The sequence below is a fragment of the Eubalaena glacialis genome, chromosome 2 (assembly GCF_028564815.1).
Source record: "Eubalaena glacialis isolate mEubGla1 chromosome 2, mEubGla1.1.hap2.+ XY, whole genome shotgun sequence".
Taxonomy (NCBI): Eukaryota; Metazoa; Chordata; class Mammalia; order Artiodactyla; family Balaenidae; genus Eubalaena; species Eubalaena glacialis.
In genome coordinates this window covers 77397802-77469890 of record NC_083717.1, presented here as the reverse complement: position 1 = coordinate 77469890, position 72089 = coordinate 77397802, and the positions used below count along the sequence as shown (strand labels likewise).

General features: G+C 40.0%; 1 protein-coding gene across 2 annotated transcripts; it reads left to right on the top strand.

Moving 5' to 3' along the window:
• Window positions 1–12250: 12250 nt before the first annotated feature.
• AQP9 (aquaporin 9) lies at window positions 12251–49447 on the top strand. Of its 2 annotated transcripts, XM_061182076.1 has the most exons (6): window positions 12251–12361; window positions 35349–35475; window positions 40674–40811; window positions 42197–42315; window positions 44098–44315; window positions 49273–49447. In XM_061182076.1, exons 1-6 carry the CDS (start codon window positions 12251–12253, stop codon window positions 49445–49447), a joined length of 888 nt encoding a protein of 295 aa, XP_061038059.1. The 2 variants fall into 2 exon arrangements, with proteins under 2 accessions (XP_061038059.1, XP_061038060.1); XM_061182077.1 differs by lacking the exon at window positions 44098–44315 and having other exon boundaries at window positions 49273–49284.
• Window positions 49448–72089: the final 22642 nt, after the last annotated feature.

Here is a 72089-nt window from a genome sequence, read left to right as displayed (position 1 = left end):
CAACCTAATATCAAACGGCGAAAATCGCCCAGAGATCTCCATCTCAACGCCAAGACCCAGCTTCACTCAACGACCAGCAAGCTACAGTGCTGGACACCCTATGCCAAACAACTAGCAAAACAGGAACACAACCCCATCGATTAGCAGAGAGGCTGCCTAAAATCATAATAAGGTCACAGACACCTCAAAATACACCACCAGACATGGACCTGCCCACAAGAAAGACAAGATCCAGCCTCATCCACCAGAACACAGGCACTAGTCCACTCCATCAGGAAGCTTATACAACCCACTGAACCAACCTTAGCCACTGGGGACAGACACCAAAACCAACGGGAACTACGAACCTGCAGCCTGCAAAAAGGAGACCCCAAACACAGTAAGTTAAGCAAAACGAGAAGACAGAAAAACACACAGCAGATGAATGAGCAAGGCAAAACCTCACCAGACCTAACAAATGAAGAGGAAATAGGCAGTCTACCTGAAAAAGAATTCAGAGTAATGATAGTAAAGATGATCCAAAATCTTGGAAATAGAATACAGAAAATACAAGAAACATTTAACAAGGACGTAGAAGAACTAAAGAGCAAACAAACAGTGATGAACAAAACAATAAATGAAATTGAAAATTCTCTAGAAGGGATCAATAGCAGAAAAACTGAGGCAGAAGAACAGATAAGTGACCTGGAAGATAAAATAGTGGAAATTACTACTGCAGAGCAGAATAAAGAAAAAAGAATGAAAAGAATTGAGGACAGTCTCAGAGACCTCTGGGACAACATTAAACACACCAACATTCAAATTATAGGGGTCCCAGAAGAAGAAGAGAAAAAGAAAGGGACTCAGAAAATATTAGAAGACATTATAGTTGAAAACTTCCCTGATATGGGAAAGGAAATACTTAATCAAGTTCAGGAAGCACAGAGAGTCCCATACAGGATAAATCCAAGGAGAAACACACCAAGACACATATTAATCAAACTATCAAAAATTAAATACAAAGAAAAATATTAAAAGCAGCAAGGGAAAAACAACAAATAACACACAAGGGAATCCCCATAAGGTTAACAGCTGATCTTTCAGCAGAAACTCTGCAAGCCAGAAGGGAGTGGCAGGACATACTTAAAGTGATGAAGGAGAAAAACCTACAACCAAGATTACTCTATCCAGCAAGGATCTCATTCAGATTTGATGGAGAAATTAAAACCTTTACAGACAAGCAAAAGCTAAGGGAATTCAGCACCATCAAACCAGCTTTACAACAAATGCTAAAGGAACTTCTCTAGGCAGGAAACACAAGAGAAGGAAAAGACCTACAATAACAAGCCCCAAACAATTAAGAAAATGGTAATAGGAACATACATATCAATAATTACCTTAAATGTAAATGGATTAAATGCTCCAACCAAAAGACATAGACTGGCTGAATGGATACAAAAACAAGACCCGTATATATGCTGTCTACAAGAGACCCACTTCAGACCTAGGGACACATACAGGCTGAAAGTGAGGGTATGGAAAAAGATATTCCATGCAAATGGAAATCAAAAGAAAGCTGGAGTAGCAATTCTCATATTAGACAAAATAGACTTTAAAATAAAGATGATTACAAGAGACAAAGAAGGACACTACATAATGATCAAGGGATTGATCCAAGAAGAAGATAGAACAATTGTAAATATTTATGCACCCAAAATAGGAGCACCTCAATACATAAGGCAAATACTAACAGCCATAAAAGGGGAAATCGACAGTAACACAATCATAGTAGGGGATTTTAACACCCCCCTTTCACCAATGGACAGATCATCCAAAGTGAAAATAAATAAGGAAACACAAGCTTTAAATGATACATTAAACAAGAGGGGCTTCATTGATATTTATAGGACATTCCATCCAAAAACAATGAAATACACATTCCTCTCAAGTGCTCATGGAACATTCTCCAGGACAGATTATATCTTGGGTCACAAATCAAGCCTTGGTAAATTTAAGAAAATTGAAATCGTATCAAGTATCTTTTCTAACCACAACGCTATGAGACTAGATATCAATTACAGGAAAAAATCTGTAAAAAATACAAACACATGGAGGCTAAGCAATACATTACTTAATAACCAAGAGATCACTGAAGAAATCAAAGAGGAAATCAAAAAATACCTAGAAACAAATGACAATGAAAACGCGATGACCCAAAACCTATGGGATGCAGCAAAAGCAGTTCTAAGAGGGAAGTTTATAGCAATACAATGCTACCTTAAGAAACAAGAAACATCTCAAATAAATAACCTAACCTTACACCTAAAGCAATTAGAGAAAGAAAAACAAAAAAATCCCAAAGTTAGCAGAAGGAAAGAAATCATAAATATCAGAACAGAAATAAATGAAAATGAAATGAAGGAAATGATAGCAAACATCAATAAAACTAAAAGCTGGTTCTTTGAGAAGATAAACAAAATAGATAAACCATTAGCCAGACTCATCAAGAAAAAAAGGGAGAAGACTCAAATCAATAGAATTAGAATTGAAAAAGGAGAAGTAACAACTGACACTGCAGAAATACAAAGGATCATGAGAGATTACTACAAGCAACTCTATGCCAATAAAATGGACAACCTGGAAGAAATGGACAAATTCTTAGAAATGCACAGCCTTTCAAGATTGAAGCAGGAAGAAATAGAAAATATGAACAGACCAATCACAAGCACTGAAATTGAGACTGTGATTAAAAATCTTCCAACAAACAAAAGCCCAGGACCAGATGGCTTCACAGGTGAATTCTATCAAACATTTAGAGAAGAGGTAACACCTATCCTTCTCAAACTCTTCCAAAATATAGCAGAGGGAGGAACACTCCCAAACTCATTCTACGAGGCCACCATCACCCTGATACCAAAACCAGACAAAGATGTCACAAAGAAAGAAAACTAAAGACCAGTATCACTGATGAACATAGATGCAAAAATCCTCAACAAAATACTGGCAAACAGAATCCAACAGCACATTAAAAGGATCATACACCATGATCAAGTGGGGTTTATCCCAGGAATGCAAGGGTTCTTCAATACATGCAAATCAATCAATATGATACACCATATTTAAAAATTGAAGGAGAAAAACCATATGATCATCTCAAAAGATGCAGAGAAAGCTTTCGACAAAATTCAACTCTATTTATGATTAAAAAACCTCCAGAAAGTAGGCATAGAGGGAACTTTCCTCAACATAATAAAGGCCATATATGACAAACCCACAGCCAACATCGTCCTCAATGGTGAAAAACTGAAACCATTTCCACTAAGATCAGGAACAAGACAAGGGTGCCCAGTCTCACCACTATTATTCAACATACTATTGGAAGTTTTAGCCACAGCAATCAAAGAAGAAAAAGAAATAAAAGGAATCCAAATCAGAAAAGAAGTAAAGCTGTCACTGTTTGCAGATGACATGATGCTATACATAGAGAATCCTAAAGATGCTACCAGAAAACTACTAGAGCTAATCAATGAATTTGGTAAAGTAGCAGGATACAAAATTAATGCACAGAAATCTCTAGCATTCTTATACACTAATGATGAAAAATGTGAAAGTGAAATTAAGAAAACCCTCCCATTTACCATTGCAACAAAAAGAATAAAATATCTAGGAATAAACCTACCTAAGGAGACAAAATGCCTGTATGCAGAAAATTATAAGACACTGATGAAAGAAACTAAAGATGATACAAATAGATGGAGAGATATACCATGTTCTTGGATTGGAAGAATCAACATTGTGAAAATGACTCTAATACCCAAAGCAATCTACAGATTCAGTGCAATCACTATCAAACTACCACTGGCATTTTTCACAGAACTAGAACAAAAAATTTCACAATTTGTATGGAAACACAAAAGATCCTGAATAGCCAAAGCAATCTTGAGAAAGAAATACGGAGCTGGAGGAATCAGGCTCCCTGACTTCAGACTATACTACAAAGCTACAGTAATCAAGACAGTATGGTACTGGCACAAAAAAAGAAACATAGATCAATGGAACAGGATAGAAAGCCCAGAGATAAACCCACGCACCTATGGTCACCTTATCTTTGATAAAGGAGGCAGGAATATACAGTGGAGAAAAGACAGCCTCTTCAATAAGTGGTGCTGGGAAAACTGGACAGGTACATGTAAAAGTATGAAATTAGAACACTCCCTAACACCATACACAAAAATAAACTCAAAATGGATTAAAGACCTAAATGTAAGGCCAGACACTATAAAACTCTCAGAGGAAAACATAGGCAGAACACTCTATGACATCAATCACAGCAAGATCCTTTTTGACCCACGTCCTAGAGAAATGGAAATAAAAACAAAAATAAACAAATGGGACCTAATGAAACTTAAAAGCTTTTGCACAGCAAAGGAAACCATAAACAAGATGAAAAGACAACCCTCAGAATGGGAGAAAATATTTGCAAATGAAGCAACTGACAAAGGATTAATCTCCAAAATTTACAAGCAGCTCATGCAGTTAAACATCAAAAAAACAAGCAACCCAATCCAAAAATGGGCAGAAGACCTAAATAGACATTTCTCCAAAGAAGATATACAGATTGCCAACAAACACATGAAAGAATGCTCAACATCATTAATCATTAGAGAAATGCAAATCAAAACTACAATGAGATATCATCTCACACCGGCCAGAATGGCCATCATCAAAAAATCTACAAACAATAAATGCTGGAGAGGGTGTGGAGAAAAGGGGACCCTCCTGCACTGTTGGTGGGAATGTAAATTGATACAGCCACTATGGAGAACAGTATGGAGGTTCCTTAAAAAACTAAAAGTAGAACTACCATACAACCCAGCAATCCCACTAAGGGGCAATACCCTGAGAAAACCATAATTTAAAAAGAGTCATGTACCAAAACGTTCATTGCAGCTCTATTTACAATAGCCAGGACATGGAAGCAACCTAAGTGTCCACCAACAGATGAATGGAAAAAGAAGATGTGGCATATATATACAATGGACTATTACTCAGCCATAAAAAGAAACGAAATTGAGTTATTTGTAGTGAGGTGGATGGACCTAGAGTCTGTCATACAGAGTGAAGTAAGTCAGAAAGAGAAAAACAAATACTGTATGCTAACAGATATATATGGAATCTAAAAGAAAGGAAAGAAAAAAGGTCATGAAGAACCCAGGGGCAAGACGGGAATAAAGACACAGACCTACTAGAGAATGGACTTGAGGATATGGTGAGGGGGAAGGGTAAGCTGTGACAAAGTGAGAGAGTGGCATGGACATATATACACTACCACACGTAAAATAGATAGCTAGTGGGAAGCAGCCGCAAAGCACAGGGAGATCAGCTCTGTGCTTTGTGACCAGATAGAGGGGTGGGATAGGGAGGGTGGGAGGGAGACGCAAGAGGGAGGAGATATGGGGATATATGTATATGTATAGCTGATTCACTTTGTTATAAAGCAAAAACTAACACACCATTGTAAGGCAATTATATACCAATAAAGATGTTAAAAAAAAAATTACAATTTTACTTCCAGGAATTTTTTTATATAGAGTAGATGGAATTTCAAACCAAATAGTGTTGCAAAACTTGTCAAAATATTTTGGAAATATATTAGAATTCTACCTTATACTGTACATCATAATATATTCTAAAAAGATTAAAAATATAAGTGTGAGAAGTAAAATCATGAGAATACTGGAATAAAACAGAAGACAAAGTTTAATATTTTTGTAATTTGCGGATAAAGTAGGTCTTTTTAGCATAAATACCAAATTTGGTAACCATACAGAAAAATATTTATAGACTTGAGTACACAAATTTTATAAACTTCTCTATGGCAGCCACACATCATCATTATAAATTAAAGATAAAAGATTAAGTGGAAAATGATTTGCCAAATATAACAGATAAAAGATTTATATTCTTATAAAGAGTGACAAAAATTAATAAATAAAAAATGAAACGGATGAAAAAGGGGTAGAGGACATAAATTTAAAATGTATAAAAGAATAAACACAAATAGCTAACACATGAAAGATGCCCAAACTCTCTGTTAACCAAGGAAATGCCTACAAAAACAATATAATTTTTTAACTGCTATAGTCGGAAAAGAATAAGAAAGAATTTACATTAACCAATATTGAAGAGAATGGGAGTAATAGGTACTTTTTCCCCCCTTGGCCGCACCACACGGCATGCAGAAAAGGATCGAACCTGTGCCTCCTGCGGTGGAAGCAAAGAGTCTTAACCACTGGACCGCCAGGGAAGTCCCGGAGAAATAGATACTTTTAAAACCCAGAATATATGCATATTCTTTGACCAGTAATTCAACTTCTAGGCCATTGTGCTAAGAGATAGATAATTATATACACTAGGATGTTCATTTAATGGGGGGAAAACAGCAACAACAAATTGTCTATTGAAAGGAAGTTGTTTAAATTACGGCGCATTTGTACAATTGAATATTACAGTCATTAAAAAGATGAGTTATACATTGGCATAGAAAGAAGACAGAAATTTTCAAGAGAAAACACATTAATCTAGTATGTATAATATAATCCCACTTTTAGAAAAAAAACATTTGTATAGATCTACTGAAAAAAATTCTGGAGGGTTATATTTCAATCTGTTAACAGTGGTTATCTATGAGGGCTGGGATTATGAGAGATTTTTGTTTTAATTTAAATACTTTTGAATTTTTTTTTCAGTTTAGTATGATTTTTTGCTCAAGGTAAAGTGGTTATTTTTTACCCCAACTAGAAACGAAAAAAAGCAGATGAGACATGAAATGGTTGCTATGAATTGAATGTTTGTGTCCTCATATATTGAGGCCCTAATTTCCAAATGTGGTGGTGTTTGGAGTGGGGGGACTTCGGGGGAAACTGGTTTTGAATGAAGTTATGGAGGTAGAGTCTCCATGGGGGGATTGGTACCCTTAAAAGAGGATAAAAAGACTAGAACTCTCAGCCTTGTGAGGATGCAACAAGAAGGTGGCTGTCTATACCCAGGAAAGGAGCTCTCACCCTCTCCCAACCTTACTGGTATCCTACTCTCAGACTTCCAGCCTCCAGAACTGTGAGAAATAAAAGCTTGTTGCTTAAGCCACCTAGTTTACGGGTCTTGATATAGCAGCCCAAATTGACTAAGGCTGTGGAATTTGAGGTGAAACAATTCTGAAGGAACGTTTTTCAGGATAGTCAAGACTTGAGCTTGTTTTTAGGTCCCAGGAAAGAAGCCAATTGGGGGAAGAGATTGAGAGGGTGAGGAGAATGTTAATCAGCCAGGGTCTCAGAGGGGCCGGGACAGTACACCAGCATTAGGGCTAACTTGAAGGGAAAGAAGGACAATATAAATAAAATTAGGGCAACTTTTTGAGGAGAAGAGGTACAAAAGTATTATAGCTAATGAACCCATTTGTTTTCCCAGTAGATTGGGAGAAAAGGTCATCAGCTGAGTAGGAGGATTGGGACAGGGAACTGGAGGGGCATGGAAGAGGTATATTACTGCTGCAGAAAATGAAATAGTGCACGGTATCTGGACTATCAGGTATATGTGTGAGATTCCTGAGCTCCATCCCGGATCTACCAAATCATACCCTCTGAAGTTGCGTGATCCGAATGCACCCTAAAGTCTGGAACCTTTGAAATAAAAGGTCAACTAAGGATATGGGGCCACTGCTGATGCTAGATCGCAACTATCTCTAGGGTCAATCGATACATTTATATAATTTTTCCAGCATTATTCACAGTGTGGGAAGAGAGCATTTGAGAAAAATCGATCACTGGATTTACTCAGAGTTGGGCTTTGGCAATGTGGGTGCAGAAGAAAGTCAAGGGGTCAATGGAACCAGAGACACTGGTAAGTGCATCATTAACCTGGGTGACAGTGAGGTAAGAGCTGGGTGGAGAGGGAGGAGTTGAGAAACTGTAAGCTATGAAGAGGATGTAAAGCAGATTTGTGAAAGAGAGTGGGTGAAAGGCAGGAACTGGAAGTTTTAGTCAGTGGGATGTGTCTTGGTATGAAAGATTTTGAGAGAGGAGATGGTGACACAGTTCCAACAGTGGCCATGAAAGGGGCTTCTGAACAAGAGGATATAGTGGGGATAAATTTGGCCAAAGTAGAAGAGGTTGGGGGAGTAAGGGCAGAGTGTGAGATGATTATCCTTACGAACAACAGATTTGTTGAATCCCATGATGGAGGCAAAGATGGTTTCTCTTCTCAAGGCAAAAGCAGAGAAGAGAATGTCGGGGTCAGGGAGGGACAGAGTCCGGGAGAAATAAAAGAGCTGGGTACAATATTGTAAATCAACTATACTCCAATAAAAATTAAAAAAAAATAAAAGATGAGGAAACTGAGGCAAAAAATAAATAAATAAAAGAGCTGGGTAGGCTAGCTCCATAGATTCAGCATGGCACTGTGTCTAGGTAAGCACAATTTTAGGACTGTTGGTGGCAGGATGAGTCAATATGTTGGCAATGCACGGTAACCTCTAGGATACCCATGCAGTGATAACTGGACTTTTGGTTCAGTACTTTGCACATGCTTCTATTTTACCATATGATGTGTTCATTTGGAGGTATTTGTCACTTAGACTATATAACTCCTTAGAAGTAGAGATTTGTATTCCTTATTTTTGAATCCCTACTGCTTAATGCTGTGCCTGACATATGGTAAGTAATAAAAGGTTTTTCTGAATGAATGAAACTAAGCAGCCCCATATTTCTAACAGGAACTTTGGCATGAGGGTGCTTTGCAAAGGGGGGTGTGAGTGAGTTAGGTCTGATGATGAATTCATGGTGATGCAGGTAAAAAGTGTAACTGTCCTCTGAAGGTAGACTGAAAGAAATGATAAATATTTCATCTCCTCCACTTAAGCCTGAAATGTTCAGTACCACAAGCTTAACCTCTGCTTTCTTTAAACTCTCCCCTCAGGTAACCTTATCTTTTTAAAAAATTTAATTTAATTTAATTTAATTTTAGGTAACCTCATCTTTATTCATGGCTTCAGTTATCCCCTCGATGAGCACAAGAACCTTCCCTCTGAATACAGACCATATCATTTCCTACTTGACATCTTCTCCCAGAAGCACCAGAGAGGCCCCAAGGTCTCAACCTGCACAAGCAGAATTCATGACCTTCCCTTGAAGTCCTGGTCCTCTTCCAGCATTTCCTCTCTGGAGGCTTAGCACCTCCTTCCCCAACAAGCCAGGAATACAGCCATCAAACTTGAGTTTCTTTTCCTCATCCTTCATATCCAATCCATCAAGTCCTTCCAATTTTAAGATATAAAGAACTCTTGAGTCCTTCCATTCCTCTCCATTGTGAAAGCCACCACCTAGTCCTGGAATTCTGGCATATCCCCCAATGTCTACATATGCCCACCTTAGGCCCCCACCAACCCCCTCTCCACCTCACAGCTAGGATGAGGGTTCTCCTCACTCCCTACCTCAACATATGTTTATTCAAACATTATGTGCCATGGACATGAGTTTTAAAACTCAGATCCGATGGTGTCCTGCTCCTGCTTAAACCACTTCAGTGACTTATTACTGCTCTTACCCTAAACTTGATTTACAAGCCTCACTATGGTCCAATCCCTGCCCACGGCTCCAGGTTCATTCCGCACTGTGCTCCTTCGCTCCCTCTCTTTCATTCTTGGATACGCATCATACTGTTCCCATCCCCCACCCCGCACAAGACATTCCCCACTACACTTGTTTCTGATCTCAGCTCAGACATGATGTCCTTGGAAAAGCTATCAGAGATCTCTGGCAAGATGAAATCTCCCTCTTACATCTGCTTACAGAAATATGTCCTCTATCTTCAGAGCATACATCTCTGTTGTAATTTCATATTTCTGTGTGTATGATTAGTTCACTCACGTCTCTCTCCCTCATGAGACTCTAAGCTCTGTAAGGGGCAAGAACCCCATGTGTTTTGTTAAGTACAGTGTTTGGCACATAATGAGTATGCCATAAATATTTGTTAGGTGAGGGAATGGAGAGACCACAGAACACCCTTGTGTGGTATTAGTTGTAATCACAATAAAGTCCTGTCTCTCTGGTCCATCCACTGGGACCTGGGAATAGCATGGTCATAAATAACTCTTGGAGTATAATTGCTTTACAATGGTGTGTTAGTTTCTGCTGTATAACAAAGTGAATCAGCTATATGCATACATATATCCCCATATCCCCTCCCTCTTACGTCTCCCTCCCACCCTCCCTATCCCACCCCTCTAGGTGGTCACAAAGCACTGAGCTGATCTCCCTATGCTATGCAGCTGCTTCCCACTAGCTATCTATTTTACATTTGGTAGTGTATATCTGTCAATGCTACTCTCTCACCTCATCCCAGCTTCCCCTTCCCCTTCCCTGTGTCCTCAAGTCGATTCCTCTACATCTGCGTCTTTATTCCTGTCCTGCCCCTAGGTTCTTCAGAACAATTTTTTTTTAGATTCCATATATATCTGTTAGCATACAGTATTTGTTTTTCTCTTTCTGACTTACTTCACTCTGTATGACAGACTCTAGGTCCATCCACCTCACTACAAATAACTCAATTTCGTTTCTTTTTATGGCTGAGTAATATTTCATTGTATATATGTGCCACATCTTTATCCACTCATCTGTCGATGGACACTTAGGTTGCTTCCATGTCCTGGCTATTGTAAATAGAGCTGCAATGAACATTGTGGTACATGACTCCTTCTGAATTATGGTTTTCTCAGGGTATATGCCCAGTAGCGGGATGGTATCCATAACTTAACCAGGAGTTACAGTCAAAATGCTCATTCCTGTTTTGGCTCTGCAATGGCATGCCCTCAGGCAAGTTATAATCTCTTTAGGCCTTAACTCTTGATTTCACCTACAGACTAGGTACGTCTTCTGTCCTTGAAATCTCTACAGCTGTTTTTTCCAGGCCCCTCTTCCAGCCTGCCGCCTCAACTGGGAATGACTGTGGGCCTCCTGCAAAGATAGGGGAGGGTCTGAAACAGAGCAGGCTTTTCTGTGGGAGGACTGGGAGGAAGCACACAGCAAGGGTACTAATTCCATGGGACTGCCTTGGTATTCAGAAACAACTGCTGGATTCTACTTCTTCTCACAAACTAGTTTTGAAAAACAAGGCTTGAATATTTGACATGATGAGAAGCTAGTCCTGAACACAGTTTGTTGCCTGTAAGGATGTTAATTCATCAAACTTAAAAGATACAATCTAGGAGCCTTGTTTAGGCATCTTTACTCCCTTTCTTGTTTAATTGGGGTGACATATACTCAGATTGATCTCCTTCTGGCTTAGTGATCTCCAAGCACTATAGACTTTCAAGTTACTACTGTTTACTTGCTATGTATTTTGCCTAAATATTTCATGGTAAATGAAGGAGAGTAACTTGGTTTTCAAACTAGAATGCTTCTTAAGAAGTTGGCTTCTCCATCTTTCTGATTCTTGATCCCAAGCTATCCTCAGTAGATGAACCCCAGCTACAGTAACCGAGGAGGAGATCCCATCCTGTCCTACAGACTTGCCATGTGAGACTTGGAATGGTCTCTCTGTACGTTAATTTCTTCACCTCTAGAAGGAATGCAGTGGTTCTTAACACCCTCAAGGAGGTGTAATTAAATCACTGAAATGTTACTGGAAGAAAAAAAGAGTGATTAATCTTGTTGAACAACACTTCTTATTTTTCTTCTTGTTCTCCAATTTGCATGAAAGCTCCTTCAGAAAAGAATGTTTACATTAGATGTGTATATACCTGATCTGACAATTCCAAACTACACCTCAACCAACCAATTCTGAATAGGAAAAAAAAACAGAAGCTTGCAATTGTGCAACATGTAAATCTCTCCTGGACTGGAGCCCATCACTGTGGTTTGGCAACGCAACCAAAACATCTCTCTTCTCATCTCTTGAAAAAAAACCCAACAGAGAAAAAAAAATACCTTGAAAATAAAGGTAATGATTAATCCATCAGGTACAAAAAGGACTGTTTTCAGGATTTCAGGTTCTAATACGCCATTTCAAATAAACAGCAGCAAACAGGGAATGACAATTTCACCAGAAGAGGATTAAGCCACAGGCTCTAATTGGGACTGGATTTGTACAGCCATATTACCTAATTAGGCATCTCCAGGAATCTGTGAGCAGTTGTTAAAACTTCCATGTGCCAGTGAAGTAGGGACCAGAAGAAGCAGGTATTGGTGAAAAGAGTGGTCCTTGTAGAAGCCCCAAGATGCAGCCTGAGATGGAACAAAAGAAAAAAAGCTTGAAGCAGAGGCTGGTCTTGAAGAGCAGCTTAGCTAAAGAAATGCTCTCCGAGTTCTTGGGCACATTTATAATGATTGTGAGTATTTTCTGATTTCTGTTATAAAAAAATAACAAAAAGTTATTTTTGTCCATAAACTTTGTACATTAAAAGTTCTTTGGTAATGTACAGCATGGTGACTACAGTTAATAATATCATATTACATATATGAAAATTGCTAAGAGAGTATATCTTAAAAGTCCTCATCACAAGACAAAAAAATGTGTAACTATGTATGGTGATGGATATTAACTAGACTTATTGTGGTGTTCATTTCATTATATAAACAAATATTGAATTAGTATGTTGTACACCTGAAACAAATTGTTATATGCTAATTATACCTAATTTTTTTTTAAAGTTCTTTGCATTGGGTAAATACATAATACTTTAGGAGACTAAGCCAACACTGAGAAACAAATGTGAATTCAAAAAATGGAACTAGTGTAAAATAAGAGAGAGCAATACGTTTTCTGGTCTCTGAAAACCTCTTTGTACCTGATTTGTTCAAGTATTTTCAAGGTGTTATGGACAATTTCCTACATTCCCTCTTGACCATCCTCACCTCTCATCTATGGTGACTTGTTAGGCAGGGGTAGTGTGGGGGAGAAGGGCATTGGAAGGAAAAGAGAGAGAAAATAAAAGTCCAAGATTCTTCTGATTCTCATCACTCTTTACTGGAAAATCGCCCTCAGGGAGACAGAAACCCTGGGGTCATGTTACTTGACAATTTGGTCCCAAAGGGGAGAGTGGTTGTTGCCCCGGGCCTAACTTCCATCCTCAAGGTGACCTGTGGTACACAGAAGTGAGGCAAATTCAGTTATAATTCTAAGTGCTCTGCAAACAATACAGAAGAGGAAGTGAACTAAACATCTATGTATTTTGTAACCAAAAAAGTTAAAACCTTATTTCTTAACAAGAACCTATTTCATGATCCCATTCTGTCTGAGTTAAGTAAAGGAAAGTGGCTTTTAGCCATTCACTATTCTACTCATGCAAAGAGTATTGTGTCTTCCCCTACTATTCAAGGTGGGAGCTAAAGAAATAATATCTTAATACTGTATGCTGAAAAGTTAAACTTTGTATCTTCTGGCTAAAGCCAATAATTTCCTGAAAGGTTTGATTTCTATTTATACTGTTCTAAAACAAACCCTGATGAAATCTTTCATGGTGAGTATAATCTTCAATTTTGTTGAGGCTTGTGGGGATGTGTAAACAAGAAACTTCTGCAAAAACACAATTTTTAATATACATGTAAATTAAAATTTTAATTTTTAATAAATCTACATGGTTTTTCTCAAAGGTTATTCAAAGTAATTGTTTCTGCTTTATTAGAAAATGTGCATTTTGCCTTACTTTCTCTAGTAAAAAGCTTTGCATGTTGATAGGGCATGGAGCAAAGGGAGCACTGAAAAGATGACAGAGTACATGCAGGACTCACTGGTCTTTCATATGTAAAATTAGTTTTCCCCCAGACACTGGGAGTCTGATGCCATTTGCCTCCCTCTTCTCGAAAACTGCTCTTAAGGGAAGCATCTCAAGCTCATTCACACTGTGGTATAAATGACTAATAAGGGCTACTGGTAGCACTAAGGAAAGAGCAAGTCCATGAAAAATTCTCTGTAGACTACAACTAAAAACAACAATAATTAAGTCATAAGCTAAAAAACTAGCTCTAATTTGGCCTTTTAGACATTGGGATAGGTAGGCCTTTATGCCTTTGCTAGTGCCAGGGAGAAAGTTTGCAATGCATCTTCCCCATCACAGAGAAGAGGTTTAGAAGCGTTGAGCCTCAAAGGTAGGGAGTATGTGTTAAGTACCTACCATTTGTTAGCTTTTTTACTTACATTTGTTTAATCCTTATGATAGCTGCATTACGAAGACTTTATTATCACCCATAAACAGTTGGAGAAGTGAGGGCTCAAACAGATGAAGTAACTGGCCAAAACCGGGAAAGCAGTGAACTGGGATTCTTTCTAATTCTAGAGGCTACGCTTTCCACGTACTTCCACCCATTGCTGGAATTCCTTTGGCAATGTCCTTGATAGATAGTAAATCAGACTCTGCTTTAATATTTCCATAGATTGGAGCCTTGAGTTAGCACTTGAGTTAGTACTGTGGGCATGGGAGTTTAATTGATGAGCACCTGATGAGACCAGACCATTAGTTGCGCCCCTAAGCAGAAAAGACTACTCAACTCAGGTGGAGGGTTTGAGGTGAAGGCAGAAAACACACTTCTCAGCCCCCTGCACGTGGGCCCATGGTGTGCGGGTTTCAAGTTGCAGATTAAATATCCACTACATGTAAAATTCCTGACATAGGATGCTCATTACATGCTAGCTCCCTTACCCCTCGATCCTTCTGCTTTTACTTGAGCGTCTTTGTAGTATTTAAAAACAGCTGCTTTGTCCCCTCCTGGGCATCGTGCCCATGCCTTTCCCTAGCACGGACTACGGAACTCTGCCCATACATATATGGGACCCCGTCAATGTGTGTTGAATTAAATAATTCCTTTTAGGGGCTGAACTTCCCAAGATCTCTCATCATTTTTCGAAGGAGCTATGTTCACTCGTCGCTTTTTTGTGTACCCTCTTCTCTCTCCAAACATTTCAGGATTCTTTTTTTTTTTTTTTTTAATTTTATTTATTTATTTATTTATGGCTGTGTTGGAAAATCGCAAACAAGACTGTGTTGGGTCTTGTTTCTGTGCGAGGGCTTTCTCCAGTTGCGGCAAGCGGGGGCCACTCTTCATCGCGTTGCGCGGGCCTCTCACTATCGCGGCCTCTCTCGTTGCGGAGCACAGGCTCCAGACGCGCAGGCTCAGTAATTGTGGCTCACAGGCCCAGCTGCTCCGCGGCATGTGGGATCTTCCCAGACCAGGGCTCGAACCCGTGTCCCCTGCATTGGCAGGCAGATTCTCAACCACTGCGCCACCAGGGAAGCCCTCAGGATTCTTTGATACAGAGCTCATCCTATTGAGGATGCTGAGGTGAACAGCCCAGCAAGCAGCCATATTTCCTCTTGTGGTGGAAGGGCATCCTTCCAGGTCTGGACTTATGAGTGGGTAGCATCTACTTGTGTATTGTGAAAGATCCTACATTTTTTTTCTCACCCCATCAAGCTTGTACATTAGACAACCTATCTTTTGGCATATCTAAGAATGAAATAATGCAAGTACTTTTGCTAAAAGTAATACCTTTGATCTGTGCCCTGAAGAGAAATAGAAAGGGCAGAGGCCTGGGACACAGGATATGGAGGGCAGAGGGGAGTGGGCATTGCAGGAGGGAGGGAGGAAATGAGATGGATGGAGAAATTTCAGACCCCACCATGTTTCCCACATCTGATCCTACCTTCATGACTTTATGACCAAACTTCTCTCTTTCACAGAGTCACCAAGTTTGTCACTCTGTTTCTGGAAGGGTTTTCAGATATGCTGGCTATAGAAATTCTGGGGCTTTAAAATGATTGTTACAAAGTGTCCTCAGATCTTGGAATAGGTCTATTCCATATTAGGGAGCTTTTGAAACAAAAGAATATAGGGTAAGCTGGGACGAAGTGAGAGAGTAGCGCTGACAAATATACACCACCAAATGTAAAATAGATAGTTAGTGGGAAGCAGCCGCATAGCACAGGGAGATCAGCTCGGTGCTTTGTGTCCACCTAGAGGGGTGGGATAGGGAGGCTGGGAGGCAGATGCAAGAGGGAGGGGATATGGGGATATATGTATACATATAGATGATTCACTTTGTTATACAGCAGAAACTAACACAACATTGTAAAGCAATTATACTCCAATAAAGATGTTAAAGAAAAAGCAAACAATATATGGTTAGCATTTAGAGTTCTTAAAATTAGCCAGTTCTTAAAATAAGTCTGCTTTGCAAGGTGTAATTCAAGACAACTCTGGTCTACTACATTATTTATCTGGAGTTCCCAAAGACTGGTAGGACAACTATGAGATAAGAGTGAGGTGAATGTTCTCGGCCCATCTCATTGATGGGGAAGCTGAGGCATGGGCTGATGCAGTCACGTGTCCTAGGAGTCAATATGGAGCCCAGCTGTCATGCCTCATGCACGTACATGGCCTTGGCTTTCCACTGTGCTTTTCCTCTAAGAGGCATAGAGTGTTTTTTCATCTGGACTCTTGCTTACTTTTATAACTCTCCTTGGATATATAGACAGATAGATAGATAGATAGATAGATAGATAGATAGATAGATAGATAGATAGATAGATAGATAGATAGAGAGAGAGAGAGAGAGAGGTGATCAACTCCGTTTCGGCAGATGGGAAAACAGATGTAACACAATCAAGAGGTTCACCCAAGGTCACCCAGCCCATGAACACAAGAGCTAGGCTTGATATCTTGACTTCAGTCATTCCTAATATACCAGTATTTAATGAAAATTAACTCATTTCATGTGAAAGTCCAAGAGAACTTTACTAATATTATAGCCTAAAATACATTAGACAGTAGAGTATCAGAAGATTATTATATAGAACAGACACAATCATGACAGGAAAATTTTACAGAAGATCTATTAGCATGAAGTTTTTGGACCTCTTCACCACCTACAAACACGTTCAAACCTCCTGTAACACCAGGATTCTGAGGTGGTTCAGCCATCTCTTCATGGCTCTAATGAACACGTTGGCCATGGAAAGCACTGTGCTTTTCCCGTAATACTTCTATTTTCTAGATACTCCATGAGACCAGTCTGTGACTCAGAGCAAAGGACCTAAAGGGAAGTGGCCCTCGAGAGACTTGGGAACTCTTCTCTCTCACTTTCTGTCTTGACAGCCCCCTGCCCACTCTCTGTCTTCTATCTGCTTGGTTCCAGCTTATGGCTTTGCAAAGCTGTGCCCCACTCCAACCCTGGGACGTCCATGACTGAGGGTCCCACGGAGCTAGAGCTGTAGGTTTGCTGACTGATGATAGGCCAGAAGCCTCTGCTGGTCTCGGATGGTTTGTCTGCCAGAGCCGTGGAGGGATGCTCTGTCCTTGGGCCCTCACACACTGGGATGAAGTAGTCTCTTTCATCTGGCCCCTGCATATTTCAGATGAGGAAACAGAGACCCACACGCTTGCTCACAGAATTCTGTCAAATGCTCTTTCTACCACAGCAGGACATCAGAGAGAACATCCATGGCCAACCCTACCTGCTTCTTTTATTTACTTACGATTTATGTCCAGTACTCTGCCTTTCATGGATCTGTACTTCTGCATCTGGGTGTTCTGTCACATTAAGAAAGTCCAAGGTTCTAAATGTGAACTGTGTAAGAACCAAACACGAGCTCTTATGTGGGTTCTTGCCCTGTGCCTTCAATGGAGTGTAGAGGGGCCTGCAGTGGAAGGTTCTCTCACTCCAAATACAGTTACGTGATGAGGACAAAAGATGGTGAAGAGCATTAACACTCAATTTAATCTTGGAAAAATCTAGTGAGATAAGGAAATTGTTCTTATTTTACAGGTGAGGAAATTAAGTCTTAGTATGATGGAACATCTTGCCCACAGGCAAATGTGTGGTGGAGCTGGATTTAGAATCAAACCTCTCTGGTTTCTCTTCATTCGTGTGCATGCTTTTGAACTTTTATTACTGCCGCCCATGACAATCTATGCTACTGTTTCGGATGTTTTACAAACTTACATGCGTGGCTTCATAACTTGTATACCTTCTACAATTTGAAGGTATACAAATGTCAAAGATGTTTTTTGAGATTAATCTACTTGGGGACATGTAGATGTAGGTAATTCATTTTAACTGTTGTGTAGTACGGCAGGTGTATATATCCATTCACCTCGTGAACTGTTATGTTGTTTGCAATGTGCTGCAATTACCAACCCTGCTGTTATGAACATCCTGTACAGGTCTCCTGGTACATGAGTTCCTCTTGAGTACATCCTTAGAAGTGAGTTTTGTGGCTTAGGACATGTCTGTCTTCTCCTTTATGTGCATTGTAACATTGCTCTCCAAAGTGGTTTCAAATTTATACTACAGGCAGCAACATAAGAGTCCCCATCTCCATACATTCACCAACCCTTGATACGATCCAACTTTTATATTTTTGCCCATTTGATATGTAGGAAATAGAAGTTCACTAGCAGTTTTAATGAATTCCTAGTGCAGTTGATCTTTTCATGTTTACTGAACCTTAAGATTTTTCTCCTCTGGAAATTAATCTCAAATAAAAGATTAATTGACTGGAATTGCATTGAATTTATAGTATTCTGGATAGAACTGACATTTTAAAATATTGAATCTTCTCACCCATGAATAGTTCCTCATTCATAGGTCTGCTTTTATATTTCTTTCCAGAGTTTTATAATTTACTTGGTATTAGTCATATATATTTTTGTTTGATATATTCTTAGCTACTTTATGGTTATTATCACTATTGTAAATAGTACCTTTTAAAAATTATATTTTCTCATTGGTTATTACTAGGGTTTAAGAACAATATTGATTTTTGTATATTGATTTTACATTCAGCAAATTTGGTAATTCTCTTATTAATTCAAATAAGTTTATAGATTATCTTGGCTATTCTGTATAGATCAAGGCCATCAAATTTGAGTGCCACTAGCCATATGTGGCTACTTAAAATTAATCTTAAATAAAATAAAAAATTTAGTTCCTCAGTCTTCCTAGTTCCACTTCATGTGCTCAAGAGCCATATATGACTACTGACTACCATATTGGACAACACAGATGAGGCACTTTTCTCTCATTGAAAAATGTACTATTGGACTGCTGACACAGATAATACTTTTTTTCTGAGAATATGAGAGCTTTTATTTTCTTTCATTTTAGTCCTTAAATTGTTAATTTCTTCTTATCTTATTATAGTGGTTAAAACCTCTCGTTCAATGTTATTAGAAGCTATAATTGCGGCATTCTTGTTCTATTCCCAACTTTCAAAAATCTGCTTCTGGTATTTTACCATGAAACATGATAGTTTCTGTAGGTTTTTGGTAGACATTCTTGATTTGAGAAAGGAAAGTCCTGTCTGTTCCTCATTTACTAAAACTCTCATTAGGAAAGATTGTTGAATTTTTTAAAAATACCTTTCTACATCTATTAAAATAAGCACAAGGGCTTCTTTTCTTATCTGTTGATAAAGAAAATTACATTGATAAATATTTTTGGGTTAAATCATTACAGTCCTGAGATTAATTCCCACCTACTCATGCAGCATTTAGTTTGCAGTGCCTTACTAAGGATCTGGACTATAATTTCATTTATTATATTGCCCTTGTCTAGTTTTATTACCAAGGTTATATTAGCTTCATAAAATGTTTTGGAATTTTTCCCTCTTTTTATGTTTTCTGGAACATTTTGTATGAAATGAGGATTATCTGTTTCTTAAAGATTACTTAGCATGTGAACTGAAAAAGGGAGAAAGAGAGAGAAAAAGAGAGAGAGATGTGTGAGAGAAGGTTTCCCTAAAGCTATGTCTCATTTAGATTTTCTATTCTTAATTCCATTTTGGCAATTTATTTTTTTCCTAGGGAACTGTACTTCATTTCTGTTTTCAAATGTAGTTTTTCAAAATTGTTAATACTTTCAAAATTAATATAGTGAAAGCAGTAATTTTGAGATGATTTTTCATAGTATTTGCTTACAGCTTTTAAAAATCTCTTCTGTACCTGTGGTGATGCCCTTTAATTTTTAATGAGGTTTCTTTGTTTTCCACTTAGCAGTTTCTGCTTTGACCTTTCTTGTATTCTCCCATTGAGTTGATCAGCTTTCTTTGTTTCTCCCTTTTCTCCTCAGCTTACACTATTCTTTAAGTACTTATCCTTACATTTAAAAAAAATGTATTATTGCATTCACAAACTTTAAAGTGAATTTATATCTCTTTCCTTCTGAACATAAAAACTTTTTAAAAGTCTCATTGTAATCAACCACTCCATCTTATGCCATTGTTATCAATATTCTACTCTCATTTTTCTTAATATTAGTGTTTTTAAGAGTGAATACTTATTTAAATTTACTATCATTTACCGGTTTACTTGCTAATCATTACTGCATCCATTCATTACTTTCTTTCAGGTGCAATTTTCTTTGTGCAATAAAATAAACTTTCTTAAGGAAATTTTTCAGGAAGGGTGTGTGAGGGATAAACTTTCTCAGTCTTTGTTTGCCTATGTCTTTACTTCATTCTCAAGGTTCAATGATAAATTAGTTGATAAATTTTAGGTTGATGATTGGTTTTGTTTATCATTTTGCAGGTGTCATCCCAATGTCTTTATTATTGCTATTGACAAGTCTGTTACTGGTCTAATTTTTGTCCTTAATAATCTGCATTTCTCTGCCTACTATTACAAGTTTCTTTCTTTTCCTGAAACTTCACTATGACTAGGAATGAATCTTTGTAGTGCTCAGGATTCATTGTTCATCTTCAATGTAAAGATTTGCAATTTTCACCAATTCTAGAAAATTCTCAGCTTATCACCTTTCCTCTCCTCCAGACTGTTTTCTCCTTTTAGAATTCCTATTATATTTGTATATATGCTTGACCGTCTCACTTTTTTCTATATGTCTCTTAACCATTTTTTCATAAATCTATCTCAACCTCTCTATGATGAATTTTCTGTAGTGTTCTCAAATCTGTCTTCTGATTCACTAATTTCCTATTCAGTTATATCTAGTCTTCTGTTTAATACATTCATTAAGTCTTCAGTTTCATTAATATGTTTTCATTTCTAGAGGTTCTATTTGGTTCTTGTACTTAATTGCTTTTCTTTTCCCTCCTTATGTGTTTATTTTTAATCTGTTTAACTTACTAAAGCCTAACATATTTACAATATTTTATGATATTTTATTTCCATCATCTCAAGTTTTGGAGTTGCTAATCATCCTGCTTATTTTATCCACTGTCTCATTCACAAAGGATCATTTCCTTTAGTGTTTTGTAAATTTGTATTGTAAGCTCTTCAGGAAGGTTTATTATTCAGTGTGGGAAATCTGTACGGTCTGAACTGTGGAGTTGCTCTTCCAGAACAGGTTTGCATTTGCTTTTGCTAGGGTGTCCAGGTATATCACCAACCAGAAATGATGACTGTGAGGTGGAAAACTGACAAAAAAGAAGACTGAAGAATGTGGGTGTGGTGGTGAAGAGCACTCACTCTAAAGAACAGCTCTCTGCTCCCTTTCTCCCACATGGGATGTGTGACCATGAGTGACTAGGAAACCCCATGCTTTCTCTAAATGAGGCTGATCCTCTTCAAGTCCTGAGACCCTGAGTCAGTATTGGCTGAAGAAGGATTTTCCTGCGGGCTTCCCCTTATCATCAGTGAACATGAAGGGCCAGACTAACTTGGGAAATTTCAGAGTTCCAAAGAACCTGGGGAGAAAAGTCTGTTCTGAGTCACTGATCTAAGGGCTGCAGACTCATAAAGCCAAATTTGATTCTGCCAAACAAAACTGTGCTTGTGATCCCTGAGTTTTAATTTTGACCCAGAAAACTTGCTATTTTCATTACTTTCAAAGGGGAAGTATTTTTGTTTTGTACTTTCCAGAAGTGGAGTTGCTTAGTTTTTCTTTAATGACCAAGTTTTCTGCAACATGTTCTCATTACTTGACAAGAAAGGAGAACATGGGATGAAAGCAGAAGCTGGCTCCTCCTTACTCATCAGCCTTGTGATGTAGATATGGCATAAAGTGAGGCCTCTGAGGAAGGGAAGCCTCACAGAGTGAGACAACCCACAGAACATATCAAGATGCTGAAAGAGCCCAGCAGTGACTCCATGCATCTAGTGGGCACCTTATTTCACATCTGAGGTAGTACTGCTACATTCACTGACCCTGGAAAGCAAAGCAAATGCTTTAAAAGAAAATATGCCAGCAAAATATGCACCGCCCCCCCTCAGCCATCTTGATAGATTGGCTGATATGCTCTAAGGTACAGGTCTGGGATGGTCAGCAAAGACCAAAAAGGACCCAAGGGCTTAGTCCCTCTCATCCTAGAATTGGCCCACATGGCTTAGACCCTGTGTAAAACTTTCTTAGCAGGAAACCTCCCCTCAAAACCTATGCCTCTATCAACAGGTAATTGGTTAAAGAAATGGGGGTGCATTGCTGCAATGGACTCTTATGCAGCCATTAAAGATAATGGGGCCAACCTTTAAATGCTGATATAGAAAGACTCGCTAAGCTTTTAAAGTGAAAAAGCAGGCAGAAAATGGTATGTATAAATACTCCCATTTGTATAAACACACACACATATACACACGTTTAACAGAATACACCAGAAAGTATTGATATTAGTTACCTACAGAGGATAAAATATGAAATCTGGGGTGAGAAGGACACGGATTCTTTTTTTTTTTAATATTTATTTATTTATTTATTTTGGCTGTGCTGTGTCTTAGTTGCGGCACGTGGGATCTTTGTTGCAGCATGCAGGATCTTTAGTTGCGGCATGTGAGATTTTTAGTTGCGGCATGTGTACTCTTAGTTGCAGCATGCGAACTTTTATTTGCAGCATGCATGTGGGATCTAGTTCCCAGACCAGGGATCAAACCCGGGCGCCCTGCATTGGGAGCATGGAGTCTTACCCACTGGACCACCAGGGAAGTCCCACGAATTCTTATATTTTATCACATACCCTTTGTAACTGAAAATTTTTTAATGTTCATGTATATTTTCTTCACCTCTCTGCTCCCCACAAAAGAGCTCACTCAGCAGAATTTATCCCTTCCAAGTGATTTAGGGAGATGCTCAAACTGTGTTCTGAAGAACACTATTTCTGTGAAATGCAAACAAGAACTACATGAAAGAAAATATGCTGTCCTTCCCAGATATGCTTTGGAAACATTGGGTTAAAACAAGCTAAGTAGTTTTCTTAATTGTAGGAGTTATCAGAGCCTTTAATCTTCACTGTAAATTTCTAAGAGGGGACTAGAATATACAGTTGTCCCCAGACTTACTTGACCACAAACCACTTTTTTTGAGGAGCACCTCACAGAACTGATAAACTGTGGAACACACTTTGGGAAATGCAAGCCCTGGAATGAACCTAAGAAACAAATCAGTGCCCAAAACTCCTCCATCTTCAGTGATCTTCCAGATTGAGAGTGACCCGAGGTATACTTGACTTTGTTGGGCCACTCTGAATAAAGAGAGAATTGTCCTCAGCAACCCCCCATCCACACCCAGCACACTCAGCCCCATGGTTATCCTGATATGAACACACACACCTTAATCAATAATTAGTTTCTTATTCTGGCCCTGGGATCATGATCAAGCTCTTGTCCAAGCTAGCATTATTTGGGATGAGCTGAGGGAGGAATGAATGCCTGGTGTAGATCAGAAAAGGAGAGCACTATTCTTTTCAGCCTAGTGGAAATAGTGGAGTTCAGTCATCTCTCATTTCTGAGGTCTGTGTTGGTTCTTGGTACTCTTTTCTACTTGGAGACCTATAAAATTGGCCATTTGCCCATTCACCTGTTTCTCAAATCTCAGATTCCTCTCTTTTGATGAACCTGCCTTAATATCATCTCTTTTGAAGTACAGCTGGTTCTTGAGAGGTGACTGATCGCATTCTGATATTATCTCAGGCTACATGCCACCCAATACTTTATTTTTAACTGGAATGTCCAGATTTCAGTCTTGGTTCTTTGTGACCATTTTTGTTATGACTGAGAAAGTTTTATTTTCCAGTTGGAAAACTAACTGACTGGAAAGCCGTGCCTGAAGAGGCATTCTGTCCTAATAAAGAAACCAAGTAGCCCCAACAAGGTAACAGAAGTTGTCTCAGGAGAAACACAGGACTGGGAATCAGAGAACCTGGCTCCCGATTCAGATTCTGCCACTTATTAGCTATAGGATTTTTTGTTAAGCCATCCAGTCTTTCACTTTTTAAATGAGGATTAAGTGTTGGGAGGAATAACGGAAGTAATAGAAGTGAGCATGCTTGGCCCACGGTATACATGCTGTAAATGTTTGCTCATTCATCCACCCAGCGGCCAAAATTATGTGCAATCAAACCTGGGCTTTATCACTTACTGCCTGTGTGTATGTGAGGAATTCTCTTGACCTCTTAACCTCTCTAAGCTTTGTTTCCTGATATGTAAAGCGGAGACAGTTAAGAGGACCTGACTCATAGGGTCTTTGTGAGGATTAATGGGCTAATGTATGCTATTATACTCAATAAATAGTATTTGTTATTGTTGTTCTTGTTGTTACTATTATCATTACATGTTCCAATGGACACAGTTACATAAACTAAATAGGTATATATAGACAGATGGAGTAGGAGGTGGGACTTCTGGTAACACATACCTACAGCACCGGCCGGAGGGACAAGGTTTGCAGAGACCAGTGTACTGACAGGTTTGGATTTGTTCTTCCTCTCCAGTTACAAAAGACACAACACTTACAGGGAGAGGAGAGCCTGTGGCAGGCCCCAAAATGATTTTCTTCTCAAGAATAGGACTGTATTTTCGGTCTCCCTGTTACTACCTCCCTAGATAAAGCTTTGCCCGTAGTTATTCCTTCATTTGAAGGTAGCCAACAATCCTTCCTCCAGGAACTGGGAGGCTGTCCTGCGTCTCAGCCCAGGTAGGTTATCCCCATGGTATCTGTGGGGCCAGGAAGTCACTGGCCCCAAAATCTAAATGGGTTTCACTTTCTAGGACTTAAGATGGTACTCAATAGCCCCAAAGCTTATTGAGACCAGTCAGGTAAGATATCTGAGTGACATGGGCATGGTGGAGTTAGGGAGGAAGTGGACAGTGTATGCTATGTCTCGGGGGGGCAGCTGCCACCCAGGCCATCTCCACTGTGGCTAAGCGGGAATGGGGTAAGGCTTTATCAGATATTCCAGTTTTTCGAGAATGGTGAGTAATCCAGAGTTCTATGTGTAATTTTTCTATTTTTTTAGTATATTTATTTATTTATTTTTGGCTGTGTTGGGTCTTTGTTGCTGCGCGCGGGCTTTCTCTAGTTGTGGCGAGCAGGGGCTACTCTTCGCTGCGGTGCGCGGGCTTCTCACTGCAGCGGCTTCTCTTGTTGTGGAGCACGGGCTCTAGGCGCGCCGGCTTCAGTAGTTGTGACTCGTGGGCTCTAGAGCACAGGCTCAGTAGTTGTGGTGCACGGGCTTAGTTGCTCCACGGAATGTGGGATCTTCCCGGACCAGGGCTCGAACCTGTGTCCCCTGCATTGGCAGGCGGATTCTTAACCACTGTGCCACCAGGGAAGCCCAATTTTTCTAATTTTAAATACTGGTAACAATTTCTAAAATTAGAAAAAATCACCATGTGGGCCAAACAAAACACATCTTTGAGTCAATCCTACTCATAGGCTGTCTTTAGCCATGGACCACCAGTTTGTGACTCTGCCCTGAAGGTGTCCTTAACCACATTCTACAAAGACAAATTATTCTCACCAGAAAAGCGCAAATGGAGAGATTGTGAGGGCTACTGTCCGATATCGTCTGTTTACAGGATGCCTGTCTATTAGAAATCTAAGTCCTACATGCAAGATTGTGGTCCTTTCCTTTTCCCATCCTACCCCCTGGTAAAATTGGTTGAGGCAATAGGGTGAAAACAATTTTATTTCTGGCAATATCAGAAGATAAATCTTGATCTTATATTATCGTAGTCAAGTTCCTCATGAGGCCAATCTGTTATACACTCATGTGATATATTAATATATCTTGGATTTAATAGTATTGTCAGGTGGCTCAATAATTTTGGGTATTAATCAAGTAATTCAAGAATTTGGGGAGACTTAAATGTCAAAATTTCCATCACCTAGTTAGTAAGGTTGAATTATAAAACCACATCCCCATGCACACTTTCCCTAGGCATAAATACTTAAACCATTCATGAATAACAGGATTATAACATAAAACGACAGGGAATCACTTCATACTGTTCTTGTGATTCTTACCAGTTCCCAGCTCCTACCTCTCCTACTGGTCTGTGAACTTTGGAGGCCCTGTGTCTGGTTTTTTGCATCCCTGTAACACCGGGCACTGTACATGGCACTTAGAATTTTTGAATGTACATGAACAGGGAGGAATGGAAGAAGAAAAGTGAATGCCAAGTCCCAGTGAGAGGTATTTGCAGATTTGGAGATCTTCATTTCCCACGATTTGATTTTTTGAAAGACAGGCTTCTGAAGTACAAATCTGGACATATGACTTATTTGGCTCAGGTACACTTGAGGGCTGTTTATGTAAGTGAAGGAACATGAACTTTGGACGGAAATGTTAATTTTAGGTTCAAAACGATCTTCTCACTAGCTATAGTCCTCAGGCAAATTACTTACTTTCTTTGACCTAAGTTTTCTTTAGATGAAAACAGCAGAGTTTTCCTCCCCCTTAGGTTATTATTGGGACTAAATGAGATTATTTATAACATATATATATCTATATATATATGTGGGTGGGTGGGTGTGTGTATACATATACACTCACCCACCTACACATAATACAACTCAGTTTATTTAAAATATAAGTGTTGCCACAGATATGACCTTTTAATGCTGACTTCTGTTTTATGAATATTTACATCATTTAATGACAAATTATCTACTGAAGAATACTTTTCATTCAAAATATATTCCTTACCTATTTCCAAGAAGACCTGCAGCAACATAAGGTAAATAGTCATACATGGTTCATGTCTTGGGTCACGTTCTTGCTGCCCACATGGCACATAGCAAACATGACCCAAACTGACATTACTGGATTAAAGGAGGATATTGGCTTCCTAGATACATTTTTAAAAGAACAATAGTAAATAAACACCAGCCAGGTGTGCTTTGGAGGTACTGGAGTAGTTTAGAATGGCCACCTGAGTTAGTTCTTTGGCTCTTTTTCAGTAAAATGTACTAACAGGGCACTTGGGGCGGAGAGGGAGAGGTGGAATTGGTTGACTTCTTGAGTCTTGGTGTTGTGAATAGGTTGAATGCTAAATAAGTGCCCTAAATTTTGGCCAGCTCCACAGGAAATCCACATGGCTCGTGGGTGTGGTTTGTAAGTGTAGAAAAGGCCTACCCCACCATTCTCTCAGCCCACTGACTCCCAGGAGTAGGCAGCATTAGGGGGAGGAGTGTGATTTCTGCTGATGACTACAAGATTGGGAGACACTATGAGGAAAGAAAACGAGCAAAAGAGAACAAAAGAGGAAAAGGTGTAACTCTGCCTTCAGGTCTAGTTTTCCCCGGTGAGCACTTGGTCATCTAGTGGAAGTTGTCTCTGCAAGGGGAGCTAGAAATCAAGCAAATAGAAATCCATAAAAAAAGTTTTGCTAAACTAAAAAGCTGCACTTCATCACCAACACGTCTCTTTGATCTCTGAGAAAGGAAGGGAAATGGGGCTGAAAAGAATTTTTCTCTAGGTCATGGGAAACTTTAGAGAAAAAGTACAAGTGTTGGGTATTTTTCTGAACTAGAGTGATCACATATGTTGTCAGCAGAAAAGCCACTTGTCCTGGCACAAAGAGCAGGGTCTACAAGGAGGCTTCCAAATGAGCTTCAACCTCAGTCTTTTTTCCTCAGACTGTATCTGGTCTACAGGGAGGCCTTTTATACTGGGTGGATGGTAACAGATGGTTGCTGCCTGGGCTCTCCAAATCCTTCAACATTCCCAGACAGCCTTTACTCTCAGTAGGCAGATAGGAAAAATGGTGCCCCATCTCACTTCCTGTGGAAAACCCAGTGTCCTCCCTGAAAACTTCCATTAATTCTTGGGGGCATTGGTTGGTTCTGATGACCTCTTGCTCTGTCCAATACATCATGGTTAGGAGCACAGTCCTCTGACTAAGACCTGGGATCAAATCCTGGTTCTGTCTCCTTTATTTTTACTATGTAACATTGGGAAAATTGCTTGGCCTTTCCCAGCCTCAATTTCCTCATCCACAAAATGGAGATAATAATACTTCCCCTTCAGGGTGATCATAAGTTAATGGGATAATGATGAAGTAATACAGGTAAAGCACTTGGCATGGAAGTTGGCACAAAGCACACACCAAATAGATGATAGCTGGTATTTGTATTCCTTTACTCACATTACCCTAAACAGATGAGTAAAGATAGTCAATATTTCATACAGCCTTTATTCCAAAGTCTATGACGTTTCCCAAGAAGCTCCTTTCGACTTTAAATTTTTTTCAGGAGCTTTATAGGATAGAAACTGTTCTTTTAGTATCCATTAATTCTGAAAATACTGAAACAGAAAGGTAGAAACAAGACATGTTAATTTTTTCCTTCTTTGGATAACGTTGATGTGCACAGGGAATCACAGACCTCTTGCGATAATTAGAAGGTTCTCAGGTGATCCCTGGCTCCAGGGTGCATGCATTTGCCAACATTTTGCTAAGTAATCCCTAACCTTCACTAACTGCTTTTCTGAAAGGGCTCAGTTTTTACATACTCACTGAACAAATATTTTGAGTGCCTGTTTTGCACTGTGTTCTGCGCTCAGAACATCTTGGCTTTCACTTTAAAGGAGGTAGTATATGCAAAGGGGATTTGAGAAGGCTCAAATGAAATAAAATCTGTGGACTCATTATTCTCTCTCCTCATCTCCAGCATTTCATTGTGTCCATTAATCAGCCTGTCATAGGGTTCATGGCTCAGTTGGGAACTTCCCAGCAGTGCCAAGTGGTATGTCTTAGACATTACACCTCCCACTTTTTACATCTTACCCTCAAATTAACTTTTTCTCTTGAAAAGGCAGTTTACGCAGGACTTTTTCCTGCTTGTTCAGATATTTTAATTTTTTTCATAAGTATTGTTTGAGCATGGAATACAAAGGAGCATGAATGCCCTGGTGAACATTACAGCCTTGGTGGGGTGCCACAAGGCAAGGTGAAATAAAATGAAATGACATTGTAAAGACATGGCAAAATAAGCAGAAGAGAACTTTGAGGGCTTCAGTTGCCAGAGAAAGCCCTAGGGAAAAGGTAGCATTTTAACTCAGTGTTAAGAATAGATCGGTTTTGATTGGGAAAAATGCAGAAAAGATATTCTGCTGGAAGGTATAGCATGAGCAGGTGTGCAGAGGTGGAAATGAGTGTCATGAACTCAAAGGACTCAAAGTGACTGGCTGATGCAGAGACTTATGCTGAAGAACCCTGGGCAGAAAGTAGCTGGGGATTGTGAGGCAAGGCCCTGAGTGCCAGGTTAAGGGGTGATTCCTTATGCTGGCAATTCCTGAGCAACGGGGGTGGGAGAGTATGTATGTTGTGCTTCATCTGGCATGGTCACTGAGTAGGGAGACACTGGAAGTGGGGACACTGGTCAGAGGCCACAGAAGAAGACTCCAAAGATTTGGGAATGATTGACTATGGGTAGCCAAGAGAGAGAAGAGGAAGGAATACCAAAAGATTCCAGAATGTATGGCCTGGGTGACTGGGAATGACTGGGCGTACCTCACTCACCAATCAATCTTTTATAGGAGTTCTGCCTTTCAAATATCTTTCTTCCTTTTCCACTAAAATTCTTTCTCCCACTCCTGCCATGCAAAGAACCTGATAACAACGGTATTTACCCCCTCCTCTTTTCTAGTGTTGCTTTACTACCAAAAGCACTAAAATCTTGCCATCTATGCAACGACTTATCTTTCAAGAGTAATCACAAATACGCAAAACACCTTGAAGTTCTTGTCAGTTTCTCACTTCCCCTCTCCCCCAAAATTTTGATCTCATGTTTGGAATGAAATAGTAGCTATTTCTAATATCTGTCATAGATGTGTTTTCGCCCCCATTTTTATTGCCAGGCAGTGCATTAGTGGTTAAGTTCATGAGTCCCTTTGTTTTAATTTATTCACCCTGAATTGGGGTTTTCCTTTTGAGTTTATACCAAAGGCAATAATATCCTGCACCTATTATTGTCCTTTGTTGTTTAAATAGTGCCTTCATTAAGGTTATCCCATTTGAACCTTTACTGAACAATCCTATGAAACAAGTCTGGCAGGTATTATTTTTTAATAAATGAGCAAGCTGAGGCTGAGAAATAACATGTTCATTTACACAGACACCAAGTGTCATAACTGGAAATAACATGTAGGATCTGGTTATTTAATTACTTCCAATATCCTAGATGCTGTTAAAAGGCAAAGAAGTTTATTACACAATCTTAAGCATCTTACAAAATTGCGAAAACCAGGCATTAATATGTGAACAGTTGAATTACATCCTGTGGTTAAGTGCTCCACTAGATAGCAATAGAAGCAAGGAGCAGAAGGTACACGATTCATTACCATGTCATAATGTGATGCACAAATAAGGGAGGACTGCCTATAAAATAGAAGACATTTGCAAACGATGTATCTGATAAGGGGTTAATATCCCAAATATGCAAAGAACTCATATAACTCAACATCAAAAAAACAAATGTGTATAGGACCTGAACAGACATTTTTCCAAAGAAGACATACAGATGGTCAGCAGACACACGAAAAGATGCTCAACAACACTAATCATCAAAGAAATGCAAATCAAAACCACAATGAGGTGTCACCGCACACCTGTTAGAATGGCTATCATCAAAAAGACAACAAATAACAAGTGTTGGCAAGGATGTGGAGAAAAGGGAACTTTCATGCACTGTTGGTGGGAATGTAAATTGGTGCAGCCACTATAGAAAACAGGATGGAGGTTTCCCCAAAAATTAAAAATAAAACTACCACATGATCCAGCAATTCCATTCCTGGGTATTTATCCAAAGAAAATAAAAACACTAATTTGAAAAGTTATATGTATCCCTATGTTCACTGCAGCATTATTTACAATAGCCAAGATATGGAAGCAACCTAAGAGTCCATCAATAGAGTAATGGATAAAGAAGATGTGGTATGTATATACAATGGAATACTACTCAACCATAAAAAGAATGAAATCTTGCCATTTGTGACAATATGGATGGACCTCGAGGGTATTATGCTAGGTAAAATAAGTCAGAGAATCTAAAATCAAAATACGTAAACAAATATAACAAACAGAAACAGACTCATAGATACAGAGAATAAACAGGTGGTTGCCAAAGGGGAGGGCGGTGGAGGGATGAGTGAAATAGGTGAGGGAAATTAAGAGGTACAAACTTCTAGTTACAAAATGAGTCACAGGGATGAAAAGTACAGCATGGGGAACATAGTAATATTGTAATAAGTTTGTATGGTGACAGATGGTAACTAGACTTGTGGTGATCATTTTGTAATGTATGAAAATAGTGAATCATTGTGTTTTAGGTCAATTATACTTTAATAAATAAATAAATATTTTAAAAATTACTGGGGAGAAATAAGCCAAAATGTTTATAATGTCTGTTTATAGGTAAAGGCATTGTGATTGGGTTTTTTTTTCTTTATATTTTTATATATTCCTCATATTCTCTCTAAGGAGCCTGCACAGGATTTTTGGTCTTAAATAATAAACATTTTTAAAAGCTTAAAAAAAATAAGGGAGGATTGTGTCCATTCCTGGGCTCCGTGCTTAAAAGGGGTGCTAACAACCTAGAGCTTATCCAGGTGAGACTCACTTGGAATCTGAGGAGCCCTAGGGATCAAAGGTGAAGGGACAAACATCCAGCAGAAAAGAACTCAGGGAGGACTTTTTGCTCCCTCTACTTAATGGAGTGCCTGGTGTATAAAAGAGGCTTCTTCTCTGAGGTCCCAAGAGAAAGCCAGGAGCTAATGAACAGAAGTTACAGGAAAAAAGGACTCCAACTTCATATAAGGAAGGACTCCCCAACCACTGGAACACCAAAAATATTTAGAACAAGCTACCTGATGTGGTAATGAGCTCCCTATTCCTAAAGGGAACCAACATGGGCCAAGTTAATGCCTATTAAGGATGTTGTAATTTGTGTGCTATTGAGTTCAGAACCAAAGTAGTGCTATGGCTGACAGGTAGCATGATGCAGGGTTTAAGAACACAGGCTCTGAAGGCTGTACAGTGCTCACCCTTGGAACTCAGCCAAGCCACACAGAGACCATTTGTAGGTGTGTTGGCCAACCCACCAGCTGAGGCATCAGCTGACAGCTGACATCAACCACTAGACATGTGACTGTGTGAGCCTTCAGATAATTCCAGTCTTTCAAGTTTTGAACCATCACATTTGATACCAAATGGAGCAGAGGTAAGATGCTCTACCAAACCTTGCCCAAATGACAGATTCACAAGCAAAATAAATGTTACCATTTTAAACCACTAAGTTTGGGAGTAGTTAGTTACGTAGCACTGAATAACCGGAACACAATGTTTATGTGATCTTCTGAATTGCCATTGATCTTCAAGGCCACTTACAGGTACTGGGTCAAGTAGGAGGAGATATTATTTGCAGAAAGGGGCTCAGGTGTCTTGGGCTAATGAGAGAAGAGAAGGCTTGATGAAACTATTGGGAGAATATGAATGAGAAATGAGAAACTATTGGGAGAATATGAATGAGAAATGAACGAAGACTTTTGGGGGCACAGTGAAGACTAGATCCATGGCTTTGTAATACCCTCCCTCCCCTACATGGTTTTGTGATTTTTTTTTACCTACCTGGAGAAGGTAGGTGCTGGATCCTGGCAAGAAGGTGGAAGAGACCTTGGAGGTCTGTGGATGGCATGCATATGGGTGGTGGACTTGGGAAACACAACACCCAAGGAAACAGAATAAAACAGGATAGACTAGCATATTGTTGCCTGTTGGTATGTAAAGGAATCTTAGAGATTGTTTTCTAGATAAGGAAATCAAAACCAGGCATCTGGAAAACAACTAAGTATTAATTGTTCAGTACGGACAGTACAAGTGAATTTCAGAGAAAAGAGGTTAGGTTTAGTGAGAAGAATATGAAAGGGTGATGGGTCCAAAAAAAGATTTCTAGATAGGGAGACCAGAAAAACTGAAGACAGGTTGGCTCTTTCTGTGTCTAAGAAGGGGAAAAGTATGGCAGTTCTTAAAGGTTAGGGCACGGAATCATGCTGGAAATTCTATCAGTAATACCATAAACAACAGTTCTCTCATTTTTTTAAGGAAAAAAAATTACACTGGGCACACAGAAGAAGGAAACCAGAGTGGTTGACCAATTCCCTAGCAATCAGACCATGATAACATTAGAATATCCCAGATCTGCTTCCCTGGTGCTGTGAATACAGGTGGGATGAAGCAGGCAGGGAAAGATACTAGCAGGCAATTACCTGTCTTCCTCATTGATTTTCAGGCTATATGAATGTATTTAAAAATTAAGAAGCAGTGATGTCAAGTTGGGCTGAAATCTTCTGAGTAACAATTTCTGACTAGGGTAACTAAAGTCCTTACCTTGTTCATTTCACCTTCTGCTCCTTTCTTGCAGTGCACAGCATCAGTTATCCTCTCTAGAAAAGAACAAAAAAGCAATTTCAACATCTAGGGTAGAAGAGGAGAGTATTAATCACAATGAAGTTTGACAGGACAGAAGCCTCCCCAGGTCCACTCAGGCCATTTAAAGCTTTTATGCCCCCTGTAGACTATCACAAGTGGGTGAACATCAGACCATAAAAGAGGGAAGAAGCTTATGTGGAAAGTAGTAATAGCTCAGGACTGGCCAGTGTCTGGATGTGTCTCTTCTTACCCCTGGTTGTCTAAATCAGGTCATCTCAGTTGTCAGGAATGTTTTTTTCCTTTTTTCAGAAGATGTTACCAAAATGCCAGTTAGCTTGGAAGTTGTGCCAGGTGCATTTAATTGGCTGCAAATTAAAAAGAAAGACAGCAGTGTGGTTTTAATTCTGACAGTTATTATAACAGATAGGGATCCTAGAAAAAAATAATGTCAAGCCTAGGTGAAATTGGTAGGATGTGAAATGAACCCAGGGGATTTTTTTGTTTTTTGAAAAGGGAAAAGGGAACATGTTCCTGCTGCAACTTTATTTAGCTCTCAGTGCAGGGTCTGGAGTCTGTGATTAACATCAAAGACAGCCCTGTGCATGTGATATGCAGCCCCTGTGCTTCCCTTGAGATGTCAAGTCCTACTTCTCCCTACCGTCTAGCAGGTAGAGCTAAATCAATATATCTTAGAATCAGGGACTGGAGGGGATGTTAAAAGATCATCTAGGTAATTTCTCTGCCTTTAGGGAGGAGTAAACCAAAATCATTCTATATGTATTAAATATCCATTGTTTGTAAATTGTATTTCTCTGAAGGACTCCACAAATGGGTCCCAAGGGAGCTATTTAGAATTAATTCATCACTATCAGGAAATGGTTTATGTGCAACCTCTCATATTTCAGGTTCAGACTTCCTTTCTCATCCTTTTGTGAAGAGACACAAGAGCTGGTTATTATCTTCCAGATAAGAAGTCTTCACATTCTTAATCTCTTTTTCCTTAAATACGTTTGTTTCTGAAACCTTTCCTCATATGCCCTTAAATAATATCCATTACTTGATGCTGAGCCCTCCCTCCAGTTGGTTGCTCTTCTTTAGTTATAAAACCCAAAATAGAACCTGTATTCTAGAAAAAGTTGTGGCTATTTGACATCTAAGAGCAATGATCTAATGATACTGCAGCCCAGAACTTATTCCTCCAGGACCACACTGGCTCTTTAAACCACAGAGTGACAAAGGCTGATGGTCATTCGTTGTCCTGTTGTTTTCCCACCAAACTTGTATGTGACTGTTTCATCTTTCCCAATAACCCTCCCTCACCAAATGTTCCTTTCTTCCCCCCTTCCTTCCTCCTGCCCTTCCTTCCTTCCTTCCTTCCTTTTGAGGTATAATTGACATACACCATTATATCAGTTTCAGTTTTACAACATAATGATTTGATATTTATATATATTATGAAATGATTACCAAATTACTTGGTTTATAAATTCATACAGAATTTTAACACTGTGCAGTCTTAACAAAACTCATCCATAAGCCAGATGCAACCTTGGGACCATCATTTTGCTATCTGTGCACAGCTGGAAGATTATAATTTGATTTGTACGAGGCCTATGGCAGTCCAATCCATGAGTGTGCTTGAAAAATGCTTCTTGTTACTCTGACTTTCCATTGTCTTTGATAGTGGCCATCTTCACTTACTTGTTGAGTTCCCTTTCATTCCAGGTCCTTGGATGTGGCTCTGTTGCCCAAGCTGTCCTCAGTCGAGGACGTCATGGAGGAATCATCACTATCAATACTGGATTTTCATTGGCAATAGTAATGGCCATTTATGTTGCTGGAGGTGTCTCTGGTAAGTAATAGAAATAATAATAATAATAGCTACTATTAACTCAACCACTCCAATGTACTAGCGCAGTTCTGGGTACTTTACAGACCTTAATTTTTCTAGATCTCAACAGTCCTGCAAGAATATGTATTTGATTCTATTTTTATAGATGACAAAATTTAAATGGCCAGCAAGTGGTAAGTGACTGGCACAAAGGCAACATTTAGCAAAAGACAGAGATGAGGGTTGGAACTCAGAACTGACTGATTCCTAAATCTGGCTACTGAATAGTATTCTTCATCTATCAATAGACTCTTTTACTAGCTCTACCCCACACTTGGAAACCACTTCCCAGATATGCTGTGAATAGCCCAGTGAATATCACTCCAACAGAGGCAATTCCCTGGACCTTTATCCACAGCAATCAGAGAGAGTCTAGGTCATTTGCAAAATAGCTAGTGTGTTCATGGAGGTACAGGGCTAGTCAGAAGGTCTTGGTCCAATTCTGTCCTGAGTGGTAGGCTAATTAGAAGCCATTCTCAAGGTTCTGAGAAGCGAAATGAAATGATAGTTAATACAGCCTGGGACCTTAGGAAGGAACTGTGGAAATGATCCACTTCCCAAAGGCTTGCAGAGTCCTCAGCAGCCTTGCCTGGGGGCTCAGAGAACTAAGGCAAGACTGTTGGTGATAACGGAAGAAGGGACCCCCTGCATGCTGGGCACTGTACTGGGTGCTGTACACACTTTATCTCCTCTCACTTCTATAGCAGCACTCTGAGGCCAGTATTATTGTCCATTCTACAGAGAAAACTGGAGCTCCAAGGGATTGAGTAAATTGCCAGAAGTCCCACAGCTGGCAAAGAGACAGATCAAAGATTTGACCCAGGTCTACACGACAGCAAAGCACACGTCCCCATTATTATACAACATTTCCAGTGGTCTACTATGGGAAGGACAGTACAGGCAGGGCCTATGGGCAGTACGGTCCAGCTGGAGGATCCTGCAGTTGAGCTGGCTGGACTGGTGACAAGTACTGCCATTGGAGCACTAAAGAATGATTGCCCAGACCCCCACAGAGCATCCACGGGCTGGGCACTTGGAACAGTCATTTGCTAGCTGTCAGCCTTTCCATATCACAGGTGGACTCAGATCCTGGAGCAGACCAGGTTACAGATTCCCATACATGTGGTTTGTTTGGCATGAGCAGTGTTTCTGTTCAAACTCTTGCCGAGCCTTTGCTGTGATCCCAGCACTGTACTGCCTACCTAAGACACAAGAATAACCAGGGGAACACCCTGAATGTGCCAAGGCTTAATTACAGCTGCAGGCCTTCACACCAGACACAGAACACACTCCTGGCTTCAAATAAGCATGCAGGATGCTCCACTGCCTCCCCTCACGCTCCCAACTACATTCACACAGGTGTTGTTTCCACAAACCATGCAATATAAATGTAGGTATATTTTCAGTGATTTTTTTAAGGTGGAGATGTGGTTTTGCAGTATTTCACCTGCATAACACCCTGAATTAAACTTCATCAAATATTTACTTAGGATAAATTGGTCCCAGACCCTACCAATGTAGCTAACACCCTTTACCACCAGCGCTGTCAATGTCTGTTTGCATCCATTGGTATATTTGGAGTCACGATAGGAGGAGAAGTGACAGGGACCAGCAGGAAGGGGAAGAGGGAGTAAAGGATGGTGTGGAGTCTTCCCATCCGGCCTTTAGACTGGGATTAAGCCCCTGCGCTCAGAGGAGTAAGGGCCACAATTGATGGGACTGTTTGCACTAGAGGCTGTTTCTGGGTAAGGCTCGGGAGCTGTCCAAATTGTTTATGAGAGACTGTGAGATCTCAAAATGCAAGGAGAGCAGTTTCTGAGCCTGGCTGATATAAGGTAGCATTGAGTTGGAAAAGGAGCTTATCTCCCCATCTCTGTTTGGAACTGATATTCAGGCTCCCTGAGAACTGGGGGGAACATGCACAGACAACACACTGGCCCACTGATGACATCAGTGCAGACTCAGTATTGGCTTCAGCAGGCCAGACACAGGAGAGGAAGACTGTGTAGGGGAGGTGACTTTCTCACAGTGGCTGCAGCTAACATGCTGGTTTGTGGGCATATGTGAGGCCCTCTTTGGGAATTCCAAAAATAACCAATGTATATTAGGCATAAGCATAAATGGGATCCCACTTTGTGGTCCAGATTGGTAAGGTCAGCTGACATCTGGCTGTGGAACATAAAGCATTACCTTACTGCATGGCAGTTACCGCACCCTGCTCCCTTGTGAACTTGCCAATAGTCTGGCAATCCAATCTGGCCAATCAGAACTCATAATGCCCTAATTACGCACCATCCCCCACGAAGTGTTTACACTGCCAGCTTGTACCTAGACTATGGCGATTGTTTTTGATGTAGTTTTTTTATAAGCAATAAAAATTCACTGAAAAATCAAAATAGCTTTGCTTAATGACAAATAGAATATTAAGATGATCTCTATCACAGAGTTGTCTGTGGGTGGTGGGGAGGAGACTCGTCTAGGACAGAACCTTGAAAGAGTTCACCTTGCTCACGTAAGACTTTCATCTCAGGCCTCGGGGAATCCAGCTATCCCCCTGGGCTCTTTATGTGAATAATCTGATCATCACAACCACCTTGGCAGGGCCAAGATGTGAGTGTGGCCTTCCCTGACTCTAGCACTCATGTTCTTTCCACTACACTGCTCTGCTTTGTCCTTCGGGTAAGCCAAGTGATCACGCATCTCTGCAAGGAGAAACTCTCCTCGTTGCTTTGCAAAGCACCCTCCCGGCACAGCCTCTCTGACCCCCAAACAACTTTCCCTCTGTAGATCTTTGTAGTCTGAGCTATCTGAATAAAGACTTCTATTTCTTCAACTTTCATATCTTTTTTTTCTTCAATTTTTTAAATTGAAGTGTAGCTGATTCACAATGTTGTGCCAGTCTCTGCTGTACAGCAAAGTGACTCAGTTATACACATAGAGACATTCTTTTTTTATATTCTTTTCCATTATGGTTTATCTCAGGAGACTGGATATAGTTCCCTGTGCTATACATTAGGACTTGTTGTTCATCCATGCTGAATGTAATAGTTGGCATCTACCAGCCCCAAACTCCCAGTCCATCCCTCTCCCTCCCCACCTCCCCCTTGGCAGCCACCAGTCTGTTCTCTATGTCTATGAGTCTGCTTCTGCTTTGTAGATAGGTTCATTTGTGCCATATTTTAGATTCCACATATATCAACTTTCGTATCTTGAAAACCTACTAAATGCCTTGCAGCATGTCAAGGTCAAGGTGAACAATAGTTTCTGCCTTAGGGTGCTTTTGAGGGGCTAAATAAGACCTACCTACAGCAAGTCTTATTTTGGAAGAGGAGCTTGCTAAACAGTAATTCTCCCATTGGTGGACTCATCTGAGGGGAGACATTTTTGATTGGAGGTGACTTCTTACACCCCCTTGTCCTTTCACAATGGGTTCCTCCAGGCTGGCTGGGTGGCGGCTACCCTCCAACCAGCTCTGGGAGAAGAGGAACAGGGCTGGCTCCAGGAACTTTCCACTGCCCTGGGTGCTCCCCTCTTCTAACCCCTGTTTCCAGCTTCCCTAGTAAGCTGTACTCCTGCCAGTCTCCAGAATTATGACTCTCTTAGATTTAAAAGTAAAACAAAACAGGTGATGTGTGTGTAAGGCTTCAGGAAGTCACCTGTGCTTTGATATATTGGCATTTTCTTGTTCATATTAGCCCCAGAATGGCAGAGGCAGGTGAAGAAAGGACCCTCACAGTGTAGTCAGCAGTCAGAACCCCTCCCCATTTCAAGCCCACTTTGGCTTAGAGTCTCAGGAAAAGCATAGCTTTCTTCACGGACAGGGGAGAGGGGGGAAGGCTTCCCAAAACAAGCTCACCAACAGGTTCTGTGGGGGGTCAAATGGCAAAGTGTCATCATCATCATCACTCCTTTGTTTACAACTATTTCTACAACCCAGAGGTCCACATTTCAGTGTGGTCACATTGACAGTTACTCTAATCCCCCCCTCCACACTAAATGTCATTGGCATGCTTCATATGAGTGTCCTTCATCCCTAGGAATCAAGCCCATATGCTCAAAGATGATCTTTGAAAAATTTTTCCCTGCCTTCTAAGGCAGAGAAACCTTTATAAACTTGGTGAAGAAGGTCTAGAAAAGAACATAGGCCCAAGAGTTCAAATAAACCTGAATTTGAATCCTAGACCTACCACTTATTAGCCATGTGACCTTAAAATGTTACTTTACTTCTGTGCCTCAGTTTCCTCAGCAGTTAACTGGACTAGTACCCACCTCACTGGGCTCTTAGGAGGATCAAGCGCATGTAATACCCCTATGACAGCATCTGGCAACTGTTCAATAGGCATTGTTTTCATTGTTGTTACTAGCAAAGCCAGCTGGGGATATCAGTAACCTACCGCAGAGCAAGCCCTCTACCTGACCTTGCAACTGGGTTAGAATCAAAGAGGCTGATTTCTCTAGTCAGAGTTTAGGCTGGAGTGGAGGAAGTGTTGCTCCATTTCTGTGTGTGAGATATACATCGTTTATGCAGAGAAACTACAGAAAATCCACTCAGACACTGTGACTACCTCAAAATAAACTGAGCCCCTTACCTCAGTGAGAGACACAGCCCACAAAGGAAGGGCCATTTCCCCTTAAAGAGATATCTCTTTTCAGTCCTAAGATTGTTTCTATATCCTCTGGACATGGACTTAGAAATGACTAGATATAGATTTAAATCTTACAAGTATATAAGTATATTGACTTAAAAATGTACTGAAGTTAACGGTTTATATCAGTCTCTTTGGGGTTATTGCTTTACAGTTAGGCAAAACCCAGTAGATAGATATAGATAGATAGATAGATAGATAGATAGATAGATAGATAGATAGATAGAAAATGAGCCACTTGAGTACAAGTTTCTTTATATATCTGACTTTCTTTTGAGAAAGCTAAAATTCCTAAACAGTGTCTAATGATGCCATGGGGATTATTAGTCCTCTCTTCCTCTCCACTCAAACACACACACACACACACACACACACACCTCTGTCTCCTCACATACAGTTCCTCATCTAGAAGACTGAATTCTGCCTGCAGTCCCTAGATAAGGTTTTCTTCACAATAATTCTCCCTGGCTGGCCTGCCCTCTGACTTTCCTAATCACCTTATCTTCCTTGCAGGTGGCCACATCAACCCAGCTGTGACTTTTGCAATGTGTCTTTTTGGACGGATGAAGTGGTTCAAATTCCCCTTTTATGTGGGGGCCCAGCTCTTGGGAGCCTTTGTAGGGGCTGCAACCCTCTTTGGCATTTATTATGGTGAGTAGGGCCCCTGAGTCCAGAGATTAGGGAGAGCTGGTTATAAGTTGAAAGTAAGAATTACTTGTAGGAAGAGGTGAGATGAGGTAAGAACAGGAAACGTATTACACTTGACAGGCAGTTCTAAGAGTCCTAAGTTCTAAATAATGGGGCCAACATTATCATCAGGGCACATTCAGGAAGCCTCTTAATGAAAATGGTCACAACTTAAATGGAGGGCAGAACTTAAAGGAAGTATATTTTTAGACCTAACCAGCACTACAGTGTGAACAATGCCAAAGTAAGCAATAGGCCACTGGCTTCTCCATGGCTTTCTCTGATTTGGCTGGGAAGGGAGCCGTTGACTTGTGGCAAGGAGAATGATGAGTAAGTATTTAAAGAAGGAATCTGGAATAAAGTCTTTGAAGGAAGAGGCATAGCAGAGAAATGGGCTGGGTGGGGAACCTCTTCTCCCTTCCATCCAATAGCCAGGGCTTCCATTCTGCAACAGTCCTGGGGGAAACAGAGTACTGATGATCAAAGACCCAGACTTTAGTTCCATGTGAACTAAGTAGGAGGCTGTGTGACTTCAGTAAGTCATCTGACCTTATTGGTCTCAGTTTCCTCCTCTGGAAAATAAAGGAATTGAACTAGATGACTTCTTAGGCCCTTCAAACTAAAAAATCTTGGGGTTCCATAAAATCAAGTGTTAAAGTAGTTCCTTCTATCTAACCCAACGTGAGTCTTAATACTTTATGACTCTCAAACTGAAGCCCTTAGGAACTAGAATTTATGAGCCAAGCCTGAGAGGTACATTGTGGAAATGTACTCCCACAGAGTATCCTAAGAATTAGAGTGCAAGAAGACTAAAGAATTACTCAAGACCAGACCAGAAACCTAGAGAACCAGCTGCTGTGGCCAGAGAGGCCTGGGGTGGTGCTGGCTGTGTCGGGGACTGCTGTGTTCCTTGTTCTAAGGGCATCTTCACTGTACCTTGATGCCCTCAAATTCTGGACTGCTATTAGGGGTTACTGAGAACCCTCTGGGAATCAAGAACTCTGCCTAGAGCAAGTCCAAGCTTCACTTTGGCTTTTAGTCAATCTTGAAAATTCCAAGAATTCCCCTCAAAGAAAAATGGTTCCCAAGACCCACTGGATAAGGATTTGGCTCAAACATGGAGTGAACCATCAAGGGCAGCCAGGACTTTCTCTCTCTGACCAGCTATCCTGGGAGTTCTCTGGGTATCTCTAAAGCTACCATACTGTGAAGTGAAAAGAGGCAAATGATATGGGTCTGCCTAGCTGAACCTGAGGGTTCTCCTGTACTTGTTCAGCACAAGACCTGGCATAGGCCTACCTCCCCTCTGCCCAGAGGACACTAACATGCCAGAGCTCTGTCTTCCATAGATGCATTTCTGTCTTTTGCTGGTGGAAAACTGCTCGTCGTGGGAGAAAACGCAACAGCACACATTTTCGCAACATACCCAGCTCCGTATCTGTCTCTGGTGAATGCACTTGCAGACCAAGTAAGTGTATATTCAACAAAGACCTAACTTTGGTGAAAAGACATAATCTAATAAGGGGGATGCATAGGAACATTATAGGCCTATCAGAAAGGAAAGGCTGTGTTTCCAAAGTCAGAGGTCCCTACGCATAACCCAAGCTTTGTTGACAAATTCCTGCCCTTGCCAAAGTTGATACCACTAAGGGTTTCCTGCCTCCTCTTTAATACATACACTTGTTCCACATCAGTCAAGTTTCAGAGAAAAGTGCATGACTGGACATTTCAACCCCTGTAGGGGCAAATGGGGTTTGTTCCACCTAACTGTCTCTTTTGTGCACATGATCTAAACGTAGAGGCCTCAAGAAAAGACACTGTGATCTCAGTTCAAGGACTCTGAAGTGTAGTAGTTGAGCTTAAGAGTATCACAGGTCTTCTGTGTCTCCCCACGTGCATAGGTTTATCCAGACTCTCTAGGCAGCTAGAAGTGTCTCTGCCTTAATGACATTTAAACAAGCTGCATCCAAGCATCTGTCGTGTAGCCAATAGCACAACTATTCTGGTCTAAAATCACTTGCCTCGTTCTTATCCTGATTCTTCTGCTTATGACCTGTGTGCCCTTGGGCAAGTTTCTTAACCTCTTTCTATCTACATTTCCTCATCTGTAAACTGTGAATAAATAGGATTTATCTCACCGATTGGTGTGAAGTTCTAATGAGAAAAAGCATATGAAGTACCTGGCACATAATAAGTGTCTGGTAAATAGAAGCTATCATTTAGCTGTTAAAGTAAAATAACTGTTTGGAAATTTTAGAAACTAGAGAGTGGGGAAAATACCCACTGTACCACACCACTTCAGAATACCTGCTGTCATTGTTTGTATAATCTCTTACAACTTGTTTTTATGTTGTTTTCAAGTATAAAATATAATGCACATATTTTTCTTAATATCATAAGCATTTAAAAATGTTACCAGATAGCTCTTATATTTGTTTTTAATGGTTGTATAATAGACTATAGAATGGGCACTTCATAATATAGTTAGCCCTTTCCCTATTGATGTGGACTCCAGTTTTTCAATACTATAAATGATGCTTAATTATTTATTTGCATATTTGCTTTATGATGTTTCCATATTTTAGATTATTTCCATGATGTGGTTCTCAAAATATCTAACTGGGTCAAATTCAGTACATAATCTTATGGATTTTTTTAAATGCATGTTGCTAAATTACTGATGAATTGCCTTTCAAAAGTGTAGTATGTGCTTAGTTTAATTAGGAAAGCCTGAGAGAAGTGGTATCAGTTCCCTAACACTTGGTATTGTTTGCACTTTTCTTCATTGTGAGTCAGTTTTTCCCTCTTATTTGTTTCTTAAATCTATTTTTCTTTTATGAATTTTCTTTTCATTTCCTTTGCCCATTCATCTATTGATGTCTCACATTGTTTTTCTCACCAATTTGAATGAGCCCCTTTGTTCATTTTTCCACCCTGTAGCTTGCTCTCCATTTAGCTGGTAGCAGCTCAGCAGGATAGTGTAGTAAAGATAACAGTCTCTAGAGCTGAACTCTCTGGATCCACATCTGACTGTCACTGACTGTGTCACCTTGGGCAGGTAACTAATCTGTAAAGGAGAATGATATCAGCACCCATGTCTAGGATTGCTGTGATAAGGGTCTGGCACAGAGTGCTCACCCAGGTATTTTACTTATTACTAGGTTTGTTTTTAATGAGAGTGGGTGCATTTTGAGGTGGGCACGGGAGAAGAATATAAGCTAAATCCCTTGTATATTTTCTCCCTCCCCAGGTAGTGGCCACCATGTTCCTCCTCATTGTCATCTTTGCCATTTTTGACTCAAGAAACTTGGAAGTCCCCAAAGGCCTACAGCCCATTGTCATTGGCTTCCTGATTGTTGTCATTTCTTCCTCTCTGGGAATGAACAGTGGCTGTGCCATGAACCCAGCTCGAGACCTGAGTCCCAGACTTTTCACTGCCTTGGCAGGTTGGGGGTTTGAGGTCTTCACGTAAGTAACAACGGTCAGGGAGGAGGGAGGAAGATTCACACTGTGCCTCAATGGGGAGGGCTGTGCTTTGACCTGGAGATCCAAGAGAGTGCAGATGGGAGGGTGTGGTTAAGTGCACCCTCATCATAAGTGTGGAACATATCACTGGTGATTTATGATACGGTGTGTGTGTGTGTGTGTGTGTGTGTGTAAGAGAGAGAGAGAGAGAGAGAAGGGGGAGGGAGACAAAGAGATAGACACAGAGACATAATAAGAGACAGAGAGAGAGACAAAGAGACAGAGAAAGATAGAGAGGCTCTAGATAGATTCAAAGAGATAGGTTTGTCCTATATAATAATAATAATAATTTCTCAATTGGTATATGGTTTTATGTGACTATTTTGGATGTAGAACTTGTCTACATATTCACTTTGTGACAAAGGGGTAGAATTTCTATCTTCTGATACTACTATAGGGCTCTTTCTAGTGGATCATACTAGCTTCGCTTCATTCATTCATTCAACAGATCTTCCTTGATCACCACCTATGCTGTGGTCACTGTGCCAGGCAAGGAAATTTCAAAATCAGATAAGACACTGGCCTTGAGCAATGTAACAAGTGCTCTGGTAACCCTTGAAACAAAGTGCTAAGGGAACACAGAAGAGGGAGTGACTAGCTCTGCCCAGGGAAGTTGGGGGAGGCACAACAGAAGAAGTGAGTGCTGAGCTTATTCCTTTTTCTTTTTCTTTTGGCTATGCCATGTGGCTTGCGGGGTCTTAGTTCCCCAATCAGGGATCGAACCCTTGCCCTCGGCAGTGAAAGTGCGGAGTCCTAATCACTGGTTCTTGAATTCTTGAAGCATAAGAAATTCCTGGCGGAACAGGCATCAAAGAGAGCCTGTGCACAGGAAGTGGCAAGACCCCGTGCCTTACACCTCAGAATGTGCTGATGAAATATGCCAACTGCTGGTACCAAGCTCCCAAGACAAACTTTGCCCGTTAATTCCTTCCCACTGTCCCCCCACTAAAGTCATGGTGGCCAGTCCTCATCCACTCATCACATCTCTCTCTGGGAAAGCCACCCACCTTTGTTCCCCAGGAAACAACAGGGCTCTAACATGGAGAAAGAGAAGCAGGGAAAACATGTGTAAGCAAATTTTAGTTTAATGTCTGCTGTGAGAACAAAACACTTGAGTGTCCCTAATGCTGACCTGTATATAGTTGTACACAAGTGATGACTTTATTTAAGAGTTTGGGTTGCCTTCACCATCATGAAACACAAGCTACTGAAATCACTGACACCATTCTGATCACCACCACAGACAGCACTAGCATTACGCTATAGTGTAAGCATCATGAGGACAGAGCCCTTGACCATGTTTTCACTGCTGTGTCCACTGTGACTAGGATGGGGCCTGGCGCATAGAAAGCCTCAATAAAAGCTATTGAATAAAAGTATGGATAAATGCTATGTGACACACATGTCCTAGGAGATGAGGGATAAGAAAGAATCAAGAAACATTTCCTATCTTTAAGAAACGAACAATGCAGTGAATTTTCTAGAGCAGTGGTTCTCAGCCAGAGGTGATATTGCCCCTAGGGACATTTGGCAATGCCTGGAGACACTTTGGGTTGTCACAACTGGGGAGGGTGGGGGCAGATGTCACCAGCATCTAGTGGTAGAGGCCAGTAGAGGGATACTGCTAAGCATCTTACAGTATCCAGGACAGATCACCACAACTAAGAATTACTCAGCCAAAAATGTTAAGAGTGCCACAGTTGAGGAGCTCTCTTCCAGAATGATCATACTAGAACGTGAAAAGGTTGAACAAAATGACAACTAGGAAGGATCATTTGTATTCTTCCAATGGACTGTCAAAAGCATACGTTAAAGATCTCCTTATTTCCAAAGCCCAGAATTGGCCCATGAGTTTCCTTTAATCCCAATTTCCTGAGGTTCACTCCAGGAGACCACTGCCCGCACCATCAAGACACCTCTGTGAGCTTCACACAGACACCGAGAACAAAGGTGCCCCATAGTGATGTGACCTCTATTTGAGCCCTGCTTGGTGATTCACCCAAAGTTCTAAGAGTGATGGTGGTTCTAAAGAGGTAGAGATCTTGCCTGTTTTCTTTGCTTTGTTGAGTATATGGCAGGAGACCATGTCTGTGGGAGAATGCTGAAATCACCTAATGCCAAACTCTGAGCACCATGTCCCTTGTTAGCATCAGGGTCTTTTCCCCTCATTCATGCATTCATTCATCCATGCAGCTACCTGATTTCTTATTCAAGGCCCTGTGCTAAAGATGCCCTTCACTGTTGTTGCCCTTCACTGCTTTATTTACGTTCTATTTCAGAGTAGTGAGCATAGGCTCTTACACAGGTTGAAGCTGTCAAGTGCCATTAAAGAGATTTGACTAATTAACTCCAAGAGTTGAGAGAAGGTTTGTAGCTCCAAATTTGAGAATTATGGGGGTGGAAGTAGGGGCATTTTGTAGTATTTGGACATGCTTAAACAGGGGACAGAGAGGATATTTCAGGCAGAGAGGATTCTGTATCCCAAGACAGAATGTTAAAATAACACATGATCTATTTTAGTTGGAAGGGTGCGTGAAGAAGCTTGGAAGGGCAATTGTTTCAGACCATTAGAGGACCTAGATTCCCAGAACGAGACTTTGGGGTTTTTGCTGCTCCCTCTTCTGTAGGTTATAGGGAGCAACAAAGGATTTAGGGCAGAAGTTTGACATGTTTAGAACTTCCATTTAGCAAAATTGATCCGACATTATTATATAGAACAGATTAAAAATGAGTAGAGGGGGCAGAAACCAGTTAGGAAATAGCTAGACTGACTGATAATCCTCAACCAAAAAGTTCCCAAGGAAACCTTTGAGGGATAACAGGACTCCAAAGTGTCCCTAAAGTGTCCCATCCTTTCAGGGTTCTACATCCAAGCTAAGCATCTCAGGGGACTTTCTAGTTTGGATCCACACCCAAGGTCTCAGATAAAACCGAGACTGCCTTGGATCCTCACTTGCCCCTGTACGGCACAGAGTGAGGATAACAGCGGGAGTGGGGCTCCAGCAGGTCTGACAAGGGCAAGACAGACCCTGGCTGACTCTTGCTTTTCCCTTAAGTATTAGGATGTAAGCAAGTGGTCTTCACTAATTCACTTTAAAGTGTTGATAACTTAGTGGATGAAGGATCTCAGGGGTACTGTTAATTTTTAAAATAGTTTAACCAAAGGAATGAATCCCTGATGACGGTACCGTAAGCAATTAACACAGACATATTTCTGGCATCCCCCAAATCATAGTGTGCAAATGACCTTGTTTACCTGTGAGGCCAGGCAGGGAACCGCATCAGAGCTCCTCCATTTAAGCCTTGTGACCCTGGTGCAACACATCCAGCTCAAGAGGGTCCAGCCAGTGAAAGGAGGACATGTGTGCTGGCAGATATCTTGGACCCTAATCTGTTAAATGACAGTAAGAGATTTGCCACAAACCAGTGATGGAAGAAAGGAAGTGATGGACCAAATAAGGTGGCTTAAACTTGCTTCGTGTGCTTACCTGAAGAGAAGGCTCCTAGTTCTTTAAAGCCCAGGTGCCTCTCATAGAAAATTCCGCCTGGATTTGGAGGCATGGGAAAGGGCGCTGTGAGAACAGCTGAGTGCAGTGACCTCTTTCCAGTGCAGTAAGAGTGACATCTGCTGGCCACTGTGCTTAATCACGGTGCTCTTCCCCGGAGCCTGCGTTTATGGTCTTAAGATTTATTATCTTATTGTGAGCCTGCACTGATGATATAAGATTCAGGATCTAAGAGAGTGCTTGGATGATACAGGTGGAAGGGACCACTGTTCAGATGGAAGAATGAAGCTCAGAGATGAGGAGACTTGCCCAAAGACCTTCTGGACCCTCCTGAGATTAGAACTAAATCTCATGAATTCTAGGACAGGCCCCCTGTTTTGTGCTTATTTCCTTTATTATCCTTTCTAATAAAAAATTGATACAAACAAAAGGTCCCATGGAAATATGTATAGTTGTTAGGAATAAAAATAAAAATAGCAGCCATGAGTCCTTCCCCCAAATAGAACACTGTGAAATTCCCATGCGTAGTTGTGTTCCTCTTGTTTCCTCTGCCTCCTCTGCATTACTCTGAATTTTCTGTTCATAATTATCCTGCTTTTAAAAAGTTTTATCCCAAATGCACATATCCTTAAACAACATATTGTATAGTTTTACTTGCTTCTGACCACTCATGGTCCTTTCTACAGAATTATTTAAATGGATTTTCTATCTCCAAAAGAGATGGTGACAATTCGCAAAGGCACCTGCTTTTTCTCAGAACTATACCTCCAATACAATGTGCTGACACTGAGGATTTCTGGAGGGGAGAGGGAAACATGGCAGAAAGTCCTTATCAGAGAGTAAGTTTAAGTAAGCTGTGACCTCAAAATATAAGTACTGAATTAAATTATATTTAGTAGGTAATTCATATCTCTACCTTTGATTTTTTTAAATTCACTTATTGGCAAATGTTTCCTGATTGTTTATTTTGTAATTGCCCTCATATACCAATCATGTCCAGGAATCTCTCCACATCTCCCAACCATTCATAATCCCCAAGACTCATTATTTCAGTTTGAGGGGAAGGCAACTCCTGAATAATCGACCTGAACTTTCCCTAAATGCCCTCAATTGTAGCCATGGGTTCGGGGACTATATTTTCTGAAAGGAAAATAAATGGGTCATTTCTCTCACAAGTGCTAATAGGAGAATGGAATAGATCATCTGAAATCAGGTATACTGCAAAACCTAGGATGATAGTTGCCAAGCTACAGTGAGTGCCCTTATACTTAGCTCTTGCTGATTTAAAAGGGAGTCATGAGCATGAGAAATGACTAGCTGGTTAGTGAATAACTAGCAGTAATACCAGGAAGAAGGCCAAGTGGTGTATCACTAATTTCTTTGTTTGATTTCAGAGCTGGAAATAACTTCTGGTGGATTCCTGTAGTGGGCCCTTTTGTTGGTGCTATGGTTGGAGGCCTCATCTATGTTCTTGTCATTGAAATCCACCACCCGGATCCTAACCCAGACTGCGAGGAAGAACAGCCAGAGGACAAACCAGAGAAACATGAACTTAATGTGATAATGTAATAGCACGCTCAGTTCTGGGTTTACAATTGGCTACCTACTGGGCCTTACATTTCACACAGCACTTTCACACACATTATCTAATTTAATCCTTATAGTCACTGTCTGGGGTAAATATCATGCTGCTCATCTTTCAAATAAGGAAACAAAACCTCAGGGAAGTTGAGTTGCCTAAGGTCACATGGAAAGTTGAACATCACTGAATGCATCCTATACCTTTCAGAAGATTAATAACTGGATGAAAACCTTGGCCAGCCCCTCCTGGCCGGCCAGAAGTGGGACTGGCAGCTGCCAGAACATGTACACCTTCTGGGCATCATTCTTCTGGATCCTAAGTTACGAAGACCGCCATTGTCTGGTTTTATTCCCACTGTTACTGAAGCACTAACAAAGGAAAGAGGTAGCCATTAGATCATATTTTTCATCTGCTGAAGAACATTATCAGAGGCCTCCCTTCCTAGGCCACGCTTAGTCTTGCTAAGTCTTGATCTTCCTTCCCTGTCAATTCCAACACTGTACATTCCAGGAATTTCCTCTTGGTCAGGCTCCTCCCCGTCACTTTGGTCAAAAGAGTCTGTGAATTACAAGCACCAGAGAAATTGCTCTACATCAAGTGATGCACCTTCAGTCAAACTGTTATAAAGCTCATAATTCCCAGAGTTATCCAGTTTCTCAACTGCTTTGTGATGATAAAAAATCAACAAAAAGCACATGTGAATGTCTCCAGGGGCCTATAATAGACTCTAATAGACTGATATATGGAATTTTTTATTTCTCTGAAACTACTTGGCATTTCCTATTTGAAATAAATTTGGGGGTGAGGTTTTTTTTTGGAGTTTTAATACGTATTAAGATTGCTAAGTACACTTAGTTCAGAGGTTGTCTGTCCTGTCTACAAATTGAGATCTCTGGGGAGCTTTTTAAAAAATGCTAATGCTCAGTTGGTCATTGGTAAACATCTCAGGTGATTCTAATGTGCAGCCAGTGTTGAGAACACTGACTTGGTTAAAGTACATGGGTATCCTTGAGAACCATGTCTAGTGGTGACTGGGTAATTCCTGGTAGGATCCTCAGTTTTGGGATCCTCAGGGATTAGAGAGCAGTGGTTCTCAGTAGGTGACAGTTTGCTCCTTCACAGTCCTACCTACTACCTCTGCAAGGGGACGTTTGGCTATGTCTGGGGACATTTTTGGTTGTCACAACTGGGGTAGGAGCATTTCTAGCACCTAGTGGGTAGAAGTCAGAGATGCTGCTAACCATCCTACCATGCACAGGACAGCCCTCTCCTGCAGTAAAGAAGTATCCATCCCCAAATGTCTATAGCGCGGAGGTTAAGAGACCCTGGATTCAAGAAAAGAGGAGTAAGAGAAGACACTGAAATCCTGTGCCCTGATCCAAGTTCTTTCAAAAACAGAGATGCCAGATGAGTCAGGGGCAGACCCTGGGGATGGATTATACTTCTTAGAGCAAGAAGTAATCCCAAATTCGAATTTTCAGGTTGGACTGTGGAATCTGTGATCCACGCAGGTGCTCTTAAACACTACTTGGTGATTAATGACTAGAATTATGAAGAGGAAATGTACACTTATGGAAATCAACCCCAGGAAGGTTTTTTTAAATGGAAAAAAAATGTCCTCTGGTTCAAGGTGCTTACACTCAAATCCTCCCCCTTCCCCAGTTTACAAGTGGGTTTGCCTGGGTCAGGTTCTTATCCAAGAGAATTTCTATAGGGTTGAATGACATGTGTCATAAGTCAGTTAGAGCCAAATACCTACCTTTAAAAAATAGATTCTTTAGGAGGTAGAATTGCAACATCTTCCCTCCTCTCTTCCTTGTCAATCACAAAACGTAATAGAAGCATTTATTTTAATGTCAAAGATGGAATTTCTCTATGATTCCCCAACCAGTTGAGATCTCAGAGCATGCCAAAGGTTGTAGGACTTTTCTAACCTTTAAGAGCCAGAGTTAACACTCAGCTGTTGAACAGAATATGTGGGGTAAAAATGTCACATTTAAAAATCCAATCCTTAAGATATAAATTATTATTTCCTTTAAATTGCTTACACACACACACACACACACACTTGCCTTATTTAAAGGTATGTCAGTGTTCAAAAATGTCATCATGGAAAAATAATTACAACTTCCAGTTATAGAGAATGGTTTACAAGTTTTGTTTAGCCACAGAACCTATTGTTCAAATAAAATCTTACATGGTATCCACAAGTAAACCAGAGCTGCTATAAATAGAAAGAGGGCAGGGAAGAGGATGTGAGTTTCATCCTGCCTGTGATATCATCTCACATACCACCCCCAATGCAGCCACTGAAGGGTCTCTGAAGAGAAACTGTGTGTGTGGTGGAGGACACCATTTGAAAACCATTGATAAAGAATTTGGGACAAGTTGTTGCTAAAAATTTTTATAAAAGTTTCAAGTATAGAACCTACAAGAAGCGATGTTAGTTCAATCTCAGGTAATTTGTCAAAGATTTCTTAGTAAGTGTATTTAGATAAGTTAAACAGAATTACTCAACCTACCAAATATCACCCACAAAGAAATTTTTTATATCAAGTTGTTTATCAATTCTCAAACTGAGAATTTGAGTTCTCTGAGACAACATGTTTACTTATCACGGTATATGGAGAGAAACAGTGGTAGACCTGGTCAGGTTTACTGACTCTCTAAGTCGCTATAAAAATAAATAGGTACATCGTTGATGATAGATAAATATAGATAGATAAATGATATTTAGATAGATAGATATAGATAGACAGACAGACAGGTAGATAGACTGATCCACCAAGCCCCAACTTCTTTCTTGTTGCTGGAAATGGAGTAGCTCTATCAAGAAACATAGTCTCAAGATTAATAAAGGAAGGCCCCCATAAAACTGAACATGAATAAGTGAACTGAGTTAGCTGAGAGAATCCACGGAACTGTGTGAGGATGGACATGTTGTCCAAGCATAGCTTGACTCTATCACCTCTCCAGGGCTACGTTATATCTTTTGTAGACCTTAGGCATGTTTGCCTTCATGGGCCCCTTCCCTCACAGAAAATTTTATTGCTTAAATTATGTTTTATGACTGCACTGGTGGCAAGCTAGACTATATTATTATAGTCATGTTAGAAGACACTAAAACATTTTCCTGGTCTGCTAAAAACATCCTGGGCTCTAGCACGCCCCCTGGTGTCCCAGAGCTCAGTCATACTGCAGCCTCTTCCTCCTTGTGGTTCTCAACACCCTGCCTGTGGGGTCTCAGGAAACACGGCCAAGGACAGAGGAATGATGGAAACAGAGGAGAGCCTTGGAAGTCCTAGAAGTTGTGAGGATACTCTGGAGGCCAGGTCTGAGGCCTGAGGCCATGGGGACCATCCACTTCTTGGCCCTTCTCTCTCCTTCTCAAGCACTGAGCAGGAAAGGGCCTTCTTGACCTTCTGAGAAGGAACCAGGGAGGTCCTGGGGTGCCATAAGCTCCAGAGACCCTGTAATATGTGGGTGTCCCTGGTCTTGCCTTTATTGTACTCCTTGTCTATCCTCAGCTGCAGCCATACAAGCCTCTGTCCTGATCCTTGAACCCACCACACAAGCTCCTGCCACAGGACCTTTGTACTTGATGTTTCTCTTGCCTGAAATTCCCTATACCACCTCCTTCAGGTCTGCTCAAATGTCACCACATTTGTCAGGTATTTCTGACAACCCTGTCACTCCCTATCCTCTTCCCTTCTTAATCTTTTTCCACAGCAGTTACTACCATCTCTAAAACACACATATTCCTGGACTTCCCTGGTGGAGCAGTGATTAAGAATCCACCTGCCAATGCAGGGGACATGGGTTCGATCCCTGGTCTGGGAAGATCTCACATGCTGCGGAGCAACTAAGCCGGTGAGCCACAACTACTGAGCCTGCACTCTAGAGCCCACGAGCCACAACTACTGAGCCCATGTGCCACAACTGCTGAAGCCTGCGCACCTAGAGCCCACACTCCGCAACAAGAGAAGCCACTGCAATGAGAAGCCCGGACACCACAACGAAGAGTAACCCCCACTCACCACAACTAAAGAAAGCCTGCGCACAGTAACAAACACCCAATGCAGCCAAAAAATAAATAAATAAAAATAAATTTAAAAAATATATATTTTTAAAACATAAATAAATAAATAAATAAAACACACATATTCCTTATTAAGCATGTTGGGTTTTGCCTCCTCCTCCCACTGGAATAGAAGCCCCATGCTTGCAGGACTTTTTGCTCTTTTATTCACCACTGCTGCTCCAGTGCCTGGAACATGGTAGCTGCTCAATAGGTGTTTGCAGAATGAATGAAAGAATGGATTGTAGAGTGAGACTCTTTGGGTGCAAATCCTGGTTTCTCAGGATTTTACTACTAGGACAGTAGCCGAGTTACTTAACCTCAGTTTAGTCATCTATTAAGTGGGGCTAAAAAATAGTGAGATAATCAATGCCAAGTTCTTAAAACAGTTCCAGGCTCAAGGTATGTATTCAATGAATATGAACTGTTGCTGCTGTAGCAGCAGCTATTGTTACTATTATTAATGGCATTCTAATGTGCTGTAGTTTGATGACATGGAGTGAGGAAATCAGAATTTGGTCACAAGCTCTTCTCTTACTCTCCGTAGTTTAATAATTCTCAGTTACATGTATCTTCCAGAAACTATCTTTCAAATACTTAACGATCCAGTTTTATTTTCCACTCTAACAGAAGTCAGTGGGATTGGCTTCATTTTTTTTTTATTATGGAAGATTTTTTAAATATACCATAGTAGGAAATAGTATCATGCTAGTACAATAGTATAACATACTCCCCACCAGCTTCAACAGTTGCCAACACATAGTCAACATGGTTTCATCAATACCCCCTCTCTGTTTCTCACTACTCTCCCTAGGATTATTTTTTGAAGCAAATCCCAGACATGATATAATTGTATTCATGGATATTTAATATGTATATCTAAAATATAAGGATTCTTTTTAAAAACAGAAACAAAAACAAAATACCATTATCACACATAAAAATAATTATCAATAATTTCTTAATATCATCAAATATCCAGTCACAGTTCACAATTCTAGTGAGACTGTCCTTCAACCCCAGTTAATAATGTGGAATCTGTGAAAACTGAAAACAGGGGATTTACTCTGATGGCTAATTGTTCAGGAGAACATGGGGCACAAGTTTACCTCAGTTTGTAGCACAAGTTTATCTCAGTTCTGTACCCTTGTATCGGAGTCTTCTGTAAGATTTTTGCAAAATATTTTCATTTTTATACCAAAAGGAAAATGCGTTTGTCTACTATTACTAAAAGTAGCCATCTGCCAGGAGTGAAATTATTTTTAGAAAGAGAGGAAGTCTTGAATTTACCTGAATTGCAGAAAAGGTCTTTAGTGACTATTGTTACATCAAAAAATGCACACTTCATAAACTGCTTATACTTTAAAAGCTAAAACACACTGTAGAAAGAAATCCAAATATTTAACATCCATGCAGCCCTACGCAAGGGAGTCACTGTGACTGAAGCTTCTCCACCTGGAGTAGTGGTGTTTATTTGATACTTCCTGTTTATTGTTTGTTTTTGTTTATACTTTTTGCCCAATGACTTCAGACCTTTAGAAATAAAAGCTAATAAAAAGTGGCACAATACTTCTCAACTTTTGCATGAAGGAAATTACCTCTACCAAAGGAGGTTCTGATGGTCCTCAGCTGGCAGATCTCATCTGCTGATATACAGAGAATTAGATTCTAATTTAATAGATGGTATATTTATAGCCAAAAAGACCTCTGTGGATCAAGGAGCAAAGAGGACCATGCACCGCAGAGGACAATCCAGGAGCCTGCTCTTAGCCTGGGGCCAAGGGAAGGGAATAGATGTTTTGTTGCTGAATCACAGACTTCTGGAATAAGACCATGGAAGGAGTCTGTGCAAACACAGGTTGGTGGCTGAGTGGCTAGTCCTCAAGAGGTCATGCTTTACAGACAACCAGACTGAATTCTGATCCACTGCTGAATAGCTGTGTGACCCTCTAAACCTCAGTCTCTTTATCCATAAAATGGGAATGATACTAGCACTTGCCTTCTATGTGTTGTTGAAAGTATTTAGAAAATGCCTGTGAAACATTTAACACAGAGCCTGGAATTTACTTTCCTCTTCATAAGTGTCAGCTGATTCTATTACTATTTCACATTTACAAATTCAGCTGTATATCTGCTTTGCTAACATAAAAAAACGTTGCAGAAAAATCTCCAGGAGTGTAAATTTGCTGACATTTAAATAATCCAAGTCATGTGACTGACTTAGATTTGACAGTTTTCTTCATATACTCAGGTGCAAAGAACTTGCACAGGGCCATGCTTAGTTCATGAATTACAGAGTCTAGCTTCAATAAAGAAGCTAACCAAATTACTTAATTGCCTAATAGAGCTACCAAATTTATCCAAAAATCTATCAAAAATAAAAATGATTTACATATTTAATGCAATTCCCATCAAAGTTTCAGCATGCTTTTTTTGTAGAAATTTACAAGCTGGTTCTAAAATGTATGTGCAGGGGGGCGCCTTCAAGATGGTGGAGGAGTAAGACATAGAGATCACCTTCCTCCCCACAAATATATCAGAAATATATCTACATGTGGAACAACTCCTATAGAACACCTACTGAACGCTGGCAGAAGACCTCAGACTTCCCAAAAGGCAAGAAACTGCCCCACGTACCTGGGTAGGGCAAAAGAAAAAACAGAGACAAAAGAATAGGGACGGGACCTGCACCTCTGGGAGGGAGTGGTGAAGGAGAAAAAGTTTCCACACACTAGGAAGCCCCTTCACTGGCAGAGATGGGGGATAGCAGTGGGGAAGCTTCGGTGCAATTGAGGAGAGCACAGCAACAGGGGTGCAGAGGGCAAAGCAGAGAGATTCCCGCACAGAGGATAGGTGTCGACCAGCACTCACCAGCATGAGAGGCTTGTCTGCTCACCCGCCGGGACGGGCAGGGGCTGGGAGCTGAGGCTACGGCTTCGGAGGTCAGATCCCAGGGAGAGGACTGGGGTTGGCTGCGTGAACACAGCCTGAAGGGGGCTAGTGCGCCACGGCTAGCCGGAATGGAGTCCGGGATAAAGTCTGGAACTGCCTAAAAGGCAAGAAGAGACCGTTGTTTCGGGGTGCAAGAGCAGAGGGGATTCAGAGCACTGCCTAAACGAGCTCCAGAGACAGGTGTGAGCCGCGGCTATCAGTGCAGACCCCAGAGACGGGTGTGAGACGCTAAGGCTGCTGCTGCAGCCACCAAGAAGCCTGTGTGCAAGCACAGGTCACTATCCACACCTCCCCTCTCGGGAGCCCGTGCAGCCCGCCACTGCCAGGGTCCCGTGATACAGGGACAACTTCCCCGGGAGAACACACAGCACACCTCAGGCTGTTGCAATGTCACGCCAGCCTCTGCCGCCACAGGCTCGCCCTGCATTCTGTACCCCTCCCTCCCCTCGGCCTGAGTGAGCCAGAGCCCCCGAATCAGCTGCTCCTTCAACCCCAGCCTGTCAGAGCGAAGAACAGACGCCCTCAGGCGACCTACACTCAGAGGCGGGGCCAAATCCAAAGCTGAACCCCAGGAGCTGTGGGAACAAAGAAGAGAAAGGGAAATCTCTCCCAGCAGCCTCAGGAGCAGCGGATTAAATCTCCACAATCAACTTGATGTACCCTGCATCTGTGGAATACCTGAATTGACAACGAATCATCCCAAAATTGAGGCAGTGGACATTGGGAACAACTGTAGACTTGGGGTTGGTTTTCTGCACCTAATTTGTTTCTGATTTTATGTTTATCTTAGTTTAGTACTTAGAGCTTATTATCATTGGTAGATTTGTTTATTGATTTGGTTGCTCGCTTCCTTTTTTAATTTTTATATATATATATATATTTTTTCTTTTTCTCTTTTTCTGAGTGTGTATGTGTATGCTTCTTTGTGTGATTTTGTCTGTATAGCTTTGTTTTTGCCATTTGTCCTAGGGTTCTGACTGTCCTTTTTTTTTTTTTTTAAGTATAGTTTTTAGTGCTTGTTATCTTTGGTGGGTTTGTTTTTTCGTTTGGTTGCTCTCTTCTTTCTTTTTTTTAATTACTTTTTTATTTTTAACATTTTTTTTCTATTTCAATAACTTTCTTTTCCTTCCTTCCTTCTTTTATTCTTTCTTTTTTTTTTTTTCCTCCCTTTTCTTCTGAGCCTTGTGGCTGACAGGGTCTTGGTGCTCTGGCCAGGTGTCAGGCCTGAGCCTCTGAGGTGGGAGAGCTGAGGTCAGGACATTGGTCCACCAGCGACCTCCTGGCCCCATGTAATATCAAACAGCAAAAGCTCTCCCAGATATCTCGATCTCAACGCTAAGGCCCAGCTCCACTCAACGACCAGCAAGCTACGGTGCTGGACACCCTATGACAAACAACTAGGAAGACAGGAACACAAACCCACCCATTAGCATAGAGGCTGCCTAAAATCATAATAAGTTCACAGACACCCCAAAACACACCATCAGACGTGGTTCTGCCCACCAGAAAGACAAGATCCAGCCTCATCCACCAGAACACAGTCAGCAGCCCCGTCCACCAGGAAGCCTACACAACCCACTGAACCAACCTTAGCCACTGGGAACAGACACCAAAACCAATGGGAACTACGAACCTGCAGCCTGCGAAATGGAGACCCCAAACACAGTAAGTTAAGCAAAATGAGAAGACAGAGAAATACACAGCAGATGAAGGAGCAAGGTAAAAACTCACCAGACCAAACATATGAAGAGGAAATACGCAGTCTACCTGAAAAAAAATTCAGAGTAATGATAGTAAAGATGATCCAAAATCTTGGAAATAGAATGGAAAAAATACAAGAAACATTTAACAAGGATCTGGAAGAACTAAAGAGCAAACAAACAATGATGAACAACACAATAAATGAAATTTAAAATTCTCTAAAAGGAATCAATAGCAGAATAACTGAGGCAGAAGAACGGAAAAGTGACCTGGAAGATAGAATAGTGGAAATAACTACCACAGAGCAGAATAAAGAAAAAAGAAAGAAAAGAATTGAGGACAATCTCAGAGACCTCTGGGACAACATTAAATGCACCAACATTCGAATTATAGGGGCCCCAGAAGAAGAACAGAAAAAAAAAGGGACCGAGAAAATATCTGAAAACATTATACTTGAAAACTTCCCAATATGGGTAGTCAACCAAGTCCAGGAAGCGCAGAGAGTCCCATACAGGATAAATCCAAGGAGAAACACACCAAGACACATATTAATCAAAGTATTAAAAATTAAATACAAAGAAAAAATGTTAAAAGCAGCAAGGGAAAAGCAACAATTAACATACAAGGGAATCCCCATAAGGTTAACAGCTGATCTTTCAGCAGAAACTCTGCAAGCCAGAAGGGAGTGGCAGGACATATTTAAAGTGATGAAAGGGAAAAACCTACAACCAAGATTTCTCTACCCAGCAAGGATCTCATTCAGATTCGACGGAGAAATTAAAACCTTTACAGACAAGCAAAAGCTAAGAGAATTCAGCACCACCAAACCAGCTTTACAACAAATGCTAAAGGAACTTCTCTAGGCAGGAAACACAAGAGAAGGAAAAGACTTAAAATAAGAAACCCAAAACAATTAAGAAAATGGTAATAGGAACATACGTATTGATAACTACCTTAAATGTAAATGGATTAAATGCTCCAACCAAAAGACATAAACTGGTTGAATGGATACAAAAACAAGACCCAGTCATATGCTGTCTACAAGAGACCCACTTCAGACCTAGGGACACATACAGACTGAAAGTGAGGGGATGGAAAAAGATGTTCCATGCAAATGGAAATCAAAAGAAAGCTGGATTACCAATTCTCATATCAGACAAGATAGACTTTAAAATAAAGACTATTACAAGAGACAAAGAAGGACACTACATAATGATCAAGGGATCAATCCAAGAAGAAGATAAAACAATTGTAAATATTTATACACCCAACATAGGAGCACCTCAACACATAAGGCAAATGTTAACAGCCATAAAAGGGGAAATCAACAGCAACACAATCATAGTAGGGGACTTTAACACCCCACTTTCACCAATGGACAGGTCTTCCATAATGAAAATAAATAAGGAAACACAAGCTTCAAATGATACATTAAACAAGATGGACTTAATTGATATTTATAGGACATTCCATCCAAAAAACAGCAGATTACACTTTGTTCTCAAGTGCTCATGGAAAACTCTCCAGGATAGATTATATCTTGGGTCACAAATCAAGCCTTGGTAAATTTAAGAAAATTGCAATCATATCAAGTATCTTTTCCAACCACAACGCTATGAGACTGATATCAATTACAGGAAAAAAACTGTAAAAAATACAAACACATAGAGGCTAAACAATACACTACTAAATAACCAAGAGATCACTGAAGAAATCAAAGAGGAAATCAAAAAATACCTAGAAAAAAATGACAATGAAAACACGATGACCCAAAACGTATGGGATGCAGCAAAAGCAGTTCTAAGAGGGAAGTTTATAGCAAGACAATCCTTCCTCAAGAAACAAGAAACATCTCAAGTAAACAACCTAACCTTACACCTAAGGCAAATAGAGAAAGAAGAACAAAAAAACCCCAAAGTTAGCAGAAGGAAAGAAATCATAAAGATCGGATCAGAAATAAATGAAAATGAAATGAAGGAAATGATAGCAAAGATCAATAAAACTAAAAGCTGGTTCTTTGAGAAGATAAACAAAATTGATAAACCATTAGCCAGACTCATCAAGAAAAAAAGGGAGAAGACTCAATTCAGTAGAATTAGAAATGAAAAAGGAGAAGTAACAACTGATACTGCAGAAATACAAAGGATCATGAGAGATTACTACAAGCAACTATATGCCAATAAAATGGACAACTTGGAAGAAATGGACAAATTCTTAGAAAAGCACAACCTTCCGAGACTGAACGAAGAAGAAATAGAAAATATAAACAGACCAATCACAAGCACTGAAATTGAGACTGTGATTAAAAATCTTCCAACAAACAAAAGCCCAGGACCAGATGGCTTCACTGGCGAATTCTATCAAACATCTAGAGAAGAGCTAACACCTACCCTCAAACTCTTCCAAAATATAGCAGAGGGAGGAACACTCCCAAACTCATTCTATAAGGCCACCATCACCCTGATACCAAAACCAGCCAAAATGTCACAAAAAAAAAAACTACAGGCCAATATCACGGATGAACACAGATGCAAAAATCCTCAACAAAATACTAGCAAACAGAATCCAACAGCACATTCAAAGGATCATACACCATGATCAAGTGGGGTTTATTCCAGGAATGCAAGGATTCTTCAATATAGGCAAATCAATCAATGTGATTCATCATACTAACAAATTGAAGGGGAAAAACCATATGATCATCTCAATAGATGCAGAAAAAGCTTTTGACAAAATTCAACACCGTTTATAATAAAAAACCCTCCAGAAAGTAGGCATAGAGCCAACTTACCTCAACAAAATAAAGGCCATATATGACAAACCCACAACCAACATCATCCTCAATGGTGAAAAACTGAAACCATTTCCACTAAGATCAGGAACAAGATAAGGCTGCCCACTCTCACCATTATTATTCAACAGAGTTTTGGAAGTTTTAGCCACAACAATCAGAGAAGAAAAAAATAAAAGGAATCCAAATCGGAAAGGAAGTAAAACTATCACTGCTTGCAGATGACATCATGCTATAAACAGAGAATCCTAAAGATGCTACCAGAAAACAACTAGAGCTAATCAATGAATTTGGTAAAGGGGCAGGATACAAAATTAATGCACAGAAATCTCTTGCATTCCTATACACTAATGATGAAAAATCTGAAAGGGAAATTAAGGAAACAGTCCTATTTACCACTGCAACGAGAAGAATAAAATACCTAGGAATAAACCTACCTAAGGAGAGAAAAAACCTGTATGCAGAAAACTACAAGACACTGATGAAAGAAATTAAAGATGATACAAACAGACGGAGAGACATACCATGTTCCTGGATTGGAAGAATCAACATGGTGAAAATGACTATACTACACAAAGCAGTCTACAGATTCAATGCAATCCTTATCAAACTACCAATGGCATTTTTCACAGAACTAGAACAAAAAATTTCACCATCTGTATGGAAACACAAAAGACCGTGAATAGCCAAAACAATATTGAGAAAGAAAAACCGAGCTGGAGGAATCAGGCTCCCTGACTTCAGACTATAGTACAAAGCTACAGTAATCAAGACAGTATGGTACTGGCACAAAAACAGAAATATAGATCAGTGGAACAGGATAGAAAGCCCAGAGATAAACCCACTCACACACGGTCACCTTACCTTTGATAAAGGGGGCAAGAATATACAATGGAGAAAAGACAGCCTCTTCAATAAGTGGTGCTGGGAAAACTGGACAGCTACAGGTAAAAGATGAAATTAGAACACTCCCTAACACCATACACAAAAATGGACTCCAAATGGATTAAAGACCTAAATGAAAGGCCAGGCACTATAAAACTCTTAGAGGAAAACATAGGCAGAATACTCTATGACATAAATCACAGCAAGATCCTTTTTGACTCAGCTCCTAGAGAAAGGGAAATAAAAACAAAAATAAACATATGGGACCCAATGAAACTTAAAAGCTTTTGCACAGCAAAGGAAACCATAAACAAGATGAAAAGACAACCCTCAGAACAGGAGAAAATATTTGCAAATGAAGCAACTGACAAAGGATTTATCTCCAAAATATACAAGCAGCTCAGGCAGCTCAATATCAAAAAAACAAAGAACGCAATGCGAAAATGGGCAAAAGACCTAAATTGACATTTCTCTAAAGAAGATATACAGATTGCCAACAAACACATGAAAGGATGCTCTACATCACTAATCATTAGAGAAATGCAAATCGAAAGTACAATGAGGTATCACCTCACACCAATCAGAATAGCCATCATCAAAAAGTCTACAAACAATAAATGCTGGAGAGGGTGTGGAGAAAAGGGGACCCTCTTGCACTGTTGGTGGGAATGTAAATTGATACAACCACTATGGAGAACAGTATGGAGGTTCCTTAAAAAACTAAAAATAGAACTACCATACTACCCAGCAATCCCACTACTGGGCATATACCCTGAGAAAACCATAATTCAAAAAGAGTCATGTACCACAATATTCATTGCAGCTCTATTTATAATAGCCAGGACATGGAAGCAACCTAAGTGTCCATCAACAGATGAATGGATAAAGAAGATGTGGCATTATATATACAATGGAATATTACTCAGCCATAAGAAATGAAATTGAGTTATTTGTAGTGAGGTGGATGGACATAGAGACTCATACAGAGTGAAGTAAGTCAGAAGGAGAAAAACAAATACCGTATGCTAACACATATATATGGAATCTTAAAAAAAAAAAAAAGGTCCTGAAGAACCTAGGAGCAGGACAGGAATAAAGACGCAGACATAGGGAATAGACTTGAGGACATGGGGAGGGGGAAGCTAGGACGAAGTGAGAGAGTGGCATGGACAGAAATACACTACCAAATGTAAAATAGATAGCTAGTGGGAAGCAGCCGCAAAGCACAGGGAGATCAGCTCGGTGTTTTGTGTCCACCTAGAGGGGTGGGATAGGGAGGGTGGGAGGGAGACGCGAGAGGGAGGAGATATGGGGATATATGTATATGTATAGCTGATTCACTTTGTTATACAGCAGAAACTAACACACCACTGTAAAGCAATTATACCCCAATAAAGATGTTTAAAAAAAAATAAAATGTATGTGTAAATACAAAGGAGCTAGAAGAGCCAAAACAAACTTGAAAAAGAGGAACAAAGTTAGAGGACTTATACTATATAATATTAAGACTTTCTATAAAGCCATCGTAATCAAGACAGTATGCTATTGGCATAAGGAGGGACAAATAGATAAATGGAACAGAATAGAGAATTCAGACTTTGACCCATGCTTATGCAGTAAATTGATTTTCAGTAAAGGAGCCCATACAATCCTATAGAGAAAGGAAACTGTTTTCAGCAAATGGTACTTAACAACTAGAAAAAAGGAAACCTTGACTCCTACTTCAGGGTAACCCAATGCACAAAAAATAACTCAAGATGGATCACAGACTTCAGAATAAAAGCTAAAACTATTAAGCTTTTAGAGAAAAACATGGGAGGATATATTGTCATCTTAACAGAAGTAGAAAAATCATTTGACAAAAATTCAAAACACTTTTATTATAAAAAACACTGAACAAATTAGTAATAGAAGGGAACTTCTTTAATGGGATAAAGGGAATCTACATAAAAACACAAAGCAACATCACACTTAATGGTGAAAAACTGAAATCTTTCCCCCATAGATCAGGAACAAGACAAGGTTGTGCACACTGGTACATCTATTCAACATTTTATTGGAGGTTATAGCAATTAGGCAAGAAAAAGAAGTAAAAGACAGCTAGATTGGAAAACACAAAGTAAAACTACTTCTATTTTGAGATGACATGATATTTCATGTAGGAAATCCTAAAGATTTCACACACAAAAAAATCATTGGATATAATAAATGAGTTTAGCAAGTTTGCAGTACAGATCAAAAAAACAAAAATAGATTTTATTTCTATACACTAGCAACAAACCATCTGAAAACAAAATTACAAAAACAATTCCATTTACAATAGTACCAAAAAGAATAACATTTACAAATAAATTTAATGAAAGACGTGCAAGTCTTGTATACTGAAAACTACAAAACATTATTTTGGGAGGGAGGTGTGCCTCCCTCAGAAGAGAGAATGTGTGAGAGAGCAGCTTGAGAAGGACTAGGCCTGCCACCGCTGGCTTTGAAGATGGAAAAGCATATCATGGAGCAAAGGAACGAGGGTGGCCTCTAGAAGCTAGAAAAGACAAGAAAATAGATTCTCCCCTGGAGCAACTAGGGAGGAACACAAACCTGCCAACACCGTGATTTTGGTGAATCCATGTGGAATTTGTGATTTTGGTGAATCCATGTGGAACTGTAATACAACAAAATTCTGTTGTTTTAAGCCACTAGGTTGGTGCTAATTTATAACAGGAGCCATAGAAAATTAATACAGATGGTTAACATGCCCAAACACTCTCAAAACAATCTTGAAAAAGAACAAAGTTGGAGGACTCATGATTCCCAATTTTACAACGTACTATAAAGCTGCAGTAATCAAGACAGTGTGGATAAGGATAGACATATAAAAATGGAATCGAATTGAGAGTCCAGAAATAAATCTTCACATTCATAGTCAACTGATTTTCAACAAGGGTACATAGACAATTCAATGGAGAAAAGAATGGTCTTTTCAACAAATGGTGCTGGAACAACTGGATATCTGGATATCCACATGCAAAAGATGAATGTGGATCAATACTTTACAAGATATACAAAAATTAATTCACAAAGGATCAAAGTCTCTAAATGTAAGAGCTAAAACTATAAAACTCTTAGAAGAAAACATAGGCATAAAATTTTATGACCTTGGATTAGACAGTGGTTTATACCAAAAGCATAATCAACAACAAAAAATAATAGATAAATTGGACTTTAACTTTTGTGCTTAAAGGACACAATCTACAGAATGGGTAAAAATATTTGCAATCATATATCTGATAAGGAACTTTTTGTTTTTAACATCTTTATTGGAGTATAATTGCTTTACAATGGTGTGTTAATTTCTGCTGTATAACAAAGTGAATCAGCTATACGTATACATATATCCCCATATCCCCTTCCTCTTGTGTCTCCCTCCCACCTTCCCTACCCCATCCCCCCATCCCACCCCTCTAGGTGGTCACAAAGCACCGAGCTGATCTCCCAGTGCAATGCAGCTGCTTCCCACTAGCTATCTATTTTACATTTGGCAGTGTGTATATGCCCATGCCACTCTCTCACTTCGTCCCAGCTTACCCTTCTCCTTCCCCATGGCCTCAAGTCCATTCTCTATGTCTGTGATTTTATTCCTGTCCTACCTGCAGGTTCTTCGGAACCTTTTTTTTTTTTTTTTAAGATTCCATATATATGTGTTAGTATACAGTATTTGTTTTTCTCTTTCTGTCTTACTTCACTCGGTATGACAGACTCTAGGTCCATCCACCTCACTACAAATACCTCCATTTCATTTCTTTTTTATGGCTGAGTAATATTCATTGTATATATGTGCCACATCTTCTTTATCCATTCATCTGTCGATGGACACTTAGGTTGCTTCCATGTCCTGGCTATTGTAAATAGGGCTGCAATGAACATCGTGGTACATGACTCTTTTTGAATTATGGTTTTCTCAGGGTATATGCCCACTGGTGGGATTGCTGGGTCGTATGGTAGTTCTTTTTTTAGTTTTTTAAGGAACCTCCATATTGTTCTCCATAGTGGCTGTATCAATTTACATTCCCACCAATGGTACAAGAAGGTTCCCTTTTCTCTACACCCTCTCCAGCATTTATTGTTTGTAGACTTTTTGATGATGGCCATTCTGACTGGTGTGAGGTGATACCTCATTGTAGTTTTGATTTGCATTTCTATAATAATTAGTGATGTTGAGCATCCTTTCATGTGTTTGTTGGCAATCTGTATATCTTCTTTGGAGAAATGTTGATTTAGGTCTTTTGCCCATTTTTGGATTGGGTTCTTTGTTTTTTTGATATTGAGCTGCATGAGCTGCTTGTATATTTTGCAGATTAATCCTTTGTCAGTTGCTTTGTTTGCAAATATTTTCTCCCATTCTGAGGGTTGTCTTTTCGTCTTGTTTATGGTTTCCTTTGCTGTGCAAAAGCTTTTAAGTTTCAGTAGGTCCCATTTGCTTATTTTTGTTTTTATTTCCCTTTCTCTAGGAGATGGGTCAAAAAGGATCTTGCTGATTTATGTCATAGAGTGTTCTGCCTATGTTTTCCTCTAAGAGTTTTATAGTGTCTGGCCTTACATTTAGGTCTTTAATCCATTTTGAATTTATTTTTGTGTATGGTGGTACTTAGTGTTCTAATTTCCTTCTTTAACATGTAGCTGCCCAGTTTTCCCAGCACCACTTATTGAAGAGGCTGTCTTTTCTCCATTGTATATTATTGCCTCCTTTATCAACGATAAGGTGACTCTAAGTGCATGGACTTACCTCTGCACTTTCTATCCTGTTCCACTGATCTATATTTCTGTTTTTGTGCCAGTACCATACTGTTTTGATTACTGTAGCTTTGTACTATAGTCTGAAGTCAGGGAGCCTGATTCCTCCAGCTCTGTTTTTCTTTCTCAAGATCGCTTTGGCTATTCACGGTCTTTTGTGTTTCCATACAGATTGTAAAATTTTTTGTTGTAGTTCTGTGAAAAATGCCATTGGTTGTTTGATAGGGATTGCATTGAATCTGTAGACTGCTTTGTGTAGTATAGTCATTTTCACCATGTTGATTCTTCCAATCCAGGAACATGGTATGTCTCTCCATCTGTTTGTATCATCTTTAATTTCTTTCATCAGTGTCTTGTAGTTTTCTGCATACAGATCTTTTGTCTCCTTAGGTAGGTTTATTCCTAGGTATTTTATTCTTTTTGTTGCAATGGTTAATGGGAGTGTTTCTGATAAGGAACTTTTATCCATAGCATTTTTTTAAAAACCATTACAATTAAACAATAAATGGACAAATAAGCCAATTTTAAATGGGCAAAGGATTTAAATATACATTCCTTCAAATTAAGATACATAAATGGCCAATAAGCACATAGAAAGATGCTCAAAATAATTAGTCATTAGGAGATGAAAATCAAAACCACAATGCGAAGCCACCTACTTTGTTGGCTATAAAAAAGATAATAACAAGATAAAAGACAATAACAAGTATTGGTGAGGAAGTGCAGAAATTAGATCCTTCATGTATTGCTGGTAGAAACATGGAATGGTGCAGCTGCTTTGGAACAGTCCTCAATAATTAAGTGAAGTTACCATGAGACCAAGCAATTCACTCCTAGGTCTATATTCAAGAGAACTGAAAATGTGTGTCCACACAAAAACTTATATATACATATCCATAGCAGCATAATCCATAATAGCCAAAAAGCAGCCCAAATGTGCATCATCTGATGAACGGATTAAAAAAATATTGTATCTCCATACAATAGAATGTTATTCAGCAATAAAAAGGAATGAAGTACTGATACATTTTACAACATGGATGAACCTTGAAAAGAGTTTAATAAGTGAGAGAAACCAGACACAAAAGGCCACATACAGAATGATTCCATTTATATGAAATGTCCAAAGTAGGCAAATCTACAGAGACAGAAAGTAGATTTTCAGCCCCTGGTTGACAGGGGCTGGGAGGAGAGGAAATGGGGAGTGACTGCTAATAGTTATCAGGTTTCTTCCGGAGGAACTGAAACTGTTCTGGAATTAGATGTACCACTCTGTGAATAATCTAAAAACCACTGAATTATACACCATAAAAGCGTGAATTTTATGGAATGTGGATCATTTCTCAATAAAAAAAGAATGTTATGACCATTTGAAGAACAATCTGGAACACCTTAGTGATACTAAATATGTGTACCCCTATGATTCAGTAATCTCACTCCTGTCTATATACTTCTGATAATCAGATGCATAGGGGTATACACATGGGGATGTTTATTGTGTTGTTTTTGACAGTAGGATGTTAGAAACAACCTGAAAGTCCATCACTCAGGGAAATAGACAAATAAAATGTGAATATATACTATCAAACATCATGCAGCTGTAAGCAGCAATGAGCCAGATGGACATCTGCACTATAAACAGATCATGAGTTAAAAAATAAAAAGAAACAGAACAAGACCTATCGCAAGTACCATGTATGTAAATAGAAAATACGTAAATACAATATATTCTTCAATGATGAGTGCAAATGCAAGAATACAGCATCTTAGAATGGCCACCAGTGGTAGGAGGGGGGACTGAGAGTAAAGATTCAGGAGAAAGGGGGAAAATAATAAAGTAAAATAGAAGCAAAGCCAAGGACATGCTAATGTTGATAATGCGTCATGACTGAAAAGCATAAATAACTCCTCTCTCTGCCCTTGAGGTCCAAAGAGAGAAAGAGAAAGAAGAGGACAAGGGGGTAGATGGGGGGGTGGGGGTGGTCGTGGACAGGAGGGCAGAAAGAAACTAGCTCAGATACACTCCAAAATTTTAACAGATTTTCTCCAGAAGGTGGGATTGTGATGAAGTTTATTTCTCCATTTCTTTAAAAAATTTTTTTAAAATATTTTTTTAGTTTTAAAAGATTTAAAAATGGCAAAAGTCTTAGATGGCTTTTGAGTGACACTTAAGGGCACCTTGATGGTACAGCCAGCCAGAGAGTTACAACCAGTACCATTCCCTTGGGTCATTAAAGTGGATTAATAATGACTGCCCCATAAAGTGTAACCCATCACTGCCTCGCTCCATTCTTATCAGATTTGTCCTAGCCTTAAACTGACATTTTGAGTACTCAGAGAGTCACCAGTGACCTGGATACCACCCAGCTGTAGTCAAATACTGTCATCCTGCTGAAAAAAAAAGGCATCTGATAGATTTCTGACTGCCCTTACAATAAGGTCATCTCACAAAAGACTCAGAAACGAGTAAAAAGAGGTGCTCTCCAGGATTTAATTCAGGACCAGCTAGAAGAACTGAATGGGATGAGCAAGTGTCAGGAATCTTGAAAATTCTCTTGGAGGATATCTTAGCACCTTGCTTGACTCTCTGCTGGGGCAGCACAGTAACCCCCACTGCTAGGCCACCTAATACTACTCATAGAATCAACTCAAACCCAAGATCTGGTAGCACCAACTTTAGAGGTGGGTTTGTACGTCCTGGTCTCTCACCACATCAGCCTGGTGCCTGGTTCTATTACCTGGTAGCCAGGTCCTTGTTACTATTACCCTATTTCATTTCCCTTCCTGGTGCCCTAGTTTCCCCGTGACTAGGATGCTTTCCTGCTTCTCCAAGTCCTGCTCCCTAATCCTAGATCTCATAATTTCTTGATGTTGACTGGTTTTCTACCCCATTCTGGAAGACCTAAATGACCTCTAGGTCTGGACTTACCCGTTCCTGGTGGTGACAGACCTATGCAAAAAGGCAGGAACAAAAGATGGCCCCAAAGAGTCTGTGTGATGGCAGTTGGAGCCCCAAAACAGTTGAGTCATGTGAAATATGCTGGGGCTGAAAAAGGTTCAAGTTGGGCACAGCAATGGGAGACACGTTTTAATCGATGTTTTGAGCAGGAAGAACAAAAAAGGGATAGGCCCACAGCTCTGGGCAGATGGTTCAAGTTAACAGATGGCAGATAGAAAGCAGCACTATTTTTATTTTTATTATATTCTTCAACACAGTGCCACAAGATTAGGGATAGGCATGTGTTACTCAAATTTTCAGAAAAGTGAAAAGAAAGAGATCAGTTTTAGAAACTACAGATTAACTTATCATTACAATTTAAAAAAAAAAAAACAGTAACAATAACGAAACTCAACATGTGTTGAGTTAGTACATGCCAGGCATGATGCTGTCTGCTTTCCACACATAATCTCATTTTAATCATCACAACAAACCTATGAAGAAAGTATTCTTATCCTCATTTTACAGATGAGGAAACTGAGGCTCAGAGAAGGTGAGTAACTTGCCTTAGTTCACAGTAAAAATAGCCAGGATTTCAACCCAGGTGTGTTTGACTACAAAACTTGTGCTCTTCAAACTCTAAAACATATTGCTCTTGACTGTGTAGGAAATAAAGTGGTGTCCGTTAGGAGCCCACATGAGTTGATTAACAGCCAGTCATGTCAGACTAAATTTAAGCCACTTTATTGGAAAGCTTTACCCAGAAAGTTCAGGGGAAGGCTAGAGGCCAAATATTCCTTGACTTAGCAAGGCACATTGTCTGCAATGTCACTGTGAATCAAAAGAAGAAAAGCAGCTTGGTGGACAACAGATTAAATAGACCCGTAGCTGGAACGATCGTTTCCTAAAAGTGCTCCTCAATCAGCGGAAAAAACCCTACTCGGCAGGAGGACGTTAGTGCCCTGCCAAGGGACCCTGAGTTTGCCCTGTCCTAGTCAACCATTTTGTCAACGACTTGGATAAAATATGTATCGTATGTGTTAATATGCAGAGGACATGAGGGATAATTATACACTGGATGACAGATTTGAAGAGATTTTTTAGCTGGAATGACCATTTCCTAAAAGTGTTGCTCAATTAATGTATCTAAATCTACTCAGGTGCCTGAAAATGGATCGAATTTGCCTGGTCTTATTCATCGATTTTATCAGTGATTTTGATAAAATATGTATGATATGTTTGTCAAATTGCAGAGGACACAAGGGATAATTATTATATTAGATGACAGAACTAAAATTTGTTCTAAAAATCTCATCAGGCTGGAATGATGAATCACAACAGACAAGATGAACATTACCAAGAAAAAGAAATCTGAAGTCCTTCTTTAGGTCCATAACACCACTTAGGAAGACATTGGAGAGAAGCTGTCAAACAGCCATCCTGTGACAAACGCCAGGGATTTATGGTTCAATCTGGTGATGTGGTTGCTAAATGTAAATTAAATCCAGGACAGTGTTAATAGTGTCAGAATAAACAGAGGCACTATTCCTTCCATCCTCAGCACTAGACATATCAATTTTGTTTCTGGGAATATTTTTTGAATGGGTTGTTTCAAGTTATCTGTTGCTGTATAACAAATCACTCAAACTTAGTGGCTTAAAAGAAGTTTATTCTTATTCCTCATGAGTCTGTGCTGATTGGGCTCAGATGGGTGGTTCTTCTGTTGGTTTTGCTTGGAATCTTTCTTGCACTTGCAGTCAGCTGGTAAGCCAGGGTTGGAGTACTCTGGACAGGCGTCCTCCATAGGCAGGACATCCAAGATGGCTTCTTCACCTACAGAACTGATGCCTCAATTCTCCTCCACATGGCTTCTCATCCCCGGGGGCCTTTCCTCTTCAGCAAGGTAGCCAAACTTCTTACACGGTGGCTAGCTTCCAAGAGCACAAACATAAAAGTTGCTCAACCTTCTTAAGGTTTAGAACCAAAACTGGCACAGTCACTTCTGCCCATTCTATGTAAATATGTCAAAGGACAGCCAAAATTCAGTATGAGAGAGACTACCCAGGACATGAATACCAGGAGGTATCATTCATTGGAGGCCATTGGAGGAGGCAATGAGGTTTACAATGAATTCTATTCTAAGATTCATGTATATCATGAAGGACAAATAAATTTGAGGATTTTAGCATAGACACGATGTTTTATAACTTCACAACAGTTGTTTACAAATTCTTGGAGGACTGTGTACAAAAGAGGGCTTAGATACATCCTGTACAGCTCCAGGGAACAAAATTTGGACTAGAGGTAGGTTTTAACTCAATTGCTAAGTACCCACTTTGCAGGGACATGAGAGAAGTTTCTGTCTGAGCAGGAAGTCATATTAGCCTCTAAGGTTCCTTTCAACTCTCAGAATCTAAGCTTCTAACTACATGCCTCCTCCTGTTAATTATTTCTTGGTATGTTAGTCCTATCTCTGCAGCCAGATTTTAAATTAGA

Coding starts and splice junctions, on each gene's coding strand:
- AQP9 (XM_061182076.1), top strand. CDS start 12,251: ATGCAGCCTGAGATGGAACAAAAGAAAAAAAGCTTGAAGCAGAGGCTG. Junction 12,362..35,348: donor TGGGCACATTTATAATGATT/GTGAGTATTTTC, acceptor CTTTCATTCCAG/GTCCTTGGATGTGGCTCTGT. Junction 35,476..40,673: donor TGTTGCTGGAGGTGTCTCTG/GTAAGTAATAGA, acceptor TCTTCCTTGCAG/GTGGCCACATCAACCCAGCT.